The sequence below is a fragment of the Lathyrus oleraceus genome, chromosome 1 (assembly GCF_024323335.1).
Source record: "Lathyrus oleraceus cultivar Zhongwan6 chromosome 1, CAAS_Psat_ZW6_1.0, whole genome shotgun sequence".
NCBI lineage: Eukaryota > Viridiplantae > Streptophyta > Magnoliopsida > Fabales > Fabaceae > Lathyrus > Lathyrus oleraceus.
In genome coordinates this window covers 55,303,440-55,375,528 of record NC_066579.1, presented here as the reverse complement: position 1 = coordinate 55,375,528, position 72,089 = coordinate 55,303,440, and the positions used below count along the sequence as shown (strand labels likewise).

Sequence of the window (72,089 nt, the reverse complement as noted above, 5' to 3'; positions counted from 1 at the left end):
TCTTCTTGTTGTTTCTCATAGGATATGGGAGCCTGATGGTTTGTTTTGGCTTTTTTGGTTTTTCCTTCTCAACCACTTTTGATGTGACTTCTTCTTCAGTAATTTTCTAATTATCCTTTATTTCCAGATCCACCTCCAGAAAATGGGCTTCTTCCCATGGTTTGTATTCAAGGCTCTCAGTTTACTTACCACTTCTAGTAATCATAATACTCAAATTATTGTGCTCTCTTAGATTTGTCATTGTTGCACTAGGAAGGAGCTTGAGAACCTGCTATTTGTTGTGCTATCTGACCTATTTGAACTTCCAGATTCTTAATAAAAGTTGTAGTGTTCCTTTGATTGTTTCTTGTATCTTATTGGAATTCTTAATTTTGAGCGGCCATCTTTTCAATGACTAATTCCCATCTGCCTTCTTAAGAGCTTGTTAATGATATTGCTGTTGGAACTGATTCTTGTAGTTTTGTTGAGGACGATATTGTTGTTGGTTATGATATTGAATAGGACCATGTTTTTGAATATTCCCTTATTGATCTTTCCAGGAAAAGTTTGGATGATTCTTCCAACCTGGATTATAAGTATTAGAATAGGGATTGCTCTGCTTCAGATAATTCACTTCTTAAATTTGTTGCACAATTACAACACAATGCATGGCAAAATGAGGGCCACCACAAATTTCACAACTAATAACCTGAACCGGTTGAAATATTACCTGCATGTTGAGTACCTATATTCATTGCCTTAAGTCTTATTTCAACTTCAACAACAACTTAGTCTTCCATTTTTATACTTTGAGCAGCAAGTTTCAAATCTATCACTCCCTATGGATTGCTTACACTCATATGATGCAACTATAAGTGTTCATTTGCAGCAATGGCTTATATTATCTTCTTGATACTAGTGGTTGTTGTAAAGTTGGATGAGCCACTAGCAGTTATATCAATCGGTTGATTAGTCTTTAACCTGAGGCCAATAACAAACATTTGCATTTGTTCAGTCTGATCTAAGTTGTGAGAAGGACAAGAAGCCAGTAATATCTTGAATCTCTTGTACACATCACCAAGTGATTCTCCATCCTTATATTTAAAATTCATGATGTCATATCTTTTCCTGAGAAAAACATAAGCATGAAAACACTCATTAAGAAAAGTTGTTTCCATTTCTTCCCAAGTAGTGATACTTCCGACAGGAAGCGTATAAAACCATTCTTCGGCATCATCAGCTAGAGTAAGCAAAAACGTTCTCAAATTTTTGGCTTCTTCAACCTTTTTATATGTTTATTTGCATCTTTATTAATCTTTCTTGTAAAAGTTCTCTTCTCAAGCCGTCGGATAGTGGTCGGGTGCAACTGAAAATTTACAACATTTATCGGTTACTTAAATATAGTCAGACAACCACCTGGGGTATTTTCTCTCCCATAATTCCTAAGACGTATTTCTTCATGATTATCATCCATAACTTGTTCCTCTACTTCTCTTTCCGATTTTGTATCTGAATGGACTGAGTCGTCTACCTCTTGATCTACCATCCTTGCTTGCCGAGCTTGTCTAAGTCGAACGTGTAATGTTCTTTTTGGTTCTGCTTCAAAAGGAAAATCAGATGAGGGATTTCCCTGCATACAAATATTAGACATATATTAGTAGTAACAAAACAATAGTAATATAACTAAAATAAAAACAAAAAAAAAAATTAACTAAAAAAAACTATGAACTCTATAATCTTTGGCAGCCCCCAGCAACGGGGCCGGAAATTTGATGGGTAAATTAACAAGTGTACTAATCTACAAATATAGTAATGATGAGAAATCCCAAGTATCGGTCTCAAGGATTGTTTGACGATACAAAGTTTGTGTTTTAATTTAGTTAAACAAAAGCTTTGGGGGTTTTGAATTGATGTTTGAGGAATAGAAAATAAACTGCAATTGACAGTAAATAAAGCAGTGTAACAATTTAAAATAAGTTATAAGTGAACATGCTAGGGAAGATGTATGATTAGATTCAGCAACAGAAGTAACTTGACCTTACAACAACTTAATTTAACAATTCTGACTATTGGCCCTTAAGGGTGTTTACTCCTAATTCCTTGGTGAGAAAACCTTTAATCATTAAAATTAATCCATGTGTCTATAGTGAATTACATACGAAATTAAGCATGATTTTAATCAAGGGTATTCCGGTTTCCCCAGGATATCCCTAGTACTAGGTGATATCTACTATAAATTACTCACAATTAAGCATTAACAATTGCGGTCCAGCCTAATTATTAACAGTAAATCAAACTCAATTTGTATGAAGAGGAAGCATTAAGAACAAATTTCAAGTAAATCAAATATCATCAAATCAATGTCATTACAAGGTTCAAACTATAATTATTGCATAAATCTGAATCAGGGACACCCCCTAGCATTGTGGGGTTTAACTACTCATAATAGTAAAGAAAAACAAAACATAAAGTGTAGAAATTACAAATTAATGGAATAAAAGAGGCCATCAATCACTTAAAGTTCATGAAATCCTTGATCCACCAGAATTCTTCAGTTCTCCAGTCTTAAAAATGTGTTCTATGTACTAAAAAATCGTCAAACCCTAGGTAATTCGCATTTTTTTGGCTAAATAGGTGAAATTTGGGCTTTTCAGATCTAAGTCGTGTCATACATGTATGGTCTCCTCCTATACATGTATGGCACATTTTTGCATTGCTTCACACGCGTAGGGCCCAGGGTAAGGCATATGGTCTAGTTGGAGCTATACTAGTAAGGCTCTGGTATGCGTATGATGGTCTTGGCTGGTTGGCCTCATACGCGTATAGACCATCCCTTATGCGTAGAAGAGGCATGATTTTTGCCCCTCCTTGGTGTTACATGTATGCTGATAGGTGGGGCTGAGTGGCCATTGTCGCTACCAGGATTTCACGATAATGAAACTGAGACTAAAGAGATGCCAAAGAGAGGCAAAGTCAGAAGAGTCGCCACCGAATTTTATTTAGTTTACCTCTATTGGAGAGGAGAGGGTAAATAGTCGATAAAACCCTCGGAAAGGAGACGCGCACGGGAAGCGCTAAAAGAGAATAAGGAATCGGTCTCGCAACCGAGATTTAGGTTCGGAAGTCGGTTATGTAAGGGGAAGGTATTATCACCCCTTACGTCCATGGTACTCCATGGGAACCATTTGGATTGTTTTACATACATGAGATTTATCTATCATTATTTTATTTTCAAAAGAATGTATGAAAAAAGGGGGTGTTTTTGTTATTATAGTGCTCGCCAAGGATTGGGGCCCTTGTGCCTATGTATCACTCATTCGGGGATGAGGAATCAGAGCTCCATAATTCGGAGTAGAAAATGTTTGTGTGTTGGTTGATTTTACCTTTGAAAAAAGGGTTTTCGAGATGATGCCCTAAGACAAAAAATGAGTTTGATGAGTTGTATTATTTTTACCTTGAATAAGGGTTTTATGAAATGAGTGTTTGTGATTATATTGTACTAAAGTCTATGGGCGGAGGTGATTATTCTAGACAACAAGCCAAGCGTCTTGCGTCCAAAATAATCAGAGTAAGGGTAGGAATGCTCCATTCTCACTCATTCTCCACCACTTAAGGCACATGGCGCACGATAATAATCGTAATTATTAAGTATTTTTGAATTTGGCTAAGAAAATGCCACTTGACGTTGAATCAAGGGTTTATTTTATTTTGATTATGAAATTTATCTTATGCAACATGAATGCAAAGTAACCAACAAGAAATTAAAGAGTCTCATTGTAAGGTAGCCTAAGAGAAAGCCTTTTGTGTGCAAAAGTGACCTAAGCTAAACAAAGGATAATGGTCTTACAAATATGTCCCCCTAAGGTGGTGCGATGATGCCATTCTTACAACATGAATGTAAGTTACAAATAAAATCCAACATTTATAAAGTATCACAAAGATAAGGGAAATGCCTCCAAGCAAGGGCCCTAAAATGAAATCCTCTAAGTCCAAGTTGATTAAGAGTGAAATGAATATTTTTGTCTTATCATTTTATTATGTTTTTTTTTGTTTTTAATGTTTGATGACAATAAAATAAATAACAAGTAGACAAATATGCATGATAAATTTGTACAATGATGATGATGATGAGTACTTTAATGTAAATTACAAGGTAATGACATAAAAGTAAATTACAAGATAAAGAATAACAATATCATAATCATAATGGTTAGTGGATATAAATGATATAAAACAAATAATAAGTCAATAATAACAAAATCACAATAACAAAGGTTAATGAAAAACAAAATTAATGAAGTATAATTAGTGTTTAGTAACATATACAAAAATGAATATTTTTTTTATGACTATTTTCCTAGGCCAAAAAGACTTAAAATATGACACATTAAGGGATAACTTATCATTGATGCAAAGTATTGAATATGATTAAAAAATCAACTAACAATAGATTTGTAACAAAGAAAGTTATGCAACCTTAAGTCCATCTATTGATATTTAAAAAAAGTGATTTGTTCTCTTTCTTTTGTTTTTATTCCTCTTTTATTTAACAAGATAATAAGGTAGTAAATAAATTAACATAATGTAAATGATATAGTTAGATAACAATAAACATAAACATAAAATACTTGAAATAAAGTGAAGAATAAAATAAATTGGAAAAAAAAATAAAGTGCAATAATATAAACGTTAGAAGTTAGTAGTTAGTGAACGTAAACATAAAATAAATGAAATAAAATAAACAATAAAATAAATTGCAAGGAATTAAAGTGAAATAATATAAATGTTAGGAGTTAGTAATTAGTAGTTAGTGACAATAAGCAAATGGATTAGCAAGTTAATGTAAAGACATGATTTCATCTATGCATCAAATGACCCAAATGTGGTTAAAATAGAGGCAATCTATCAATGCCTCAAAGTATCATGAAGGATCTATTGATCAACCATAGATAGGTTTGGAATATTGAAGATTTAACCCGACTTAGTGGGGATGATAAATGATTTCAAATGATGATGCCTGGTGACAACTGTACCATTTAAACCGGTTGGGGAGAAAAGACAAGGTACGGTGATGATTCCTAGCGACAACTGGAATACCCGACTCTTGAGGGAAAATGGGATGTTCAATGGCGATTCTTAGCAACGACTAGAATACTCAACTCGACTAGAGATACAACTTCATGACGGTACAATGATGATTCTTAGCGACGACTAGAATACCTGAAATCCTCCGGAAAGATCAAACAATTCAGTGATGATTCTTAACAACGACTGGAATACCTGACTCTACTAAGGAGAATACAGATCTCAAGTGACGATTCATAGTAATGGCTGGAATACCTGACATCTACTAGAGAAAATGATTCAAGGATGATTCTCGACTATGAATGTCTGACTCGGCTTGGGGAATGAGCCCAAAAGGCCTCTAGTCTAAAAAATGAGAATTTAGTGACAATTCTTAACAACAGCTAAGAATACCTGACTCTGCGGGGAAAATATGTTGATGACTTTCTAGGGATAGAAGAAGTACAATGATGTTTCTCAATAATGGCTAGAATGCCTGACTTTTATGGGGAAACTTGACAATGAAACGAAACAGCTTAGCGACGATTCCCAACAATGGCTGGAACGCGTGGTTGTGCTTGGGAAATGTTTTAAGGGTGAACATTGGTTTTATTGGGGAAAATTCCTAACAACAGTTGGAAAATTCCGAACTCTGACGAGTTAATTTGAGTAAGTTGAAGAGATACTTATGATGTGATGTTATGTATGCCAATGCATGTTTGGGCTTTCCTGAGGAATATATGAAATGCAGGGTTTGCAAGTTATGCCAAGTATGTTTGGGCTTTGCGGAGGAGTGTATTTGGGGAATGCTAATGGTGATTGGGCTTAAAAAAGGTGATTGAGAGAAGTGTACTGAATTTCCGATATTTGAGAAATTGGAGCTCGACGTCCGAGCAAGCGCTGAATGTAATGTTTGAGAATTTCTACTATGAGGAGAATGATTGGCCAAGTCCAAGGGACTGTGTGGCACCTCGAGTTGGAAATTTCAAATGTGTTTGGTTACCTTTAGCAAATTTAGGAAAGAAATGTAATTCGATGTTGTCTCCCTTATAGTTTTTTTTGAAAAGGGTCTTTTAATCGAAAATTTCCAATGTAATATTATTTAGGCAAAAACTCATATTTCGCAGACAAAGCAAGAAAAGTAAAAAATATGGAACACATGTTAGAGAACTGATTTTATTGATAAGTGGTCCCCCCCAAAAAATGGGGATTTTGTACAAAGGAGGCAATTCCTAAAAGAGGTGATTGCGAAAAGAAAACGATAATTGTAATGGCAATGAAACATCTCGGGTTTCCACCAAATTCCAACTCTGCTATAGCCTCTATGCCTTTGGTCGCCCTTTGATCTTGCTTTTTTGAATGAGGATGATAGGATTGACTTGTTGGGGACCCACATAATTGACTTGCCAAGGAATGAAGAAGGATTCCTTGCAGGATGCAACCTCTTGCTCTTATTAAATCCCTAAATTTTTCCTAGACCGCCCTTTCGGGTTTTCAATCTACCGGGATACCCATTTTTGCATAAGTTGCCCTTTCGGGTTTTCAACATATCGGGCTATATATTTTTTTTAAGCATAGTATTTTTTGACTGCATCCGCATTCACCGGGGATGGAAGTTCTTCACCATCCATAGTTGCAAGGATCAAGGCTCCTCCGGAGAAGACCTTTCTTACAACATACGGACCTTCGTAGTTTGGCGTCCATTTCCCCCTTGGGTCAGTATGGATTGGAAGAATCTTCTTCAATACGAGGTCTCCGGCCTTTAGGTTGCGGGAGAAAACCTTTTTGTCATGTGCCCTCTTGATGCGTTTTTGATAGAGTTGGCCATGGCAGATGGCTGCTAAGCGCTTCTCATCAATGAGGTTTAGTTGGTCAAATCGAGCTTGTACCCACTCAGACTCATCAAGCTTAACATCTGTCAAAATCCTTAAGGAAGGAATCTCTACGTTGACCGGTAAAACTGCATCCATGTCGTACACAAGGGAGAAGGGAGTTGCCCCAGTGGAAGTGCGTACGGAAGTACGATAGTCGTGTAATGCAAATGTGAGCATTTCGTGCCAATCTTTGTAGGTTTCCACCATCTTTTGCATGATCTTCTTGATGTTTTTGTTAGCTTCCCCAACAACGCCATTTATCTTAGGCATATAAGGTGATGAGTTGTGGTGGTCGATCTTGAAATTTTGGCATAACTCTTTCATCATTTTATTATTAAGGTTAGATCCATTATCAATAATGATATTGTTGGGGACCCCATAACGGCAGATGATTTCTTTCCTGAGGAATCGAGTCACCACTTGTCTGGTAACATTGGCGTACGAGGCTGCTTCTACCCATTTTGTGAAATAGTCAATGGCTACAAGGACGAAGCGGTGTCCGTTCGAGGCCGTTGGCTCTATGCGATCGATCACATCAATGCCCCACATGGCGAAAGGCCAAGGTGATGTTAGGACATTGAGAGGTGTTGGCGACACATGGATCTTATCGGCGTAGATCTGGCACTTGTGGCAGGTTTGGACGTGGCGATGACAGTCAATCTCCATAGTCATCCAGTAGTATCCGACCCTTAAAATTTTCTTCACCATAGTGCTCCCACTGGCATGCGTCCCAAAGAATCCTTCATGAATTTCCATTATAATCTGGTTTGCTTCTTGCTTGTTCACATATCTAAGCAAAACCAGATCATAATTTCTCTTGTATAATACCCCTCCACTTAAGAAGAATTTGGATGACAGTTTTCGAAGATACTTCTTGTCAGTGATATACGCGTCCGCAGGATACTCTTGGTTCTCTAAGAATTTCATGATGTCATAGAACCAAGGATGACCGGTAGTTTCGTCTTCTGTTGCCAGATAGTAAGCAGGTTCGTCTAAGTAGTTCAGGTGAAAGGACGATGCTTAATTCTTCCACTTAACTTTAAACATGGACGCCAAAGTTGCCAAAGCGTCAGCTAGCTGATTCTCTTCTTGATGGATGTGGTGGAATGTAATTTCATCGAAGTAGGGAACTAGTTTCAAGACATGCTCTTTGTAAGGAATTGGCTTATGATCTCTAGTATCCCAATCTCCTTTGAGTTGGCTGATTTCCAAGGCTGAATCTCCATAGACTTCCAGGATTTTGATTCTAAGATCGATAGCAGCTTCAATACCAAAGATACAAGCCTCATATTCGGCCATATTATTTGTACATTCAAAACATAATCGGGCAGTGAAGGGGAGGTGGAAATTAGTTGGAGAAGTGATTACTGCCCCAACGCCATTGCCATGAGCATTAGAAGCTCCATAAAAAACCATGGTCCATCGGGATCCAGGCTCGGGTCCTTCCTCAGGACTGGGGATGTTTCAATCCCTAATCAACATGATATCCTCGTCGGGGAATTCAAAACGCATAGACTGATAGTCCTCCAAGGGCTGTTGTGCAAGATAATCAGACAATACACTCTCTTTGATGGCCTTTTGAGTGACTCATTGGATATCGTACTCGGTTAAAGCCATTTGCCATCGGGCTACTCTACCGGTTAGAGCCAGCTTCTCAAAGATGTATTTGACAGGATCCATCTTAGATGTCAACAATATCGTATGAGTGAGCATGTATTGTCTTAAACGTTTGGCAGCCCATGCTAGTGCGCAATAAGTCTTTTCAAGCATTGAATACCTACTCTCGCAATCAGTGAACTTCTTGCTCAAGTAATATATTGCATGCTCTTTTCTACTAGTCTCGTCATGTTGGCCAAGGACACAACCCATTGATCCTTCGAGAACGGTGAGATACATGATTAATGGTCTACCAGGTACATGAGGCATCAACACAGGAGGTTCTTGCAAATATTCCTTTATTTTCTCAAATGCGTCTTGGCAGTCATTTTTCCAAATGATGGCTTGATCCTTTCGAAGAAGTTTGAAGATTGGATCACAAGTGGCAGTGGGGTGAAATATGAACCTAGCAATGTAGTTCAATCTACCTAGGAATCCTCGGACTTCCTTCTCGGTTTTGGGTGCAGGCATAACTTGTATGGCCTTTACTTTCTCAAGATCTACTTCGATGCCACGTTGACTGAAGATAAAACCTAATAATTTGCCGGATCTTACCCCAAATGTGCATTTGTTGGGATTAAGCCTCAATTTGAACTTCCTCAGCCTCTCAAACAGCTTTTCTAGATTGACAAGGTGTTCTTCTTCGGTTTGAGACTTGGCTATCATGTCTTTGACGTAGACCTCAATCTCTTTATGGATCATATCATGAAAGAGAGTGACCATGGCTCGTTGGTATGTGGCGCCATCGTTCTTCAATCCAAAAGGCACCACCTTGTAGCAGAAGATGCCTCATGGTATTATGAAAGTGGTTTTCTCCATATCTTCTTGAGCCATGCGGATCTGGTTATAACCGGAGAAACCATCCATAAAAGAGAAAACAAAGAACTGAGCGGTATTATCTACTAGCACGTCAATGTGTGGCAGTGGAAAGTCATCTTTGGGACTTGCTCTATTTAGATCTCTATAATCTATGCACATTCTTGCTTTGCCATCCTTCTTAGGTACAAGCACAATGTTAGCTATCCATTGAGGATAATTGGAGACGGCTAGGAAGCCGGTGTTGAGGTGCTTTTGTACCTCCTCCTTAAATTTCATAGCCAGGTCGGGACGGGTCCTTCGTAGCTTTTGCTTTACTGGAGGGCATTCTTCTTTAAGGGGTAGATGGTGGACCACAATGTCAGTATCGAGGCCGGGCATATCTTGGTATGACCATGCAAACATATCTTTGTATTCCTTCAAGAGCTAAATCAATTTTGTCTTCCCCTCGTCTTGTAGAGCGGAGCTGACTCAGACTTCTTTCGCTTCCTCATCTGTCCCAAGGTTAATCACTTCCACTGATTCTTCGTGCGACTGGATGACTTTTTCCTCCTGCTTGAGCAACCTTGCCAATTCTTCCAGGAGTTTGGCCTCTTCCTCACACTCTTCATCAACTTGATTAATCGGTTTGTCAAAGTCGTATGAGACCGTAGCAAAATTGTCATTGGTGGTTGTCGAGGATGATCTGCATGATTTAAGGTCCACACTTTTATTAGTATAAAAGAAAGTATGATTTGAAAAGATTTTTTTTTAAAAGAAAAATTCCATTTAAAAAAGGTGAAATAAATAAATGAAAGACAAGGATCTCAAAATTGATTGCGAACATGAACCTTTTTTATTAATGATTAATAAGGAAATTTGATGAGGCCCTACAAATGATTCCCTCATGCCTTGGGATTGACATGGGTTCTTTTGATAAAAAGGAAGGAAAACAACATTGGGAATTACATTTCAATCAAGGTCACTTTAGGTATTTCAATCTCGGTCCATTTGGTGGCATCATTTCCATCAGTATTTGTGAAGATCAACCCATATTCTTCTTCTTCTTCTTCTTCTTCTTCCACGACACAGATACGGTTGTCATCAAGGTAACCAGCACTTGAGAAGTTTTTGGATAGCGGGAGCACTGATCCCCTTGTAGCTATCGGCGCGGGCTTCTTCAAATTTTGGGAGTTGTATCCTAAACCGGTGCGGTCCTTGTTGGCAAGAAGTTTAAGCAATCTTCCTCATCCTTGGGGGTGTCCATCCTTTATGATTGTCAGGGCGTCTTTAAGAGATGCCATTAGAGATTAGACATCTTTTGATTCATTCTTTGTTGGGCAAACCATTTCAACATTTATAACTTCAAATGATTGGAATAGGATTTCCCTCATCTCCCCTTCTCCTTCAACGTATCAGAAATATGCGAGGTGACTTACCACAATATCCTCATCACCCTTGACAACAACTAGTTTATCATCAACTAAGAATTTCATTTTTTGGTGGAGCTTTGAAGTGACTACACCGGCTGAATGGATCCAAGGCCTCCCAAGCAGACAACTGTAGGCTGGATAGATATCCATTACGAAGAAAGTGATAAGGAAAGTATGGGGACCAATCTTCATAGGCAAATTCACCTCACCGATTATAGTCCTTCTAGTCCCATAAAATGCTCTTACTATAAGCTCACTCGGCTTCATTACGAGTCCTTCAACAGTTAGTTTAGCAAAGGAGCTCTTAGGCATCATATTGAGGGAAGACCCTGTGTCTACCAAAACTCTTGATAGGACTGTGTCCACACACTCAATAGAAATATGGAGAGCCTTATTATGATTCCTCCCCTCGGCGGGAAGCTCTTCATCACTGAATCCCAAGCTTAAGCTAGTAGTGATATTGTTAACTACTCCTTCAAACTAACAAACAGATATCTCTTGCGGTACGTGAGTTGTCCTTAATTTTTTTACCAAAGCATCCCTATGGGCCTCCGAGCACATTAATAAAGATAACATTGAGATCTTTGAGGGTGTCTGGTTAAGCTGATCAACTACTCGATAATCATTCTTCTTGATAATGCGTAAAAACTCGTCTACTTCATAGGAAGATGCGGGGTCTTGTCTTTGCTGAGTGCCATCAATTTGTTTGCCTTTGTTTGAAGTTGAAGGATTGATAGTTCCAATTGGAGTGGGTGTCAGCGCAAATATCCTTCCACTTCTCGTGATTTCGCTAGTGCCGGTAATATTGATCATTGGATCACTAGACTTTAACGGTTCTTCTTGAATCTTCTGACCATGAATGTAGACTGAGGTGTCATACATCCATGGGACTGCCTTGGTGTCAACATATGAGAATAGTGTGGGAACTGTTATTATGATTGGAGTAACAGGATTTGTCGACAGAGTTAACTAAGAGAAGTCATATGGAATTTGCAGAGGAGGGACTTCTTCGTATGGTATCTCGAGGGTAGTCACATCTTCCTTTGTGGACGGGAAATCTACCACCAAGATCCCTTGGTCCATTAATTGTTGTATGACAGACTTCAATGTTCTACATTGTTACGGGTTAATCAGACAGTGTTCACAGTCATTGCTACAGATGGGAAAGGCATTATCCTTCATTAAAGAATTCTTGATCTTGATGAGTGGTGTCTTTAACTCGTCCACACAGAACATCAATCTCCTTCCATTGTCAACTTCCATCATATTCACGGATGCATTATTGTGAGGGGGAATCGGGTTATTATTTACATTCGTCCTCTTAGAGGCGAACATGATTGCCTTAGAATCAATAATATCTTGAACCTTGTACTTTAATGCTTTAATATTCTCGATCGAATGCCTAGGAGCGCCAGAATGAAATTCACAGCGGGCATTTGCATCATAACCGGGAGGAAGAATCGTTGGTGGGGGTCCTAACTCCCTTAGTTGTACGAGTTATCCCCTCAATAAATATGGTAGAATGTGGCTATAAGGCATGGGAACTGTGTCAAATCTTCTATCGGGCATTCGCATCCTTTGTTGTTGTTGTTGTTGATACTGTGGTTGCTGACGTTGCGGTTGTTGTTGATACAATTGATGTTGTCGAGTTTGAACAGGAATTGCAAATGGTTGTTGTTGACTTGGTTGGACGAGAGCTATGGCGGCTACTTGTGGATAAGTGGGATTTCTTGTTCGAATGATGGAGGCGACATTGGTTTTGCCTTCTCGTTTTTTACCGAGGTTTCTTCGATGCACTAGAAGTACTGGAAGAGTTCTGGATCTTTCCCATTTTAATCATATTTTCTATTCTTTCACCGGCTAAGACTAGGTCGGAAAAGCCTGAAGAGGTGCTCCCTACCATTCTATCTGTAAGAACAAAAATAGTTCTACAATAGATTCCATGATTTTGATGATAACAAAGGATGAAACCAAAAGTGGTACCCTAACGAAAAGTTTCTAAGTGTGCAGGGTTCTAAAGAAAGAAGAAATAAATCTGATGATGTCATCAGATGCAAAACAAGATCAGATGCAAAATCTCAAGTATCAGAAGCATCTAAAGAGGAATCTCATTCAAGAAGCTCTAAACTCTGGACAAAACTGCAAGTATCAGAAGCATCTGAACAGGAAGTAAAGTCTAGAAGCTCTGACTCTGAACAAATGTCTTCTGCAAACTCTGAAGTTATCAGCGCCATCTGAACATTCAAGAAATAACATCAGAAGCCAATTTCTCCAGATACACAAAGACTCTAATCAGAATTGTTAATCATGATGAAGTAACGTTTAAGCCAAGTTAAAGTTCTGCAAATGGATTTCCTCAATTAGAAAGAGACGTTAATCTCCACTTCCAAGAGAAAAGATACTAATTGTGGTAAGTAGTCACTTCTAAGTGAAAAAGTCTACTGCAGAAGCTATTAATGGAATGGCGTAATTACATCTCAATATCCAATAGATTCAACGCTACTTCAACTCTACTTCAACTCCTATAAATAGAGAAGAAATCTCATTCAGTAAATACCAAGAAATCACTAGCCAAAACTATACTGAAATTATATCACGCTCAAGAAAAAACTTCTTTGTTCTTCAAAGATTTTCACTAAGCTGTTGCTTATCAAGTGAAAAAATTTGTTCTTAAGTTTGTAATATTTGCTTTCTTAGAAGCACTTTAGATTACACATCTTGTATCTATTTTTATTTGATTTCCTCAAGTGACTTGTTGTAGTCTGTAGACTTGAGAGGACTAAGAGATTTTCTTTTCTCTTAGGGGTTGTTTGTAATCTTTCAAGATTAGTGGATTAAGTCCTTGTTGAAGGCGAAATCACCTTGGCCGGGTGGACTGGAGTAGCTTTGTGTTATAAGCGAACCAGTATAAAATCTTTGTGTGATTTTCATTTTGCAAAAGCGCTTAATTTTTCAAACAATTCAAACCCCCCCTTTCTTGTTTTTCTCACCTTCAATTGGTATCAGAGCTCCGGCTCTGTTATTGATTTTCAAATCAAACACTTAACCGTGTAGAGAGATCCAGTGCGAGAAAAACAAATGGCCCACTCAAATGAGAAAGATTCTTACAATGCCAAGCCTCCTGTTTTTGATGGAGAAAAGTTTGATTACTGGAAAGATAGAATCGAAAGTTTCTTTCTTGGTTATGATGCTGACCTCTGGGACATTGTCACAGATGGATACAAACCTCCAACCTTAAATGGAGCTGAAGTTCCCAGAAGCAAAATGTCAGAAGATCAGAAACGTGAGTTCAAAAATCATCACAAGGCCAGAACAATACTTCTAAATGCCATATCATACAACGAATATGAGAAGATCACCAACAGAGAGACAGCCAAAGATATACTTGACTCTCTAAGGATGACCCATGAAGGAAACTCCCAAGTCAAGGAGACGAAGGCTCTGGCGTTGATCCAGAAATATGAAGCCTTCAAGATGGAAGATGACGAAGCTATAGAAGCTATGTTTTCCAGATTCCAAACTCTTATTGCAGGTCTTAAAGTGCTAGACAAGGGATACACAACTGCAGATCATGTTAAGAAGATTGTCAGAAGTCTGCCAAAGAAATGGAGACCTATGGTTACTGCTCTGAAGTTATCAAAGGATCTGAACAGTATCAGCCTTGAAGAACTTGTTAGTTCTCTCAGAAGCCATGAGATAGAACTAGAGGAGGATGAGCCTCAGAAAAGGAACAAGTCAGTGGCGCTGAAGTCCAGACCTGAAAGACGGAAGTCAGACAGAACCAAAGCTCTCCAGGCAGAAACTGCAGATACTGACGACTCTGAACCTGAAGACTCTGATGATGAAGAAGAACTGTCCTTACTAACCAGAAGAGTTAAGCAACTCTGGAAAAGAAGGAACAACAACAACTTCAGAAGATCAAGACCCAGAGGGGATAGATCAGAGTCAACTTCAAAAGGTAAACCTAATAAAGATATTACCTGTTTTGAATGTAAAGAAACAGGTCATTATAGAAATGAATGCCCCAAGCTGAAGAAAGATAACTCTAAGAAGGAAAGCTTCAAGAAAAATGCCTTCAGAACAAAGAAAGGATTAATGGCCACCTGGGACGATAGTGATTCAGGATCATCAGAATCTGACTCTGATGAACAAGCCAACGTAGCATTTATGGCTACCACATCCAGCAGCTCAGATGAAGAATCTGAAGAGGTATTCTCTGAACTTTCTAGATCTGACTTAGAATCATGTTTATCAGAAACTCTTACCTCTCTTCAGAAATTAAAACAAAAAGTTAAAAGCATTAAAGGTCTTCTTAAAGCAAAATCTGAAGAATGTAGTGAACTTGAGACAACAATTCTAGCACATGAAGATACAATCAAATCTTTAACGTTAGAAAGAGATGGAGCTAAAACAAAAAGCTTAAAATTAGAAGAAGTGTTGTCTCAAGCACCACAAACTTCAAATGAAATTATTTATAAGTATGAAGAAGCCTTTCAACAATTTCTGAAGAATGGGATAAATAGGAGTATTATGGCATCCATGATTTATGGAGTAGGTCAGAATAATAAAAGGGGAATTGGGTATGATTCTGATTCTGATAAAACTTCTACCAGTAACCAAATTAAATCACCTTTTTCATACCACTATACACACACACAAGAACACAAATTTAAAAATGCTAGAAGACCCAAAGTTGTAAGAAACTCTGGGAAAACTAATCTGAAAGGACCCAAGAGATTCTGGGTACCGAAAGATAAGATTATCTATGTTGCAGATATCCTATGCAGCAAAGTTCAGACACCAGTCATGGTACCTGGACTCTGGATGCTCGCGACATATGACGGGAAGAAAGTCTATGTACCAAAGCCTGGAACTTAAAGACGCTGGCTTTGTAGGCTTCGGAGGAGATCAGAAAGGAAGGATCAGAGGCTCCGGAACTATTGGTAATGGTACTCTTCCCTCTATATCTGATGTTCTTTATGTAGAAGGTTTAATGCATAACTGTTATCCATAAGTCAATTAAGTGATAACGGTTATGATGTAATCTTTAATCAAAAAACGTGTAAAGCCATTAATCAGAACGATGGCTCTGTCCTTTTCACAGGCAAGAGGAAAAACAACATTTATAAAATAAATCTTTCTGATTTAAAAGATCAAAATGTTAAATGTTTAATGTCAGTTCACGAAGAGCAATGGGTATGGCATAGACGCTTAGGCCACATTAGCATGAGGAAACTTTCTCAGCTAACTAAACTTGAGTTAGTCAGAGGCTTACCTAAACTGAAGTTTTCTTCAGATGCTCTGTGTGAAGCTTGTCAGAAAGGAAAGTTTTCAAAAACATCTTTTAAAAAGAAAAATGTTGTTTCTACCTCCAAGCCTCTGGAGCTTCTTCACATTGACTTATTTGGTCCTGTGAAAACAGCATCAGTCAATGGAAAGAAGTATGGACTAGTAATCGTTGATGATTACAGCCGCTGGACATGGGTAAAATTCCTAAAGCACAAGAGTGAGTCTCACTCTGTATTCACCAGTTTCTGTTCTAAAGTGCAAAAAGAATTTGACTCTAAAATTATTAGAGTCAGAAGTGATCATGGTGGAGAATTTGAAAATAAAGATTTTGAAGAATTATTTGATTCTAATGGAATATCCCATGATTTCTCCTGCCCTAGAACTCCACAACAAAATGGAGTTGTAGAGAGGAAGAATAGGACACTCCAAGAAATGGCCAGAACCATGATCAATGAAACTAATGTAGCAAAGCACTTTTGGGCAGAAGCTGTAAATACAGCGTGTTATATTCAGAATAGAATCTCTATTAGACCTATTCTGGATAAGACTCCCTATGAACTGTGTAAGGGAAGAAAACCCAACATTTCTTATTTCCATCCTTTTGGATGCTTTTGCTTTATATTAAATACTAAAGAACATCTAAACAAGTTTGATTCCAAAGCACAGAAAGGTATTATGTTAGGATACTCAGAACGCTCTAAAGGCTATAGAGTATACAACACAGAAACCAAAATTGTGGAGGAATCAATTCATGTTAGATTTGATGATAAGCTTGACCCTGAAAAGTCAAAGCTAGTTGAAAAGTTTGCAGATTTAGAGATCACTCTGGTAGAATCTGAGAAAATTCCAGAAGCACCTGTCACTCCAGACTCTGAAGAAATTAAATCTCCAGAAATTCCAAGGAAAGTCAAGAGTCGTAGCAACGTATCTGAAGACTTGATTTTGGGAAACAAAGATGAACCTGTTAGAACCAGATCTACCTTCAGAACTTCTGAAGATATTCCTCTGGGACTAGTGTCTCTGATTGAGCCTACGTCCTGTGATGAAGCTCTTCAAGATAATGATTGGGTGGCAGCTATGCAAGAAGAGTTAGATCAATTCTCCAAGAATGATGTCTGGGATCTTGTTCCTAAACCCAGAGGCACTCATGTCATTGGAACCAGATGGGTTTCAGAAACAAACTGAACGAGAAAGGAGAAGTTGTCAGAAACAAAGCACGACTGGTAGCTCAAGGTTATAGTCAACAAGAAGGTATTGATTATAATGAAACTTTTGCTCCAGTCGCAAGGTTAGAGTCTATTCGTCTTCTTGTATCATTTGCTATTAATCACTCTATAAAATTATACCAAATGGATGTCAAGAGTGCATTTCTAAATGGTTATATTTCAGAAGAAGTGTATGTTAATCAACCTCCTGGTTTTGAAAACTCAAATTTTCCAGAACATGTTTTCAAACTTAAGAAATCCTTATATGGACTTAAACAAGCTCCCAGAGCTTGGTATGAACGCTTAAGTAATTTTCTTCTGGAACAAAATTTTATCAGAGGGAAAGTTGATTCTACACTCTTCTGTAAAAATCATAAAAATGATCTCATGATATGCCAAATTTATGTTGATGACATTATTTTTGGTTCTGCTAATATTTCTGTTTGCCAAGAATTTTCTAAGTTAATGCAGGCAGAATTTGAAATGAGTCTAATGCAAGAACTAAAGTTCTTTCTGGGAATTCAAATCAATCAAACTCCAGAAGTCACGTACATTCATCAAAGCAAGTACATTAAAGACGTTCTAAAGAAGTTTGATATGTCTGAATGCAATTCTGCAAAGACTCCCATGCATCCAACTTGCATTCTGGAGAAGGAAGAGGTAAGCAACAAGGTTTGTCAGAAGCTCTATCGAGGTATGATAGGCTCTCTTCTCTATCTGACTGCTACTCGTCCTGATATTCTCTTTAGCGTCTGTCTTTGTGCCAGATTCCAATCAGATCCTAGAGAATCTCATTTAACAGCTGTTAAGAGAATTCTTAAGTATCTGAAAGGAACCCCTAACCTGGGCCTGATGTATGAGAAAACATCAGAGTATAGGCTTTCTGGTTATTGTGATGCAGATTATGCAGGAGATAGAATAGAACGTAAAAGCACATCTGGAAATTGCCAGCTTCTGGGAAACAACTTAATCTCCTGGGCTAGCAAAAGACAGTCAACAATTGCTCTATCAACTGCAGAAGCAGAATATATCTCAGCGTCACTATGCACAACTCAGATGCTCTGGATGAAACATCAGCTAGAAGATCTACAAATCTTTGAGAGTAACATTCCTATCCTTTGTGATAATACTGCTGCTATTTGTTTAAGTAAGAATCCCATTCTACATTCCAGAGCCAAACACATAGAAATTAAACATCATTTTATTAGAGACTATGTTCAGAAAGGAATAGTAACGCTGAAGTTCATTGATACAGAACATCAATGGGCAGATATCTTTACTAAGCCTCTAGCTGAAGATAGATTTCGTTTCATCTTAGAAAATCTGAACATTAAAAATTGTCCTGAGTAAAATTTGGCTCTGAACATGTAAAATGAGACTCTGATAAAAACAAATATACTTCTGCCTCTGACTCTGATACTTCTACCAAGTTAAGAAGATATCTGAGTTAGAAATCTTCAGAAATCCTTTTGTATTCCTGAAGATCAGAAACATCAACACGTGGGGAACATGCGTCTAACCCTAGAACTTCTAGACAGCTGTCAAGAGAAATCAAAGGTCAGAACGCTTGAAATCTCCTCGAGCAGTGTGCTTACTGTTGGGATTAGACATTCATTAATGAGCTGTAATCATTTTTCCCCCAAACGTGCCATTTTGGTTTTTGTGCTAACGCTGGTATGTGTGTCGTTTTGCATGTGTTTAATCTCCTTAGGTATATAAACACTTTTCTCACATTTCACACACTTATCACTCTCACTCACTCTTAAACCCTAAACCCTCTCTCGAAGTTTTCTCTGCAACCTTCTCAGTTCTTCATCTTCTTCATCAATCTTCATCATGAATCCTCAAGAACAATCTGTTTTTGACTTCTCCCAACAAATGGAAGCTGCTTCTAACCCCCAAACCTCAAACACTCAAACACCCATGGTTGTAGATGTTACCACAACCCCAGTTTACAAAGAACCTCACATTTTGGAACGCGAACAACACATAAACCTTTCAACTCCCTTTGAAGGTTTGGATGTTCTATGTGAATCGCTGGTAGATTTTGAGAATTTGAGAAGAAATGGCGTTGATTTAACTGAAGATCTTCGCAAGCAAGGTTGGGAAAACTACTTCAACAGATTGTATGGTCCAATCTATCCTCTTCTGGTGAAAGAGTTCTGGAGATGTGCAGATGCTGATGATGAGTTCATTGTTTCTTTTGTTCTGGGAGTGAAGATCATCATCACAGAAGCATCTATTGCCTCTTTGCTGAACATGGAGAGAACTGGAGGTAAAAGGATTTACAACATTCCTCCAAGGTCCAAGCGCATCACAGAAGTCATTAACCCTACAATCTTCAAAGCAAATGTTGAAGGAAACCCCTCTAAGAACAAGGAGCTTCATCAGAACCTCCGAGTTTGGTTGAAGATTATTCTGGGAACAATCCATCATCGTCCAGCCTCCAACTCTTCAGATTATATAAATGCTGATCAGAAGTGCATCCTCTACTGTATTCAGAAGGGTATTCCAATCAACCTCCCTGTTCTTCTCTTCAGATATCTGAGGGATTCAGTCAGAGAAACAAGGAACAATATGAAGCCCAGATCCTACATCCCTCTGGGAAGATTGCTCTCTGACATCTTCATTGAGCATGGGCTGGTAGATGCTCTGGAGAAGACCAGATGTATGGATGATCTGGCAATTGACGTTGGAAAGCCTCTGAATGCCAGAAATCTGAGGAGTATGGGAATCATCAAAGACATCAGAGTCAAGCCCACTATGAATGTGACCTGGGAAGCTCTGAAGGATCAGAGGAAGATGCCTCATGGCCTTGAAAGGTTCTTCAAAAATGAACCCAGAGATGCCATTGCCATCTACCTTCAGGATCGTCTGGATGAAGGCATTGACGTTTCTGATTTCCGCCTTGAAGACTGTCTGGATTCTGTAGAAGATCTGGTCAGATACAAAAGAGGCCTTTCTGAGAAGAAGATAGCTGAGGAAGCAAGGAAGGCAAAGAAAGCCAGAATTGGAGAAACCTCTGGCACCAAAGCTTCAGCACCTCTGAATGTCTCCTCTGGTAAGTCCATTCCTCCTGTCTCTTCTGAATCTGTAATGGCTTCCTCTAACCCTCTCTCCTCTCAACCAATTTTTACAACCTCAGAAATACCACCTTCTACCATTAGAACCTCTCAACCTCCACCTGTTCTAAAAATTGCCCGTACTTTTACAACAACCTCTGACCCTAATCAACTATATCACCACAGTTCTTCCTCATCCTCTGAGTATGAGTCACCACCTTACCTTTCCCTTCTTCTAACCAAGAGTCCTCTGATCATGAGTCTTCTGATCAAGAACACTCTGACCCAAACTCCCCAACAATAGCTGAAATTTATGCTAAAAATTTCGCTCCACAAACTCAAACACAAACTGAAGTAACCTCTCCCCTCCGAACTTCTATTCCACAACAAACAACCACCATTACCTCTGAAAATCAAACTTCCCTTCCACCACAAACAACCACCACACCCTCTGAAACTCAACCATCTGTAATTCGCCCATCTGAACCTTATATCACTCCACCATTAATCCCGCTGTACCTAGCCCAGACTCTGACCCATTAGATGTAAACCCACTCTATGCCTCATCCCCCAGTCTTCAACCAGACCCAGATTCTGAACTTCAACCAGAAGCAGAATCTGAACCCCAGCCAGAACCAGAAACTGAACCTCAACCTCTACATCTCAGCCCTCAAAACTCTCCACCTCATTCACCTGAACCTGAACCTAAAATTATCACACCTACCCTTGAGGAGGCCATTATTCAGGTTGCAGAATCCTCAGTCCAGAAGATCAAGTCTCTGGCTAAAAATTCTGAAGTCAGTGATGATCCTAAATCTGTTAGGACACACTGGAACAGAGTTATTAGTTGGATGACCTCTGAGTCTTATAGGCTGAAGAGTATCTCTGAACAAGTCAGAAATGGCTACATCAGAGACTCTGAGGAAAGACTCCAAGAGAGACTGGCTAGAGAAGCTGAGGCCAGAAGGTTGGAGGAAGAGAGACTGGCTAGAGAAGCTGAGGCCAAGAGATTGGAAGAAGAAAGGTTGGCTAAGGAAGCTGCAGAAGAAGCTAAGAGGTTGGAAGAAGAACGCCTGGCAAAGGAAGCAGAACTTCTGAGAATTCAGGAAGCAGAAGCCAAGGCTAAGGCAGATGCAGAAGCCCAAGCTGCTGCTGAAGCTGAAACTCAGCAGGCTCTGATTCAGGGGGAGTCTTCCTCTGCGATCCCTCTGATTCTTAACACTCTGAAGGAGATCAAGCAAGATCAGAAAGAGATCAAGCAAGATCAGAGTGAGCTCCGGGCAAGGATGGACAAACAAGACGCTCTGAATGAAAACCTCCAGAATATGTTTGCCATGCTACTACAGAGACTTCCTCCTCCTCCAAACCCTTAGGCACTTAGGATTTCTTTTGTTTGCCTAGTGTTTTTGCTTCGTCTTTTCTTTTTTAGCTCTGATATTTTTTTGAATCTGTTGTTTTTGACTGCTGTTTTGCCTTTGTGCTGTTTAATGAAGTGTTTTTTTTTTCTCTCTATTTTTTATGTTTTATGCCTTTTTGATTATGCCAAAAAGGGGGAGAAATTATTAAATAGCTCTGATGAAAACTATGTCTAAAACCTTAAGCATTCTGCAACAATTGTAGAAATAGTTCTGATATAAATAGCTCTGATTAAATAATAGCTCTGATTAAATAACTCTAACTTTAAAGTTAAGCATTTGCAGAAAGTTTTCAGAAACCTAATTACTTGGAAAGCTCTGGTAAGAACTTCTGAACTCCCTAGTACTAACTCAGGGGGAGCTTTTGTTTATCTGATCTAATATTTTTCATGTTTCATCTGATAATTTTATTTGTTTTGTCATCATCAAAAAGGGGGAGATTGTAAGAACAAAAATAGTTCTACAATAGATTCCATGATTTTGATGATAACAAAGGATGAAACCAAAAGTGGTACCCTAACGAAAAGTTTCTAAGTGTGCAGGGTTCTAAAGAAAGAAGAAATAAATCTGATGATGTCATCAGATGCAAAACAAGATCAGATGCAAAATCTCAAGTATCAGAAGCATCTAAAGAGGAATCTCATTCAAGAAGCTCTAAACTCTGGACAAAACTGCAAGTATCAGAAGCATCTGAACAGGAAGTAAAGTCTAGAAGCTCTGACTCTGAACAAATGTCTTCTGCAAACTCTGAAGTTATCAGCGCCATCTGAACATTCAAGAAATAACATCAGAAGCCAATTTCTCCAGATACACAAAGACTCTAATCAGAATTGTTAATCATGATGAAGTAACGTTTAAGCCAAGTTAAAGTTCTGCAAATGGATTTCCTCAATTAGAAAGAGACGTTAATCTCCACTTCCAAGAGAAAAGATACTAATTGTGGTAAGTAGTCACTTCTAAGTGAAAAAGTCTACTGCAGAAGCTATTAATGGAATGGCGTAATTACATCTCAATATCCAATAGATTCAACGCTACTTCAACTCTACTTCAACTCCTATAAATAGAGAAGAAATCTCATTCAGTAAATACCAAGAAATCACTAGCCAAAACTATACTGAAATTATATCACGCTCAAGAAAAAACTTCTTTGTTCTTCAAAGATTTTCACTAAGCTGTTGCTTATCAAGTGAAAAATTTGTTCTTAAGTTTGTAATATTTGCTTTCTTAGAAGCACTTTAGATTACACATCTTGTATCTATTTTTATTTGATTTCCTCAAGTGACTTGTTGTAGTCTGTAGACTTGAGAGGACTAAGAGATTTTCTTTTCTCTTAGGGGTTGTTTGTAATCTTTCAAGATTAGTGGATTAAGTCCTTGTTGAAGGCGAAATCACCTTGGCCGGGTGGACTGGAGTAGCTTTGTGTTATAAGCGAACCAGTATAAAATCTTTGTGTGATTTTCATTTTGCAAAAGCGCTTAATTTTTCAAACAATTCAAACCCCCCCTTTCTTGTTTTTCTCACCTTCACTATCAAGGTATGGACCTTGCAGGTTTCCCATAAACATGTTTACCAGTTCTCTTTCTAGCAATGGGGGTTGTACCCTAGCAGCTAATTCCCTTCACCGTTGGGCATACTCTTTGAAGGACTCCTCAGACCTCTAAGTCAGATTTTGCAACTGCATGCGATTAGGTGCCATATCAGTGTTATACTGATAGTGCTTGAGGAATGCCTCGGCCATTTCCCTCCATGTGTGAATATGGTTGGCCTCAAGTTGCATGTGTTGGTGTAAGCCCTAGAGGCCAATACTTTTGGTACTTGTATCGAATTATTTATTAATAATAAAAGGCTTTTTCTTTATTATATTTGTTTAATAAAGTCCCTAGAATAGCTAGTCCGTTTAATGTATCAAGTATGACTTAATCATGAGATCACATTAGACATAATGACACTATTCCTAAAGTATCCGTAGTCAAGCTTTATTGTGAAGTGGGATAACATTAAAGCATGAAGACTATTATGTTTAGAGACTGATGATCACATCTCATGGATCATGGATAAAGAGTTATCAAGTCTTAAACATAGGTATGAATATTAAGAGTAATATTTATACCAGATTGACCCGCTATGAGAATACTATATAGAAAGTTATGCAAAGTGTCATAAGTTATTCTCATGGTGATAATGGTGTATACCACTCTTCGACCTGAAACCACTATGGACCCTAGATGTGGAGTCGAATGCTTTATTGTTGATCCAACGTTGTCCGTAACTGGATAACCATAAAGACAGTTGATGGGTACTCCACGAAGCATGCTGAGGGACATGAGTGACCTAGATGGAATTTGCCCATCCTGCATAACAGGATAAATGTCTATGGGCCCAATATTAAACTGGACAAGGATGACACGGTCTATGCCTTGTGTTCAATATAGACATAAGGGCAAAAGGGTAATTATACACATAAGTATTATCACAGAAGGAATTGTCAGATCACATGACATTTTCGTGTCTTGGGTAGCAGTGATGTGTTGCTAGATACCGCTCACTGTTTATTATGTTAAATACATGATTTAATATAATTGCCAATGCCGCGAAAACCTACAGGGTCACACATAAAAGACGGATTGATGAGAGATAGAGTAACTAAGGAACACCGTAAGGTATGGTGCCCTTAAGTGAATTGTAGAACATCGTAAATGTAAGGTGTACTTAAGTAGAATACGAAATATGGTAAGGTACCATGAGCTTAAGTGATTTTGGGCATATTATAAGATATGGGCCAAAATACACTTAAGTGGGCTTTTTAGCTTGAAGCCCACACAAGTGGTTTTATAAATAGAACCCTTGTGCAGAAGCATTCATTGCAGTTGCATTATTTTCGTTTTCTCTCTCTCTCTCTCTCTCTCTCACTCAAAGCCTTCATTCGTACCAGCTAGCACTGAGATTGAAGGAATCCGTTCGTGTGGACTGAGTAGAGACGTTGTCATCGTTCAACGTTCGTGATCGCTCTGTGGATCTGCATCAAAGGTTTTGATCGTCACAAGAGATCAACACGAAAGTTTTCAATCATCACAAGAGGTAAATATTCTATCACTGATCATGACCATTCGTAAGGATCTCTAAAGGAGAAAATTTAATTTCCGCTGTGTTTTGGATCACAATTCTCCTTCAGTGGTATCAGAGCCACTTACGAAACCATGACTCAGATAGCTGTTTATTTTCTGTATTAATATGATTAAAAGATAGAATGAATCAATTAATTAAACGAGTAATTAAATTTGGCATCATGAGTGTACGAGTTGGATGATTGATGTTGACTATGCTTCGGAACCGACATTAGTATGGTGAAGCAGCGATACATCGATCGTCCATAGGTTACGCAATTGAGACCGATCAACTTATATATGATATAAGTAATCCTAATGCAAAGTATGGTATATGTGATATACTGTGTCTGTTTCGTTCATTCAAACACTAAATGGTTGTTTTCCTTTGAGCGATCAATGGTCATTTGCTTCGGAATCCGACATTAGTATGGTGAAGCAATGACCTGTTCAATCATACTGAATCAACAATCGAGGTGTGTTTGACGGTCTGAAATTGGTGCATTAGGGTTAGTGACGGCGCAAGGGTTGTGCCGTCAAGGAGTTGTGAATTGAGGGCTTGTTGGAACACGTCTGCTGACTGTTTCAAAGTGCTGGTTTTTTGGCCGCGTGACGATCTTCATGGACTTGTGACGATCGTAACAAGCTGGACGTGACGGTCGTCACGTGCTTTGTGACGGTCGTCACATTCATAGATCCAAAATTCTAGGCGTTTCTGTTTTTGGCCGCATGGCGTTCGTCATTGGCCTGTGACGGTCGTAACAAGCTGAACGTGACGGTCGTAACATGCTTGTGACGGTCGTCACACTCACAGAGTCAGAATTCTCAGGGTTTCTGTTTTGTGACTGCGCAAGAGTTGTGTTGATGCAAAACAATGTCCATTTCAAATGAATTGTTCATTAAATTTTTTTGGACAGGGGCAACACCCCTCCAACCCCGCAAGGGGCGCTGCCCCCTTGACCGGGCAGCGGAACCCCCGGCTAACTCTGCGTAGTATGATCGGTCGCCGAAATTTAATTTGGTTTTAATTAATTAAAGGAATTAAAAATTAATAATAATAATAATGTGTTTATCATTATTGCCTTATGGTGATCAGTTATAGCCTTAGTCTTCCTTCATTTTGTTTTGGGTTTTTAAATACGACCTACGTGTCGTGCCTCTCCTTTTAATCTCTTAATGTAACTTCTTTTCTCATCTCAATCCCTCGTATGTAAAACGAGTTTCTTCTGTAATGTAATATTATGAAGAAAGAGAAGAAGACAATGTTATGAAGAAAGAGAAGATTTTAATATCAAAGGAGGACAACCTTGAAGATCAAAGGAGGACAACCTTGAAGATCTTGCTTGGAGAAGCTTAGATCGTTATTAGGTTAGCTTAGGTTCTCTCATTGGCTTGGGAGAACAATTGCGCTAGGGGCCATAACTGTTTCATTATGTATGTTGATGCATGTGAATGTATGTTGATGCATGTGAATATATGTTGATGCATGTGAGAGACGATTTATATGATAAATAAGACGGTGAGATCATAACAATTACAATTCCCTCAAAATTAAATATTAAGTTTACGCTTTCCAAGTTTTAACACTCATCAAGACTAGTATCGGATAATGTAGGTTTCGCCTATGCGAGGTGCATGTTCTATATTAGTAAGGTGCGATGGGATAATTGTAATATCCAACTGCTAAGACAATGGGTCAAACTTAACTAAACAAATTATAATAATATTATATATATTTGCTTTCCAAGTTTTAGCACTCATCAAGACTAGTATCGGATAATGTAGGTTTCGCCTACGCGAGGTGCATGTTCTATATTGGTAAGGTGCGGTGGGATAATTGTAATATCCAACTGCTAAAACGATGGGTCAAACTTAATTATAATAATATTATATATGTTTAGAAGCAAGAGTTGGGAATGATCCATATGATGGATTGGAATAAGGAGTTATTCACCAAACTGAAATTTTCGAGAGTTGTATGAGATACAATTGGAAGGAGTTCCTACCTAAATAACCTAGTTTTGTGTAATCCGCCTACGCGGACTTTGAACGAAGTGAAATATGGATCTCGACCCACTAGAAAATCTTCCAACGGGATTTTCCGAATCAAATGATGAGGGTCATTTGTTTTGAGTAAAATAGTGGGAGCATATTTAATTAAAGGCCTAATTAAATATGTCAATGATACTTATATTTTCATTAATCCTTATGTAGATTACCATGACAACAAACACCTCTAACAACATTTTGCGATCAATCCTTGACAAGGAAAAATTGTCTGGGACAAATTTTCTAGATTGGCACCGAAACCTGAGGATTGTCCTCAAACATGATAAAAAGCTGTATGTCTTGGAGAAACCTGTTCCTGAAGAGGAACCTCCTAGTTCTGCACCTAAGGCAAAAAGAGATGCTTATAAGAAGCATGTCGATGATGCCAATGAAACTGCTTGTCTCATGCTTGCTACCATGAACTCAGAATTGCAAAAGCAACATGAGAACATGACAGCGTTCGATATGATCGAACACCTGAAAAATGCTCTATCAAGAACAAGAAAGGCATGAAAGGTTTGAAGTTTCAAAAACCCCTTTTCAAGGCAACTTAGCTGAGGGAGCCCCTGTAGGTCCCCATGTGCTCAAGATGATTGGGTATATGGAAAACCTTGAAAGGTTGGGTTTTCCCCTCAGAAATGAACTTGCGAATGATTTGATCTTGCAATCGTTGCCAGATGGATTCAGTCAATTTGTCCTAAATTTCAATATGAATTATATGGATAAATCTCTTCCTGAACTGCTAGCCATGTTAAGAACTACTTAGCAGAATCTGAAGACAAAAGGGAAGTCCATTCTGATGATCAGAAATGGAAAGAGACAGAACAAAAGGCCCATCAAGCAGAGTGATAAAGGGAAGGGAGAGGAAATTGCCAAACCCATACCCACTGTTGCTGCTTTGAAGCCTAGTGGAGGCATAGCAAAGACAAACACCTGCTTCCGTTGCGGTAAGACCGCACACTGGAAGAGAAAACTGCCCAAAGTACTTGGAAGATGACAAAATCTCCATTCACAGGAAAAAGGTGAAAGAGCTAATGATCTTTTGGCCCTCATACACACTGATGTATGTGGACCACTGAACATACCAGCTAGAGGAGGTTTTCAGTACTTCATTTACCGATGATTTCAGTAGATACGGTTATGTGTATCTAATGAAACTCAAATCGGAGTCCTTTGAAAAGTTCAAGGAATTCAAGAATGAAGTACAAAACCAACTAGGTAAGAATATTAAAACTCTTCGATCAGATCGAGGTGGTGAGTATTTAAGCCTAGAGTTTGATGACCATCTAAAAGAGTGTGAGATCCTATCCCAACTTACTCCTCCTGGAACACCCCAATGGAATGGTGTATCTGAGAGAAGAAATCGAACCCTGTTAGACATGGTCCGATCCATGATGAGTCACGCCGATCTTCCAAACTCCTTTTGGGGACATGCACTATTGACAGCAGCTTACACACTTAAACATGTTCCATCCAAAAAGGTTGAGAAGACACCATATGAGATATGGAGTGGTAAGAAACCACATATGTCTTACATGAAGATTTGGGGTTGCGAAGTTTATGTGAAATGACAAGTTTCAACTAAGCTTGAGCCCAAATCTGACAAATGCTTATTTGTGGGGTATCCTAAAGAAAAAGGAGGGTATTACTTCTACAATCCTTCTGAGGGCAAAATATTTGTCGCTCTAACTGGAGTTTTCCTAGAAAAGGATTTTATTTCCAAAGGAACCAGTGGGAGGAAAGTAGAGCTTGAAGAAATTCAAGAATCACAAAGCATTGATACACCTATGGAGGAATTAGAGCAGGAAACACAAGTAGTTGTGTAAGAGCAACCTGCTCAAGTAGAACAAGACCAACGTAGGTCAGGCATGATACATCACCTACCTGAGAGATATGGATATCTCATAACTGATCAAGGTGATGTATCACTCATGGATCAAGAACGAATATGAGCCTTGTGTCTACAAGAAGGTTAGTGGGAGCATGATCATTTTCCTGGTATTATATGTAGATGACATATTACTCATTGGAAACGATGTCCCTATCCTGCAACAAGTAAAGTCTTGGTTGGGGAAATGCTTTTCTATGAAGGACCTAGGTGAAACATCCTATATATTAGGAATCAGAATCTATAGAGATAGATCACAAAACTGCTTGACCTAAGTCAAAGTACATACATAGACAAAGTGCTGAGACACTTTAATATGCATGATACCAATGGTTATGTGTTTTGCTTAAACAGTGGCGCTGTGAGCTAGAAAAGTTCAAAGCAAGATACAATTGCTGATTCTACAATCGAGGTCGAGTATATTGCTACCTCAAGTGCAATAAAGGAAGCTGTTTGGATCAAAAAGTTCATTAGTGAACTTGGCGTGGTTCCTAGCATTGTGGATCCCATTGGTCTCTATTATGATAACAATGGTGCTATCGCACAAGCTAAGGAGCCTAGATCTCACCAACGATCCAAACACATACTTAGGCGTTATCATCTCATTCGAGAGATTATAGATAGAGGAGATGTGAAAATATGCAGAGTACCTACACTTGACAATATTGCTGACCCACTGACAAAGCCTCTTGCGTAGCAGAAGCATGATGGCCATACTAGATCTATGGGTATTAAGGGTATGCCTGATTGGCTCTAGTGCTAGTGGGAGATTGTTGGTTTAAGCCCTAGAGGCCAATACTTTTGGTACTTGTATCGAATTATTTATTAATAATAAAAGGCTTTTTCTTTATTATGTTTGTTTAATAAAGTCCCTAGAATAGCTAGTCCGTTTAATGTATAAAGTATGACTTAATCATGAGATCACATTAGACATAAGGACACTATTCTTAAAGTATCCGTAGTCAAGCTTTATTGTGAAGTGGGATAACATTAAAGCATGAAGACTATTATGTTTAGAGACTGATGATCATATCTCATGGATCATGGATAAAGAGTTATCAAGTCTTAACCATAGGTATGAATATTAAGAGTAATATTTATACCGGATTGACCCGCTATGAGAATACTATATAAAAAGTTATGCAAAGTGTCATAAGTTATTCTCATGGTGATAATGGTGTATACCACTCTTCGACCTGAAACCACTATGGACCCTAAATGTGGAGTCGAATGCTTTATTGCTGATCCAACGTTGTCCGTAACTGGATAACCATAAAGACAGTTGATGGGTACTCCACGAAGCATGCTAAGGGACATGAGTGACCTAGATGGAATTTGCCCATCCTGCATAACAGGATAAATGTCTATGGGCCCAACATTGAACTGGACAAGGATGACACGGTCTATGCCTTGTGTTCAATATAGACATAAGGGCAAAAGGGTAATTATACACATAAGTATTATCACAGAAGGAATTGTCAGATCACATGACATTTTCGTGTCTTGGGTAGCAGTGATGTGTTGCTAGATACCGCTCACTGTTTATTATGTTAAATACATGATTTAATATAATTGCCAATGCCGCGAACACCTACAAGGTCACACACAAAGGACGGATTGATGAGAGATAGAGTAACTAAGGAACACCGTAAGGTAAGGTGCCCTTAAGTGAATTGTAGAACTGAAGGAGAATAGCCATCCAAGGCGCAGCGGAATTTAAAAATTTCTCCATTTAGTGATCCTTACGAATGGGCATGATCAGTGATAGAATCGTTACCTCTTGTGGCGATTCAAACCTTTGGTGCAGATCTCTGATAATGATCAAAACCTTTGATACAGATCCACAGGGCGAGCACGAACGTTGAACGATGACAACGTCTCTACTCAGTCCACACGAACAGATTCCTTCAATCGCAGTGCTAGCTGTTATGAATGAAGGCTTTGAGTGAGAGAAAGAGGGAAACAAAATTCCAAGTCTCTACTTGAATTTCTGTCTGAGTGGATTGGAGTGACAATGCTTCTACCCAAGGGGTTCTATTTATAGAACCACTTCTGTGAGCTTCAAGCCAAAAAGCCCACTTAAGTGTATTTTGGCCCATATCTTATAATATGCCCAAAATCACTTAAGTATTTGGTACCTTACCATATTTCGTCTCCCACTTAAGTGCACCGTACCTTACGGTGTTCCTTAGTTACTCTATCTCTCATTAATCTGTCCTTTGTGTGTGACCCTATAGGTTTTCGCGGCGTTGGAAATTATATTAAATCACGCATTTAACATAATAAACAGTGAGCGGTATCTAGCAACACATCACTGCTACCCAAGTCACGAAAATGTCATGTGATCTGACAAAACCTCCTGTGATAATAATTATGTGTATAATTACCCCTTTGCCCTTATGTCTATATTGAACACAAGGTATAGACCGTGTCACCCTTGTCCACTTCAATATTGGGCCCATAGACATTTATCCTGTTACGCAGGATTGGCAAATTCCATCTAGGACACTCATGTCCCTCAGCATGCTTCATGGAGTACCCATCAACTGTCTTTATGGTTATCCAGTTACGGACAACGTTGGATCAATAATAAAGCACTCGACTCTACATCTAGGATCCATAGTGGTTTCAGGTCGAAGAGTGGTATACACTATTATCACCATGAGAATAACTTATGACACTTTGCATAACTTTCTATATAGTATTCTCATAGCGGGTCAATCCGGTATAAATATTACTCCTAATATTCATACCTATGTTTAAGACTTGATAACTCTTTATCCATGATCTATGAGATGTGATCATCAGTCTACAAACATAATAGTCTTAATGCTTTAATGTTATCCCACTTCATACTAAAACTCGACTACGGATACTTTAAGAATAGTGTCCTTATGTTTAATGTGTTCTCATGATTAAGTCACACTTAATACATTAAACGGACTATCTATTCCAGGGACTTTATTAATCAACCATAATAAAGAAAATGCCTTTTATTATTAATAAATAATTCGATACAAGTACCAAAAGTATTGGCCTCTAGGGCTTACACCAACAATCTCCCACTAGCACTAGAGCCAATCAGGCATACCCCGTATGCCCATTGATCTAGTATGGCCATCATGCTTCTGCTGCGCAAGAGGTTTTGTCAGTGGGTCAGCTATATTGTCAAGTGTAGGTACTTTACATATTTTCACATCTCCTCTATCTATTATCTCTCGAATGAGATGATAACGCCTAAGTATGTGTTTGGATCGTTGGTGAGATCTAGGCTCCTTAGCTTGTGCGATAGCACCATTGTTATCACAATATAGACCAATGGGATCCACAACGCTAGGGACTATGCCAAGTTCACTAATGAACTTCCTGATCCAAACAGCTTCCTTTGCTACACTTGAGGCAGCAATATACTCGGCCTCGGTTGTAGAATCAGCAACTGTATCTTGCTTCGAACTTTTCCAGCTCACACCGCCACCGTTCAAGCAAAACACATAACCAGATTGCGATCTAAAGTCATCCTTATCTGTCTGGAAGCTAGCATCAGTGTAACCAATTACAGCCAACTCTTCCTGACCTCCATATATCAAGAATGATTCCTTAGTCCTTCTCAAGTACTTAAGGATATTCTTAACAGCTACTCAATGGGCATCACCAGGATCAGATTGGTACCTACTCGTTGCACTTAAAGCATACGAGACATCTGGCTGAGTACATAACATGGCATACATGATAGATCCTATTGCAGATGCATATGGAATCTTATTCATGTGTTCCATTTCTTCCTTAGTTGAAGGGGATTGTGTTTTTGATAGACTCAAGCCATGTTGCATAGGTATGAATCCTTTCTTGGAATCATGCATATTAAAGCGTCTCAGCACTTTGTCTATGTATGTACTCTGACTTAGGCCAAGCAGTTTTTGTGATCTATCTCTATAGATTCTGATTCCTAATATATAGGCTGCTTCACCTAGGTCCTTCATAGAAAAGCATTTCCCCAACCAAGTCTTTACTTGTTGCAGGGTAGGGACATCGTTTCTAATGAGTAATATGTCATCTACATATAACACCAGGAACACGATCATGCTCCCATTAACCTTCTTGTAGACACAAGGCTCATCTTCGTTCTTGATGAATCCATATTGTTTTACCGATTCATCAAAACGAAGATTCCAGCTTCTGGAAGCTTGATTCAATCCATAGATTGATCTTTGTAGCTTACATATCTTATGGGCTTCTTCTGGTATGTCAAATCCTTCAGGCTGTGTCATGTACACATCCTCAAGAAGATTCCCATTAAGGAAAGCAGTTTTGACATCCATCTGCCATATTTCATAATCATGATATGCAGCGATAACAAGTAAAATCCGAACAGATTTAAGCATTGCAACTGGTGAAAAGGTTTCATCATAGTCAACACCATGAATTTGTTTATATCCTTTTGCAACCAGTCTTGCCTTATAGGTATGTACCTTACCATCCATGTCAGTCTTCTTTTTAAAGACCCACTTGCATCCTATAGGATTAACTCCTACAGGAGGCTCTACGAAGTTCCAAACTTGGTTCGTGTACATGGAATCTATTTCGGATTTCATGGCCTCTAGCCACTTCTTAGACTCGGGACCAGTTATGGCCTCTTGGTAGGTCACAGGCTCATCTTGATCCATGAGTAATACATCACCTTGATCTGTTATGAGATATCCATATCTCTCAGGTAGGTGACGTATCCTGCCTGACCTACGCTGGTCTTGTTCTACTTGAGCAGGTTGCTCTTCCACAACCATTTGTGTTTCCTGCTCTAATTCCTCCATAGGTGTATCGATGCTTTGTGATTCTTGAATTTCTTCAAGCTCTACTTTCCTCCCACTGGTTCCTTTGGAAATAAAATCCTTTTCTAGGAAAACTCCAGTTCGAGCGACAAACACTTTGCCCTCAGAAGGATTGTAGAAGTAATATCCTCTTGTTTCTTTAGGATATCCCACAAATAAGCATTGGTCAGATTTGGGCTCAAGCTTAGTTGGAATTTGTCGTTTCACATAAACTTCGCAACCCCAAATCTTCATGTAAGACATATGTGGTCTCTTACCACTCCATATCTCATATGGTGTCTTATCAACCTTTTTGGATGGAACACGGTTAAGTGTGTAAGCTGCGGTCAACAGTGCATGTCCCCAAAAGGAGTTTGGAAGATCGGCTTGACTCATCATGGATCGGGTCATGTCCAACAGGGTTCGATTTCTTCTCTCAGACACACCATTCCATTGGGGTGTTCCAAGAGGAGTGAGTTGGGATAGGATCCTACACTCTTTCAGATGGTCATCAAACTCTAGGCTTAAATATTCACCACCTCGATCTGATCGAAGAGCTTTAATATTCTTACCTAGTTGGTTTTGTACTTCATTCTTGAATTCTTTGAACTTTTCAAAGGACACTGATTTGTGTTTCATTAAATACACATAAACAAACTACTGAAATCATCAGTGAATGTGATGAAGTACTGAAAACCTCCTCTGGCTGATATGTTCAGTGGACCACATACATCAGTATGTATGAGGGCCAAAAGATCATTAGCTCTTTCACCTTTTCCTGTGAATGGAGACTTTGTCATCTTTCCAATTAAACAAGATCTGCATGTCTCATATGATTCATAATCAAAAGAGTCCAACAGTCCATCTTTATGGAGTTTGGAAATGCGTTTCTCATTTATGTGGCCTAATCGACAATGCCAAAGGTAAGTTGGATTTAACTCATTAGGTTTCATCCTTTTAGTATTAATGTTATAAATAGGCATTTCAAGATCAATGACATATAATCCATTGTTCATTTGTGCAGTTGCATAGAATATATCATTCAAATAAATTGAACAACAATTGTTCTTTATTATGAATGAAAAACCGAACTTGTCCAAACAAGAAACGGAAATAATATTCCTGCTAATTGCTGGTACATAATAACAGTTCTCTAACTGAATTATTAAACCACTGGGTAAAGTCAATTCATAAGTTCTTACGGCTAAGGCAGCAACCTTTGCTCCATTACCAACTCGTAGGTCGACTTCACCTTTTGCCAATTTTCTACTCCTTTTTAGTTCTTGCACATTTGTACAAATGTGAGAACCGCATCCAGTATCTAATACCCATGATGCAGAAGTAGATAAATTAATTTCAATAACAAAAATACCTGAAGTTGGAGTCTCTACTCCATTCTTCCTATCTTCCAGGTACTTTGGGCAGTTCCTCTTCCAGTGTGCGGTCTTACCGCAATGGAAGCAGGTGCCTTTCTTTTCTATGCTTCCACTAGGCTTCAAAGCAGCACTAGTGGGTTTGGGTTTGGCAACTTCCTTGCCTTTCCCTTTATCATGTTTGAGGACAATCCTCATGTCTCGGTACCAATCCAGAAAATTTGTCCTAGACAATTTTTTCTTGTCAAGGTTTGATCGCAATATGTTGTTAGAGGTGTTTGTTCTCATGGTAATCTACACAAGGATTAATGAAAATATAAGTATCATTGACATATTTAATTAGGCCTTTAATTAAACATGCTCCCACTATTTTACTCAAAACAAATGACCCTCATCATTTGATTCGGAAAATCCCGTTGGAAGATTTTCTAGTGGGTCGAGATCCATATTTCACTTCGTTCTAAGTCCGCGTAGGCGGATTACACAAAACTAGGTTATTTAGGTAGGAACTCCTTCCAATTGTATCTCATACAACTCTCGAAAATTTCAGTTGGGTGAATAACTCCTTATTCCAATCCATCATATGGATCATTCCCAACTCTTGCTTCTAAACATATATATAATCTTATTATAATTTGTTTAGTTAAGTTTGACCCATTGTTTTAACAGTTGGATATTACAATTATCCCATCGCACCTTACTAATATATAGATCATGCACCTCGCGTAGGCGAAACCTACATTATCCATTACTAGTCTTGATGAGTGTTAAAACTTGGAAAGCATAAACTTAATATTTATTTTGAGGGAATTGCAATTTTTTTTTATCTCACCGGCTTGTTTATCATATAAACCGTCTCTCACATGCATCAACATACATTCACATGCATCAACATACAAAATGAAACAGTTATGGCCCCTAGCGCAATTGTTCTCCCAAGCCAATGAGAGAACCTAAGCTAACCTACAACGATCTAAGCTTCTCCAAGCAAGATCTTCAAGGTTGTCCTCCTTTGGCACTGACTTCTTTGCTTTCTTCATATCATTACATTACATGAAAGAAACTCGTTTTACATACGAGGGAGTGAGATGAGAAAAGAAGTTACATTTGGGAGATTAAGAGAGAGGCACGACACGCAGGTCGTATTTTAAAAAACCCAAAACAAAACAAAGGAAAACTAAGGCCATAACCGATCACCACAAGACAATAATAAACACTTTATTATTATTATTAATTCCTTTAATTAATTAAAATCAAATTAAATTTCGACGACCGATCATCATATTTTAATGAACAATTCATTTAAAATCGATGTCGCTTTTCGTATCAACACTTGACACTTTTAAAGCACTGAGTTAGCCGAACGGGTGAAAATTTCCTTGCGTTAACCGGTTAACACTGTTTCAAATCTGAAAAAAATGTTTTCTGCCTTGCGTTAACCGGTTAACCAAATGCGTTAACCGGTTAACACTGTTTGAAAATGTCTTGGAAAACTGTTTTCCGCCTTGCGTTAACCAGTTAACACTGTTTGAAAACTTAAAAATTTTAATTTCGCATTGCGTTAACCGGTTAACCATATGCGTTAACCGGTTAACACTGTTCCAAAAAGTGTTTAGAAAGCACAACTCTTGTGCAGTCAAACCCCAATCGCATAACTCTCTGACAACACAACCCTTGTGCCGTCACTAACCCTGATGCACCAATTTCAGACCGTCAAACACATCTCGATTGTTAATTCAGTATGATTGATCAACACGTCATTGCTTCACCATACTAATGTCGGATCAAGAAGCAAACGACCATTGATCGCTCAAAGGAAAACAATCATCGAGGGTTTGAATGAACGAAACAAGAACACTATATCATATATAATGTATTTTGCATCAGGGTTACATATATCACATATATGTAACTTGATCGATCTCAATTTAACCTTTGATTCATTCTATCTTTAATCATATTATTACAGAACAAAAACAAATATCAGATTCATGGTTTCGTAAGTGGCTCTGATACCACTGAAGGAGAATAGCCATCCAAGGCGCAGCGGAATTTAAAAATTTCTCCATTTAGTGATCCTTAAGAATGGGCATGATCAGTGATAGAATCGTTACCTCTTGTGGCGATTCAAACCTTTGATGCAGATCTCTGATAATGATCAAAACCTTTGATACAGATCCACGGGGTGATCACGAACATTGAACGATGACAACGTCTCTACTCAGTCCACACGAACGAATTCCTTCAATCGCAGTGCTAGCTGTTATGAATGAAGGCTTTGAGTGAGAGAAAGAGGGAAACAAAATTCCAAGTCTCTACTTGAATTTCTGTCTGAGTGGATTGGAGTGACAATGCTTCTACCCAAGGGGTTCTATTTATAGAACCACTTGTGTGGGCTTCAAGCCAAAAAGCCCACTTAAGTGTATTTTGGCCCATATCTTATAATATGCCCAAAATCACTTAAGTATTTGGTACCTTACCATATTTCGTCTCCCACTTAAGTGCACCGTACCTTACGGTGTTCCTTAGTTACTCTATCTCTCATCAATCCGTCCTTTGTGTGTGACCCTATAGGTTTTCGCGGCGTTGGAAATTATATTAAATCACGCATTTAACATAATAAATAGTGAGCGGTATCTAGCAACACATCACTGCTACCCAAGTCACGAAAATGTCATGTGATCTGACAAAACCTCCTGTGATAATAATTATGTGTATAATTACCCCTTTGCCCTTATGTCTATATTGAACACAAGGTATAGATCGTGTCACCCTTGTCCACTTCAATATTGGGCCCATAGACATTTATCCTGTTACGCAGGATTGGCAAATTCCATCTAGGACACTCATGTCCCTCAGCATGCTTCGTGGAATACCCATCAACTGTCTTTATGGTTATCCAGTTACGGACAACGTTGGATCAACAATAAAGCACTCGACTCTACATCTAGGATCCATAGTTGTTTCAGGTCGAAGAGTGGTATACACTATTATCACCATGAGAATAACTTATGACACTTTGCATAACTTTCTATATAGTATTCTCATAGCGGGTCAATCCGGTATAAATATTACTCCTAATATTCATACCTATGTTTAAGACTTGATAACTCTTTATCCATGATCCATGAGATGTGATCATCAGTCTACAAACATAATAGTCTTAATGCTTTAATGTTATCCCACTTCACACTAAAACTCGACTACGGATACTTTAAGAATAGTGTCCTTATGTTTAATGTGTTCTCATGATTAAGTCACACTTAATACATTAAACGGACTATCTATTCCAGGGACTTTATTAATCAACCATAATAAAGAAAATGCCTTTTATTATTAATAAATAATTCGATACAAGTACCAAAAGTATTGGCCTCTAGGGCTTACACCAACAAGAACATTGTAAAGGTACGGTGTACTTAAGTAGAATACGAAATATGGTAAGGTACCATGAGCTTAAGTGATTTTGGGCATATTATAAGATATGGGCCAAAATACACTTAAGTGGGCTTTTTAGCTTGAAGCCCACACAAGTGGTTCTATAAATAGAACCCTTGTGCAGAAGCATTCAATGCGGTTGCATTATTTTCGTTTTCTCTCTCTCTCTCTCTCTCTCTCTCTCTCTCTCTCTCTCTCTCTCTCTCTCTCTCTCTCTCTCTCTCTCTCACTCAAAGCCTTCATTCGTACCAGCTAGCACTGAGATTGAAGGAATCTGTTCGTGTGGACTGAGTAGAGACGTTGTCATCGTTCAACGTTCGTGATCGCTCCGTGGATCTGCATCAAAGGTTTTGATCGTCACAAGAGATCAACACGAAAGTTTTCAATCATCACAAGAGGTAAATATTCTATCACTGATCATGACCATTCGTAAGGATCTCTAAAGGAGAAAATTTTATTTCCGCTGCGTTTTGGATCGCAATTCTCCTTCAGCATGTACCAACCCAAAGATGCCCCACTGAGGGAATCCTGGAAAAAATGCATTAAAAGTTGATCATCGCTGGAATAGGCAGCCATCTTTTGGCAGTATGTCCTAATGTGCATCCTAGGTTCGCTATTTCCCTTATATTTTTCAAAGTCCGGAACTTTGAACTTGGCCGGAATGATGAACTCAGGTAATAAGCACATTTCTGCCGCACCAAGGCCCAAAACATCAGCGCTCCCCATTGCCTTGAGCTTTTCGTCGATAGCCTTCACCTTCCTCTCCACCTCGTTTGTTGCTGAACCGAAGACGTCATCCTGAGAAGCATCCATTGGGCTGAAGAATGCATCGTGTTGGTCATCTATCTCAAAAACATGAGGAAGAGGATTGTCGTTTGGAACACCTCCGAGTGCATTAATTTTAATTGGAGGATCAACTTGAGGAACTAGGGTCGGAGTCTCGACCGCTGGAGGGGTAGTATGATTGGTAGTACTGGCATGTTGGTTCATTTCTTCTTGCATTTTTGCCATTACCTCTTGGCCTCTTGCGACTGCTTGAATAGTCTCCATCAACTGCCGCATTTGGGACCGCATGTGGGATACTTCTTCCTGAAGGACAACTTGGTTCTCTTGAAGTTGCTCCATGACAGCTTGTCGACGTCCTCGTGTATCGTATCGAAAAGTCAGCTTTTGAGAGTGGTTCTGGTCAGAAAAAAGGGTGGATGGATGAGTTTTTTTTTATGTTTTCGTGTTTCAAAAGATGCAGATGATGCATGAATTTTTTGTGTTAAAGCAAACCTCTTTTTAGTTATTCCTGTTTATTCATTGCAAAAACTACTTGACGATTCACATTCACAATCATAAATAAAGGAAAACACAATAGAGAAAAATCACAACTTTCATTCATCCTTTGAAGGGAAAATAGACGACAAGACATAGAAGTTGCAAAATACAAGTAATGGAAGCAAATAAACCAACTAGATATCCATCTTAAAAGTGACCCCTTGAGACTTGCGGAGAGCCTCAATGTCGGTGATGAGTTCGGCCATTGTTCTTTTGCAGAACTTGACGAAGTGGTAGACCTCTTTGGGGGTATTATCTGTGCACATGATCAGATCCGCCTCCTTCAACTTGTCGGGAAAGTCTTGAAGGGCATAGTTAGTTAATACCGTCATGTTGGTGTACTTGTCCCTCCATTCTTCGTAAAGGGCTTGGAGATTATGGATGATTTCGTCCCTTTGAGCAATGGCAACTTCGAATCCATGGCAACGCTCCTCCCAATGTCTGCAGTTGTTTTGCAATTCTACATAGGCTTGGTCATAGATTCCCCTATTCAAGTTCTTGATTTGCTCGCAAGCTCGTCCAAGGTTGAACTGCTCACGCATGAAGCTTTGGTGAATATTTTCTTTCTCTAGTTGCTCCTTGGCTAGAAAGTCCTTATACTATTTTAGAGTGGTCCTTAGTTCGAGAATCTAGGCCACGTAATCTTCCCTCGCTTCTTTCTTCATGGCATTAGACCTCTCGACAGTACTTTCAAGGTACTTGATGATTCGGGATGCTCGATCCAACTCTTTGTTGCGAAAGTCTAGCTCAGAATTAGCTCCTTGTAAAGCTCCACCAACCCAAACTCTTTGTCCCTTGGCTAATCGGAGCCTTTTCTTGCTATCTTCAAATTTTTCACAGACTTGCTTACCCTTATCCTCCAAGACGTGGTTACGTTCCTTGGCACGATTCAGTTGGACTCGTAGTTGAGTGTTTTCCAACTCGAGCTCTTTGATTTGGCTGGTAAGTTTGTCCATGTCCTCTTGTAGGATAGGCTCGGGCTCGGGCATCAACGGGAATGAAGAAGGATAAAAAAGAAACGGCATCTTAACAATCTTAGCCCTCTCTTTTATCCACACATAGTAGGGTTCCTTGGCTAGGATGTTTTTCTTACCCCATTCATGGTCAATACGGACTATGCTTGTCCAATCTTTTCTCACTCTTTCCACGTTTGAATCAAGTGGATCCACAGTATTAATGACGAATGGAATGAAATCTCTTTCCTCGGGGGGATTCGTCATGGCGTACCCTAGTTGTCTCTTGAGTATAACAGGGTTGTAGTTGATGCAACCTTGCATTCATATTAAGGGTACGTTAGATAACTCTCCACATCTTGCGATGACGTCCTTTGTATTCCATTCCCTCTTGTACCATAGAATTGAGTTAGCAGAGAGAGATGCGAATCTTTACGGCCATGTCAGTTTGTTTTCGGTGAAGGGTCCACTTTGAGGCATGCGGGGTCTCATCCAAAGATGTAGCATAGGAACGCAACAAAGGAAAGTACCTCCCTTCTTCTCATTCCTTGTATGGAAGGTATCGTAGAAATCGACAAGTAAAAAAGGCACCAGATTCTTTATTAAAAAGACTTCAACTGCTAACTTATCAACGAACTTGTCCACATTTGGGAAGAGGACAATTCCATGAATCAAAAGTGCCAAGGTTGCACTACAAAAGTCGGGTCTTCCTTTTTTAATCATTTTCCAAGCATGGGCTTCTAGGAACTTTTGGGTTAAACCTTTGATGGATCTTTTAACGCCCCAATTTTCCACTAGCTTGTTGGCGTTGATACCCAAGGTGAGTGAGAGCTCGGTCAAACAGAAGCCTTCTTCCAACTTCGGGAAAGGGTTGTATTCTTTGATTGGTCGATTGAGGAGTCTCTCGAGGTCTTCCAAGGTTGGAGAGATTTGGAAGTCAGGGAAAGTGAAGCATCTTAAATGGACGTCATATTATTGGGACATTGTAGTGATAGCACCATAGTCAACCTTCTCGGTTAGAAGATCTACGATGTTCCCAAAATTGGCTCTAAACTTGTTGTCTTTGAGAGTTGCGACCTTTGAACAGAGGACCTTTAGTGAACTAATGTCGGGACACTTGAAGCGGAAAGTAAAAGTGCTTTTCCTTGTTGAAGTATCCATGATTGTGTCGGAAAATAGTCTTGTAATTCTGCGTCCGAACAAACGAAAATTTTAAGAGCTTTGCTTATTATTTTAATGATGAATGAATGTATGAATGAATGATTGGTTTATTATTTCCACAAGATTTTAGGCATGGGTTCATGGTTTTGGACCATCGTGGCGAAGCATGGAGTTAATAATGACTGCTTGGTAAACCAAGGTTCTCGCTTTGTGTGATCTAAGGCTTTTGGAAAATTGGGTGTAATACACTTCCCCTAGAGTCATGGACTTCCTTGACTGTCAGCCGCTTATGTCAATTTACTTGTCAGGCGATTGCTCCATCAAAGTCATCTACTCTAAGTGAGATCTTCGTATCGACCCTTACGAGGAAGGCACCTCGGTGGCCTATACTACGCGACCATCGATCTAGGCTAGCATAATTTTAAAGGTTCTAAAAGGGGTCTTAGGGTCATTGACTCTAGTAAAATAAAAGATGCTTACGCCGAAAGCACGACAATCATCAATCCCTTTAAGAGAATCTACCACTAAGTGAGGTTCTTGTACGACCCTAATGAGGAAGGCACCTCGCGAATCAATACTACTCAACTTCTCCTATCTCAAGCAAAACTCTCAGACTCGGGTGGGGAGTCCTTCACACAAGGTTTTTTTTCTTTGCAATCATTATTGCTTCCAAAAATTCTTCGTCACAGAACTAAAGTTTCAGGCCAACAGGCAACCAAAGAAAATATGTACAGGTTAGCAATAAAAGCAGTATATACAGAAAAAAAGATAATATATAAATCTCTACATATGTAAAAGAGAAACAACCCAAACTAGGCTAGACTTGCTTAGGGAATTTTGGTGTCCCCAACAGAGTCGCCAGCTGTCGCTACCGGGATTTCATGATAACGAAACCGGGACTAAAGAGATGCCAAAGAGAGGCAAAGTCAGAAGAGTCGCCACCGAATTTTATTTAGTTTACCTCTATCGGAGAGGAGAGGGGAAATAGTCGATAAAACCCTCGGAAAGGAGACGCGCACGAGAAGCGCTAAAAGAGAATAAGGAATTGGTCTCGCAACCGAGATTTGGATTCGAAAGCCGGTTACGTAAGGGGAAGGTATTAGCACCCCTTATGTCCATGGTACTCCATGGAAACCATTTGGGTTGTTTTACATACATGGGATTTATCTATCATTGTTTTATTTTCAAAAGAATGTGTGAAAAAAGGGGTGTTTTTGTTATTATAGTGCTCACCAAGGATTGGGGCCCTTGTGCCTACATATCACTCATTCAGGGATGAGGAATCAGAGCTCTGTAGTTCAGAGAAGAAAATGTTTATGTGTTGGTTGATTTTACCTTTGAAAAAAGGGTTTTCGGGATGATGCCCTAAGGCACAAAAATGAGTTTGATGAGTTGTATTATTTTTACCTTGAATAAGGGTTTTATGAAATGAGTGTTTGTGATTATATTGTACTAAAGTCTATGGGCAAAGGTGATTATTCTAGACAACAAGCCAAGCGTCTTGCGTCCAAAATAATCAGAGTAAGGGTAGGAATGCTTCCTTCACACTCATTCTCCACCACTTAAGGCTCGTGACGCACAATAATAATCGTAATTATTAAGTATTTTTGAATTTGGCTAAGAAAATGCCACTTGACATTGAATCAAGGGTTTATTTTATTTTGATTATGAAATTTGGCTTATGCAACATGAATGCAAAGTAACCAACAAGATATTAAAGAGTCTCATTGTAAGGTAGCCCAAGAGAAAGTCTTTTGTGTGCAAAAGTGACCTAAGCTAAACAAATAATAATGGTCTTACAAACATTCCCCCTAAGGTGGTGACATGATGCCATTCTTACAACATGAATGTAAGTTACAAATAAAATCCAACATTTACAAAGTATCACAAAGATAAGGGAAAGGCCTCCAAGCAAGGGTCCTAAAATGAAATCCTCCAAGTCCAAGTTGATTAAGAGTGGAATGAATATTTTTGTCTTATCATTTAATCATGTTTTTGTTGTTTTTAATATTTGATGACAATAAAATAAATAACAAGTAAATAAATATGCATGATGAATTTGTACAATGATGATGATGATGAGTACTTTAATGTAAATTAGAAGGTTATGACATAAAAATAAATTACAAGATAAAGAATAACAATATCATAATAATAATGGTTAGTGGATATAAATGGTATAAAACAAATAATAAGTCAATAATACCAAAATCACAATAATAAAGGTTAATGATAAACAAAATTAATGAAGTATAATTAGTGGTTAGTAACATATACAGAAATGAATATTTTTTTAAAGACTATTTTCCTAGGCCAAAAAGACTTAAAATATGACACATTAAGGGATAGCTTATCATTGATGCAAAGTATTGAAGATAATTAAAAAATCAATTAACAATAGATTTGTAACAAAGAAAGTTATGCAACCTTAAGTCCATCTATTAATATTTAAAAAAAGTGATTTGTTCTCTTTCTTTTGTTTTTATTCCTCTTTTATTTAACAAGATAATAAGGTAGTAAATAAATTAGCATAATGTAAATGATATAGTTAGATAACAATAAACATAAACATAAAATACTTGAAATAAAGTGAACAATAATATAAATGTTAGAAGTTACTAGTTAGTGAACATAAACATAAAATAAATAAAATAAAATGAACAATAAAATAAATTGCAAGGAATTAAAGTGCAATAATATAAATGTTAGGAGTTAGTAACAATAAGCAAAGGATTAGCAAGTTAATGTAAAGACATGGTTTCATCTATGCATCAAATGACCCAAATATGGTTAAAATAGAGGCAATCTATCAATGCCTCAAAGTATCATGAATGATCTATTGATCAACCATAGATAGGTTAGAAACATTGAAGATTTAATCAACTCTAAACAACCATGGTCATGATCTAATAGACCTCATCAACCAAACAAATACAACAACAAGTCCATAATAAAAGAAAATGATAACACACACAAAGCAACCACAAAAAGGTGAACAAAAAGATAGTAAGAGTAAAAAATCTTTTAAAAAAAGTGAGTAAACCAAAGTCAATCATTTTTTGCAAGCTTGGATCTAAACCATCTCAAAAGACCAACCAAGAACAAGCAACCATTTTTAATAAAAAAAAAGAATCAAAAAGTTAAAAAATTAAAGTTAAAATCATTACCCACAAAATGTGAAAAAAGCTAGGTAGAAATGGTGTTGAGTTTGAATGTGAAGCAAGGGGTTTGGGATGAAAATATTTGTGGTGAAAGCTTAGTAAAGGGGTTGGGTTATGGGTGTTAGAGAGTGAGAAATTTTGAGAAAAAATGATGAAAATGGAAAAAAGTTGGTGGTGGTGACTTTTGGGAGAGAAAGGTTTTTTTTTTGTTTTGATTTAGGTTTGGAGAAGAGGGGTTGAATGATATTTTTTCAGAATTTTTGGGGGCTAGAAAGCATGAAAAATTGGGGGGAATAGTGCCTCTATTTATAGGGAAAGCAAGTGGGAAAGTGTGGGGAACCAAATACCCTTTGTGCACAAAAATGCTTATTTTTGGTGTCTGCGCAGGGGAAATCGATTTACCTAATTGGGTAAATCGATTTCCCTATATTTTTTTTAAATTCATGCCTTGAGCCCATGCAATATATCTTTGGTTATGAATGTTAATATAATTATGATGATGGAGCAATGAATAAATGTATGTGTAATAGGATCATAGATCTGATGAAAGTTGTTTCGGGGTAGGGTGAATTTTGGGGTATGACAACCATACGCGTATGAGACCCCTCATACACGTATGGGTAGAAGATGCACAAAATCCTCTTTTTTTTCTCCTACTCATGCATTTTTGTCTGGATTCTTCTCTGGTAAACTTTCTTTAAATGCTTCAGACCTGTAAACACATGAAACACTACCTCAAACGCATAAAATAACCCAGAATCAATAAAACCTCACTAAAACCTCACATGCTAAAAATCTACTAAAATAAGCTTAAACTATTACCCAAACACATAACAATTCACTTGTTTTTGACATTCAAATGATAATAAAACTAACACAAATGGTGACTAATCAGAGGGCTCGATGAAATTCCCGCCTGAAAGGTTAAGTACTCCACCTTAGGGACTCAATGTCTTGCCAGTCGAGTTACGCGATACGAAGTATGAACAACTTAGACTCCTCAGGACTGATTAAACTCTCACCTGAGGGACTTAGCGTCTCCTCGAGCGAGATTACGTCCAAAAATTCACTCCTAATAGACTCAATATGAAGTCTTGTATGAGGGACTCGACACAAAGTCTCGCCTAAGAGACTCAACATAAAGTCTCACCTAAATAAACTTAACATAAAATATCGCCTAAGAGACTCAACATAAAGTCTTGCCTAATAAACTTAAAATAAAGTTTTGTATGAGAGACTCAACATAAAGTCTCGTATGATGGAGTCAATATAAAGTCTCGCCTAAAGAGACTCAACATAAAATCTCGCCTAAGAGACTCGATATAAAGTCCCGCCTAAGAGAATCAACATAAAGTCTCGCCTAGGAGACTCAACATAAATTCTAGTCTAAGAGACTCAACATAAAGTCCCGCCTAAGAGATTCAACATAAAGTCCCACCTAAGAAACTTAACATAAAGTCTCGTATGAGGGGCTCAACATAAAGTCTCATATAAGGTAATTGACATAAAGCCTCGCCTAAAGGACCTAACTGAGACTTTTGGCGGGTAGGCTTGTCTCGAAGAATCCTCTATGGACGTAAGCCCCCCTATGGAAGGTCTATCAAACAATTCACCCTTTAATAAGCACTCATGACCGAGCACTATGCAATGTTATATTTTTACTGGGTCCTGAGGAGGGGTATCTTACGAGGAAAAACATTAAGGAGGCGAGAGACGAGGCGCAAAGCGAAGCCTCTGGCCGCCCGAAATGGGCCATGAGGCCTCCCAAAATGGGTCTAGAGGTTGCCCAGATACGACAATACAGTCCGTCCAATTGGGCTCCATTGTCCTAATCGCCCAGTAGATGTAGGTGATGACATGAACCTACACTGACTAACTAAAGAATGTCAGTGAAAAGAGGGAACCATTTCTTCCATGGTTCTAGGAAGACTAAGTTTTCCCTTGACCAATTCCTTGGTCATGAAGGTGGTGTATAACTGGCTAGTAACTTTACAATCTAGGCCTAAGAATATAAATATCTCTCTCTGGAAGGGATAAATGACAAATTCTCAAGTCATACACATTTACCATTACTCAGAGAGCAATACACTCCTAGTAGCCTTAACACACCGTCATCTAACCACCTACCTGCATCCCATCAATATCGGTCACCAACAGGGCCTCTCACCTCACATGAGTTGATCCCTTAAATAACCTAAAAAACCATCATACATGACTTCTTACTGCCGAAGCAAATCCTCACTACCCAAATTGTAATACACCTATAAAGGTCTTTGAGTCCCTCTGCCCTTGTAGAGGGAACACACACACCTTGTACTTTTTTACCAGTATATATAAAATAAATTACTGTTAGTTATATCATCTAAGGCAAGAGGGACACTCATGCCTCTTGCGATTAAAAAATAAATATTTAATAGAACGACCATGCATTGTAATACAACATGGTACACATGTATTTTCAACCAAATCCTGATTAAAGTCTGATTCCCAAGTGAATACGCAAAGGATACCAGGAGACATGATCCATAACCTTATTGCTAAACCCCTAGTAAGATTCTCAATAGATGAAAATAAAAAACAAAAAGAAAAAAAATCCATGGAGATAATTTGTCCAAAACATTTCAAAGAACATTTATCTTTCCTTGCATTGCATCAATTGTTGGAGAAGATTCTTTTTTCTTCAATGTTATCCTTTTATGAATAAATTTTTTACAACTACTAAAACCATCAAAATAGTTGTCTTCTAAAATTTTTATGGATATTATATCCCCTTTGAAACAAGGTTTAATAGGTGAGTTAAGGTATGTTATAAGTGTTCTTTAAAACTTGTTTGAATGTCTTTAAAATGGTTGAGCTGCCTGATTGAACCAAGTTCATCTCTGGTTTCTAGTCCGATCGGTTGAGTCGACCCACCGATCCAATTTTTAAAGCATTAGCTAAAACACATTAGTAGTTTAATTTAAATTACCAACTTTTTTTTAATAAAACATGTTTTAATAAAGATCAAACAAAAGATTAAATCCAATAATAAAAATGGTTTGAGTTATGTTTAGATACCTCAGTTGATATCTCCGTAGAGACATCAAATTACGTTATATTGTACTCCTCAATGAAATCTAAAGTATTTCAAACTTTTATGGATTATTCACTAAGAACATTTAAAAAAACAAATTATTTCCTTCATTGAGAAAAAACATAAACAACACCATCAGAAGAAAATTCCAAGCAGTGGGATGCAACCCAGCCATGTTCTAGACCCTATCATTCTACCAATGCCAACCAAGTTATGGGCATCAACATTTAACTTCCTACTAATCCACGTAACAACAACCTCCTTGAAACTATTAATGAGCATTCTAGAGTCTAGCACAATAGGTTCTAACGTAGCAGAAAATTGGACATCATTTAAACAATCAATAACATTTAGCGCATATGATTGGACAAGAACTCACTCTAAACTCACATCCAACGCTAATTGTAAGCCCCATCTGATCGCAAGCGCTTCTACAGTGCCTGGTTTTATTGCTATTGGTTCCTTTTTTGCTAGCAGCTAGGGTAGTCTCATTGAGATGATTCTTGATCACACAACCCTTTGAAATGCACCATGCGTCCACTTGGATAACATTAAAACCTTTGTACAATGGTTCCTGGTCACCCACTAAGATAGATTTCTTCCTAAAATAGGTATGAGGGTTGACTTTGTTACATTCCAATGCAAAATCGAGAGCATATTCTGCCACCTGATGTGGGATGAACTATTTTTTCTGGTGCAGGCAATTGTTTCTTGCATTCCAAATTTTCCACAAAGTTGTACATAACAACAATTAGCAGAATGGCTCACCCTAGCTCAACCAATTTACCAATCAATTCTGGAAATTAAGATTATAAGGTATATGAATACCAAGAGAGGAAGAAGACCATACAAATTTTGCAAGGTCACATTGCATAAATAAATGCTGACTAATTTCTAGCTGCAACTGGAAGAGGATGTATGCGGTATTTAGGCTTATGCTTTTCTTCAGTAGGTTGCATTTTGTTGGCAAAATATTCTTAACAAACCTCAAAATAAAGCTCTTGATTTTGTTTTGAAGTAGGGAGTGCCATATCTTCTTCCATATACCTTAATTGAGAGTACTAGAAGGTCCCACTTTCTTATGAGTTCTCTCCGCACAAAGATATGATAAGCGGATTTGATTGAATAAACATTGTTCTTCTCGTTGTGCCAAATTACCTTGTCTTTAGGCATCCTAAGAAAAAGAGGGATGCTAGTGATTAGTATTGCTTCCATTGGATCGAAACAGCTCCATGGAAGATTTATCTTCCAGGTTAAAAGATCTCGGTCAATGAACTCACTAGCTTTCGCATCTTGATCGACAATAAGAACTAGGCTGTGGATTTTGAAACTTGCCTGGCTAGGAAAACAATTGTCCTTCCACACTCTAACCTTGTTTCCATTTCCAATCCTTCATCTATATCCTTCCGACACCAGAGCACTCACACTAAGAATGCTCCTCCACACATAACTAAGAGATAAACTTGTTGTAGCATCTAAGATAGAGCACCTTGAATAATATTTTTTTCCCCAATAAGGAGTCTCCAATAATGCTTCCCTAGTAAACTTATGTTAAAACTACTAATGTCTCTAGAACCCATTACCCTTGAACTTTTGAAACGAGCCAATCTTTCCCAGCTCATTCTGTGTATCTTCCTCTCCCCATTCTTGGCACCCCGCCAAAATTTGGCCAGCAAAGCTTTAATAGCATCACAACAACCTTCCGGTAATTTATAGCAGCTCATAATATAACTTGGTATGACTTGTGCCACCGCCTTGGTTAGGATCTCCTTCCCATCTCTAGATAGGAATCTCTCTTTCCACCCTTTAATCTGTTGGTATAAGCTCTAGAGGCCAATACTTTTGGTACTTGTATCGAATTATTTATTAATAATAAAATGCATTTTTTTTATTATGGTTGATTAATAAAGTCCCTAGAATAGATAGTCCGTTTAATGTATTAAGTGTGACTTAATTATGAGAACACATTAAACATAAGGGCACTGTTCTTAAAGTATCCGTAGTCGAGCTTTAATGTGAAGTGGGATAACATTAAAGCATTAAGACTATTATGTTTGTAGACTGATGATCACATCTCATGGATCATGGATAAAGAGTTATCAAGTCTTAAACATAGGTATGAATATTAGGAGTAATATTTATACCGGATTGACCCGCTATGAGAATACTATATAGAAAGTTATGCAAAGTGTCATAAGTTATTCTCATGGTGATAATAGTGGATACCACTCTTCCACCTGAAACCACTATGGATCCTAGATGTAGAGTTGAGTGCCTTATTGCTGATCCAACGTTATCCGTAACTGGATGACCATAAAGAAAGTTAATGAGTACTCCACGAAGCATGCTGAGGGACATGAGTGTCCTAGATGGAATTTGCCAATCCTGCGTAACAGGATAAATGTCTATGGGCCCAATATTGAACTAGACAAGGGTGACACGGTCTATACCTTGTGTTCAATATAGACATAAGGGAAAAGGGGTAATTATACACATAATTATTATCACAGGAGGTTTTGTCAGATCACATGACATTTTCGTGACTTGGGTAGCAGTGATGTGTTGCTAGATACCGCTCACTGTTTATTATGTTAAATGTGTGATTTAATATAATTGTCAACGTCACGAAAACCTATAGGGTCACACACAAAGGACGGATTGATGAGAGATAGAATAATTAAGGAACATCGTAAGGTACGGTGCACTTAAGTGGAAACGAAATATGGTAAGGTACCAAATACTTAAGTGATTTTGGCATATTATGAGATATGGGCAAAATACACTTAAGTGGGCTTTTTGGCTTGAAGCCCACACAAGTGGTTATATAAATAGAACCCCTTGGGTAGAAGCATTGTCACTCCACTCCAATCCACTCAGACAGAAATTCAAGTAGAGACTTGGAATTTTGTTTCCCTCTTTCTCTCACTCAAAGCCTTCATTCATAACAGCTAGCACTGCGATTGAAGGAATCCGTTCGTGTGGACTGAGTAGAGACGTTGTCATCGTTCAACGTTCGTGATCGCCCCGTGGATCTGTATCAAAGATTTTGATCATTATCAGAGATCTGCACCAAAGGTTTGAATCGCCACAAGAGGTAACGATTCTATCACTGATCATGCCCATTCGTAAGGATCACTAAATGGAGAAATTTTTAAATTTCGCTGCGCCTTGGATGGCAATTCTCCATCATAATCTTCTTCCACACACGGTCAACAAAAAAACAAAATATCTCTTTTTAGATCTACCAAAAACAACTAGCAAACCCGAATATCTCGAGTGAGTCATCACTGTCTTTACACCCATCCGGTTACGAATCACATTTTTCACCTCATCAAACATATTTCTACTAAAATATGCTTCAAATTTATTCAAGTTGACCACTTGTCCTGAAGAAGCCTGGTAGTGAGCAAGAGTTTCCATAATGCACCCAACTTCCTTGGATTTTCCCTAATGAACAGTAAATAGTCATCTACAAAGAAAAGATGGGTGAGCGTATGTGCTTTCCTAGCAACTTAGATCCCATGAATGATGTTTTCCTTCATCTCGTTCTTAAGCATTCCAAAAAGGACATTTGCATATAAAATAAACAGGTAAGGGGAAAATGGGTCCCCTTCCCGGAGTCCCCTTTCAGGAGAGAAACTTTTTATGGGTGATCCATTGATTAGTATTTGGTAGGAGATAATTGACACACACTTCTGAGCCAACTGTACCATAGACTCCAGGAAGCTCATGGATCTCATCACTCATTCTACAAAGTTCCATTCAAGCCTATCATAGGCTTTTGACATGTCAAGCTTGAGGGTCATCACTCATTTTTCCCCTTTGTTGTTCTTCTTCATCAAATGAAAACACTCAATATCTATAAGAGTGTTTTCGGTAACGAGTCTCCATTTCATAAACGCGCCCCGCTCCTCATTAATAACATAGGGAAGAATATGCTTCAACCTATTCATAAAGGCTTATGTTACCATCTTCATAATCACGTTGCAAAGGCTGGTAAGTATGAACTTCTTAGGTGTGCATGTATTCTTGCCTTTCGAAATAAGAGCTATGAAGGTTTTATTAATCTCAGATGTATTATTGTTGTTGTTGTTCACGATATCCAATACCATTTTTAGGCATGACAAATAAATCTGCCCCCGCCCCAAAATTAACGGGGAAAAGCCAATTTAATTGGGGATTGGGGTAGGGGCGGGGAAAACCCAATTTTTATTTACGGGGGCGGGGTATGATAGTACCAGGCCCGCACCCACCTATTAAACTTAATGAATTTATCTTATTTTATTAATTTTATTACTCATTTATATTTTTTTAATTATAAAATTTTGTTTATTATAATCGGTATATATATTTTTAAAAATAAAAATTAAATAAAAATGATCAAGCATTATAATTATTTTTAAATTAATTAATTATTTAATTTAATTATTGATCTTTATTGAAAAATATATATATTTTAAAAAATAATAATTTATGCGGGTGGGGGCTGGTGCGGGGAAACCCGTTCCTCGATGGGGGCGGGGGCGGGGGACCAATTATTAGCTCCGACCGGGTTTGGGGACGGGGGTGGGTCTAGGTTTGAGAGGCGGGGGCGGGTTTGGATCTACCAAAATCCGCCCCCGCCCTGCCCCGTTGCCATGTCTAACCATTTCTTTGATCTCTACCTCGATAATGTGCCAATATTTTTTATAAAACTAAGTTAGTAGCCCGTCTGGTCCAGGGGCCTTAAGGGGGTGCATTTGAAAGACACCCTCTTCCACATCACGAGTAGTATATGCTATTCCGCACCACAATTTCTGCTCATCAATAAGCTTTCCTTGGACAACATGACACTTCATCTATATTGGTAGGGGAAGAGGAAAAGAAAATGTATGTGAAATGATTGACTAGGATTCTCTCGCAATGCTCCTCGACTCTCCACCAAATTCCACTTTCATCTTTGAGTTTCTTGATTAAGTTTGTTTTCCGACACTGATCCGCTTTTCCGTGGAAGAACTTTGTATTACGGTCACCGTCTTTGAGTCAAACTGCCCTGCTCTTCAATCTCCATATCACCTCTTCTGATTACAAGAGATTATTTCACTATCTCTCTAAAGCCTTATACGATCTTACCTCTTTCACCCCTACTGCCACCTATTATCATCTTTTATGAGTTCATCAATGCATATTATCTCTTGCGTGACAATCCCTAACCAGAATTGTCTCAAACTTTTGAAAGACCTTGTGTAAGAAGTTGGAGTAAGCTTGTGAAATTATTTTAATAGATCTTATTCAACTATAAATTAACCGTAAAATATATGTATGAAAGTTGTTTTTATCATAACATAATCTTGAAAATTGTGAGGCCTATGTTATTGGTCGCCTTACGGACCATCAAAGACAATCATATCCCTTGTTTGTATATATACTCTTTAAATGTTTCTTCTAGAGCTGGGATGGAATGGTGTTTGTGTGTGTCTTCACTTTGCCACCATCCCGCGCCTGCCGAATAATCTCTCTACATCAGCTATCTCTTGTCCACACCTCTTCCAACCCTAAAAGGTGGATCCTCTTCTTTTTCCAACTAACTGGAAGCTTCTAAAACAAAATTCAGGGCTGCATACTCCAAACCAAATCAAAGAAGATGAAAGACCTTAATTGAAAAAAATCTGTATAAGAAATCCACAAATCACATAATGTTTATTAACATTAACTTATTATAGACTTTTGGGATAAATAGAACACATTAATCTAAATTAAATTAAAAGTGAAATCCCATTTAGGTATTGAAAAAATAATTCGGAATAAATTATTTCTTATATTATATTACAGTTTATTTCCAAATCATTTTATATGCTTTTATATATATATATATATATATATATATATATATATATATAATATATATATATATATATATATATATATATATATATATATATATATATATATATATAGATATATATATATATATATATATATATATATATATATATATATATATATATATATATATATATATATATATAATATATATATATATATATATATATAATATATATATATATATATATATATATATATATATATATATATATATATATATATATATATATATATATATATATCTATATATATATATAAGTGACAAGATAATCTTAAGTTAAGATATACATCCTTTGATTATTTCTTAAAAATTAACTAGAGCAAATTTCCAATTTAGGTCAAGGTATTTGATTTATTTTCTAAAGAATTTCACTAAATTAAACTTGTCACTATTCAAGAAATTGTAGATATATGGGACCGGAGCAATCATTTTTAATTGTAAACTTCAACAAGCAAAAACACCTTTCAAAAGTTGGATATATTTGGTCCCCATTATTTTGCTAAATAATAAAAATGTGTGGTCACATTTAGAAGCAACTGTCACTGTTCTTAATGTGTAAAGACTTGTTAGATGCTAACATGCCATACTTTGGCCATTAGATCCAATAGTCCATAATGAAGCAGCACAACAAAATAAATATGAAAATAATTAAGACCTTTCATCTACTACTTCATTATATAGTATTTGACTTTTTTTTCTTTCAATCTCATCTTTAATTATACTGCGTGCTTAAATCAATTCAATTAATAATTATGCAGAAATTTCACTTATTTATATTTTATATTTAAATTGATGAAATTTAGGGAGTTAAACTTTAATTTCAAGCTATAATTATGTTAATTTAATATCAAATTTAATGTTGCAAATTGGATTTTACTTTTGTAAAGTGTGTAATCTTTCTATTAATCTCTCAAATGGGTGGATGAGTCATGACATGAGTCATCCTTTATCTTCTCTTTTTCTTTCTCTAGTGTTTTTACTTTATGTTCTAAATTCTAATTTACCTTATATATTAATCTATTCTTCAACAATCTTTCTATTCCTTCTGTTTTTGTGTCATACTTGGAAAGATCCTATTCTTCTTTCTCAATATGGGGTGTTTAATGATTCCTTGTTCCTTTTTTGTTCTTCTTTCTAAAGTTTGTAACAACATGTGAAGTTTTTTAGTTGTTGAGTGTACACATGTTTGTTTGTTTGTTATATGTTATTGTCTGCTATAAAATGAAATGACCATTTGGATCACCTTGATTGGTTAAAGATTCTTAAGGGATTTTCAGCTAGAATATAAATCAAATCTAGCAAGTGATTGTTGTATTCATGATTTGATTGAATATTTTGGTATCTAGGTTTAAGAGTTTTTTTGTCAATATAAAAAAAGAGAACTTTTTGAATAGTTTTCTAGGTACCTTTTTTGAGAAAGAGTTTTGGATCAATATAGATATGTTTCCTTTTCTCTAGCATTTAGTATTATTGTTTATAGTGAAAAGATATGAAGAATATTCTTAAGAAGTTTCAGATAATGTCTAAGAAATCAGAAAATGAACAAGGGTTTTCTTCAATTTCATCTTCTAAGAAGCTTAATAGGAAGAGTCATAGTTCTACATCTTTGAACCAAGGAAAATTTGAGAGGATGGAACCATCTGAGACAGTGAGAGGTGTTGATTTGAGCGTTGTTTCGGATTCGGGTAGGCGCGATTCGGGTTTTCGTGCAAAAGCTTCCGGGGATCCTGGAGTAGAGGAAGAGTATCAATTGCAACTGGCTTTAGAGATGAGTGCTAAGGAGGATCCTGAGGCTGTGCAGATTGAAGCTGTTAAGCAGATTAGTTTGGGGTCTTGTGATCCGGAGAATACACCAGCTGAAATTGTGGCATACAGATATTGGGTGAGTATCTTTGTTCGTTTTAAGCATATTGACACCAAACGTCGACACTCGTAATAATTTAAGTAAATAATATAATAATTGAATGTAACTATATGTATCAGGGTCAGCGTCGTGCTGATGTTGGACACTGACATGTGTCAGACACCAGACACAACTTCAATATGAATTGTTAGATCAGAGCTATAATTATGGTTTTCTATAGATTGAAGTGATTAGGATTTAGGATTCATTGGATTGCCGTGATTTATGTTTTGGATCGTTTTAGATGACCTTCATAGTAGATAGTTTTGAAACAAAGTGAACCTGTTCCCATATTTTCTTGGTTTACTTGACTCTAATTTGTCCTACATTTATAAAGCTTTCTAACTTATCTCATGTCGTAGATTTATCCGTTCTTCACAGAATTACAATGCTCTTGGTTTCGACGACAAAGTCATGGATGGATTCTATGATTTGTACGGGATCTTAACCGTGTCAAACGAAGCGAGAATGCCTTCCCTTATAGATCTTCAAGGAAGACCAATCTCAGGTAATGTCACATGGGAAGCTGTCTTTGTCAATAGGGCTGCTGATTCTAATTTGTTGAAACTTGAGCAGAAAGCACTCGAGCTGACCGTCGAATCGAGATGTGATTCTGAAGTAGTTATAGATACAAATTTGGTTCACAAGCTTGCAGTATTTGTGGCTGACTATATGGGCGGACCAGTCGGAAATCCTGAAAGCTTGTCAAAAGCATGGAGAAGTCTTAGTTATAGTCTCAAAACAACTCTTGGTAGCATGGTTTTGCCACTTGGTTCTTTGACTATTGGATTAGCACGGCATCGAGCATTGTTATTTAAGGTAATTAGTCCACCATTGTTTGATCATATCGAAAGAAAGACTGCGACAACTATTACCGGTAATGCAATGAAATTTACCACTTTATCATAAGTGCAGGTTCTATCCGATAGATTGAGTATTCCATCGCGGTTGGTGAAAGGACAGCAATATACAGGTTCTGATGATGCAGCAATAAACTTTGTCAAGATTGATGGAAGGTAAACAGATTTTGAAGTTTTGGTCTTGTGTCATAATGTTTTGATCGTGGTAAATAGAGTTTTGTTCAATTTCCGCAATCCAACAACAGTACTATAGTACCGCTATTTGACAACATTTTGTACTAAATAGCATATCGCGGAGCTATAGTGCTTTGTTTAAGTTCCGCTATGTTATAGCGCTATAAGACATGTTTTGAAATAAATTTCAGGGAGTATATTGTTGATCTAATGGCAGATCCGGGAACTCTTATTCCATCTGACTCTATTGGATCGCATATTGTGTATGATGAATCCGTTTTTGTAGCAAGCCCTTCATCAAGAGACATCGATTCGTCTCGTGTAGCATCATCTAGCAGTGGAGTTGGAAGTTCATCTGAAGAAACTTCTGATGTTGGAATGTCAGGCAGAGGAAACAGATCAAAACATCACCATGTTAAAAAGGTTAATTCATATGTGCATACAAGATCATCTTCGTGGAGTGAAGGGATTGGTTCCTCTGTCGTAAACCGAATGAAAGCCAAAAACGTTTCGCAATTTATGATCGACACTGCCAAGGAAAATCCTCACTTAGTTAAAAAACTTCATGATGTTTTACTCGAAAGTGGTATTGTACCTCCTCCAAATTTATTTTCCGACATTTATCACGAAGAATCTGTTTTCTCAACCGAAGTAAAAGATGAACATAAACAAGGAAGTGAACATCAAGAAATGGAATTCGATGATAGTCTCGGCCGTGCTAGGTTTAAGCCCGTAGAAGGTTTAGGAACCAATTTTCCTCTTCATACCAGAGAAGGTGTTGGAAAATTTATACCATCTCAGGTAAAATATGGGAAAAAGGTGCCAGCTGCTGCTGCAGCCGCCGCAGCCGCCGCAGTTGTTGCATCCTCTATGGTAGTTGCTGTGGCAAGGTCAAACACTGACTCCAACATTGAGCTTTCAGTCTCGGCAGCTGCTACTGCTGCAGCTGTAGTAGCAACCACTGCTGCAGTTAGCAAGTATGAGCAGAGCAGTCGAAGTGACGTGGATACCGAAAGTTCTGGAACGAATTTGGAAGGCGAGAGAAGATCTGGTAGCTCAGTTGTAAGTAATGGCAGTACAAAATCTGATTGTTCTTTAGACGAAGTTGCTGAGTATGAAATTCCATGGGAGGAAATCACACTCGGTGAACGTATTGGACTTGGTATACACTGTACTTTTTTCTATAAGTTTTTTTTAACATTCTTTTCTTTGATGGTGCTATTTGTTTGGTTTACACTTGAAGACTTGATTGCATTTGGGTGGCACACATTTGTCATGCAGGATCTTACGGGGAGGTGTATCGCGGTGAATGGCGAGGAACTGTAAGTTTCTTATATTTTTGAACATCATCAATTGTATTATTCTCATCAAAGAATATGTTATATATATATATTATATTTTTGAACATTAATAGCATAATTTGATCTTTGGTTTGTAGGAAGTTGCTGTAAAGAGGTTTCTAAATCAAGATATATCTGGTGAAGCACTTGAAGAATTCATCAGTGAGGTACTAGTCACATTTTCTTCCTAATAGATCAGAATAATGAAAAACCTATGATATTATTTATACACCAGAAAACTTATGGTATTAAACTGCAAATAGGTCAGAATAATGAAAAGATTGAGGCATCCAAATGTGGTTCTCTTCATGGGAGCTGTAATTCGACCTCCAAATCTTTCAATCGTTACTGAATTTCTGCCAAGGTAACTTGAAATTCTTCGTTTCCAAGAGTTTCATACAGTTTTTTTTTCATTATTTATTCTTGGAATGCTGAGACGTGCATTATGTTATGCAGAGGAAGTTTGTATAGATTAATTCATCGGCCAAACAATCAATTAGATGAACGAAGGCGTTTGAGAATGGCCCTAGATACTGTAAGGTTCTATTGTCTTTCAATGCAATGTTGCTGAATTTCAGAACATTATTACTATAAAAGCTGAATCTCTTCGTTGATGTATCCTTTTGCTTTTGAATATTCAGGCTCGAGGAATGAATTATTTGCACAACTGCAGTCCAGTGATAGTACATCGCGATTTGAAGTCTCCAAATCTTCTTGTTGATAAAAATTGGGTTGTAAAGGTAATCTCATCGTATAATAATGTTCTTTAATGTATTGACGTGAATCATGACGATGACTTTTATTATCTGTTGAATAGGTGTGTGATTTTGGCTTATCACGTATGAAACATAGCACATTCCTTTCTTCCAGATCAACTGCAGGCACGGTAAGTTATCGTAAATCTCTGTCCATTTTGACTTGTTTATTCTTTCATCGTCTTGCTTACTTGGTTCTTCATGCTATTCTTTATATCATTCAAATCATTCTATATATGCGCGTATACGTTATTGCATATGCTTAGTTCTTTCATTATCATCCTATATGTATTTGCATCGGCGAACAAAAGCTTATTTCATTTTGTATATAATGTTTTAGGCCGAGTGGATGGCTCCTGAAATGTTGAGAAACGAACCGTCAAATGAAAAGTAAGACCCGTCAGTGCTCATTGACTTTACCGCTTTAAATTTGTCTTGGTTTTGTGGTGCTAACAAGGGATGATGCATTATCCAGGTGTGATGTCTATAGCTTTGGGATCATATTATGGGAGCTATCTACTTTGCAGCAGCCTTGGAGAGGAATGAATTCCATGCAAGTTGTTGGTGCCGTGGGTTTCCAATATCGCCGTCTTGACATTCCAGACGACATGGATCCTGCCATTGCAGATATTGTCAGAAAATGCTGGCAGACGTGAGTATACTTCACAACCATAGTGTTCCATATAAATGTCTTCATTGAGATCACCATGGACGAAAATGTTCTTAATATCAACGTTTTAAAAACCGAACCAGGCATTGAAGAGGCGAGACCTCCCAATCATAGTTCAATTGCTTTAAACCGTTTGAACCGGGACATAATCACGTCCGAACAACTCAAATAACCGAACTGTAAATAACGGCACTCCATGATTCGGTCGACTTTACTGTCTGATTCGGATTTTAAAAGGCGCATCTATGTATAAATTTACATGGTAAAACAGTTGCAAACATGGTCTTCTATGTTTTTTTCATTAGATGCTACTCTTTTTGTATTGCAGAGATCCAAAAGCAAGACCTACATTTGCTGAGATATTGGCAGCTCTAAAGCCGTTACAGAAGCCAATCGGCGGTTCTCAAGTGCCTCGACCGACTGCCTCTGGCAGGCACAGGAAGGATCAATCATCAGCTGCGGAAAGATAGGAAACAATCAGACAACTAACTAAATCTTTGTTCATTTTGCTAATAAAAAAATGAAGAACTTTGATGTACAGTACTTCATAAAATGAAAAAATGTGTGTTTTTCTGTTCTTTTTAGTCCACTTCTGTTGCTTTTTATTTTCCTTTTTCTTTCTTTGTTCTGTAAATGTTGTAATCAACTCTGAAGTTTGATGTCCATAACTAGTTGTGAAATTTTGTAGATGTAACTTGAACAACTATAGTATTAAAACCAACATTCGCATTTTAACTAGTTGTGACTTATACCTATACAATAGTAATTATCAATATATAGTTTAACTAATAATCTTTCCGTCCCATAATGAGTGACTTATTTAAAGTGACTTATTTAAAGTAAAAGAGTGTTTCAAAATGAATGAACAATTTTAATTTTTAATACTTTTTTTCAATCTTATCCTCTAACTAATATTATTTTCGTCATTCTCAATACATGATAAAGATATCTTGGTAATATTTTTATCATTCTCAATACATAATATGGATACTTGGTAAAAATATCATTCTCTCTTTCATTTATTCTTTTTTCTTAATCTATATGAAATGATCAACTGGATTACTCATTATAGAAGAGATGGAATAGTATTTACATATTATGCTAAAACAAAAATGAGTGTAATTGTTTTTTTTGGTAAATTTGTCAAAATTGGTTAAGTTAATCAATTATAACAAACTCGCCAAAAACAATTACTTTTTAGTTTTATTCTAATAAATCATAGCAATTTAGAAGTAGTGTGTGTTAGAGTTGTACTCTGCGTCAGTGTTGGATCTAGTCATAAGGTATTGTTTCTTTGAACTTCAAGAAATTAGGTTAGGGCCAAAGTAACCACATGAATTCGAGGTTGATGTTATGTCATCAGGATCATTTGTCCAATCAAAATTGTTATAGGCTTGTAGAGAGAATTTTTGAACTGGATTTGCACGTGAAAGCATTAGAGCATCTATAGCAGTACCACTTAAGTATCTTAAAATCCTTTTGACCACAATCCAATGAATTTTCAATGGATTGGCCATAAACGGATAAACGATATTGTCACAATAGGTAATGTTAAACCGGATATTATAGGGTCTCAACGATTGACATTGACATGTACAATGAAGGATCAATCATTGTGTCATTTCAAGCGAGCTCAATTTGCAATTATTGAATATAAGTATTGAAAACATTGGCATCAACCATGTTTTAGGATAGAAGATCTTTTATATATTTAGTTCGTGCCAGGTACATAGAACCATAAAACCATTTTACTCTTCCTAACATTTTCAAAGCAAACTTGTCATGAAAATTAGCGATCATTAATCAGCTTGGAAGATGTATAAGTTAGCAATGATGTATCAGTTGCAGACAAGTGAATGATCACACTTACTAGATGAGAAGCCAAATTAAAGTAGAGCTTGATGGAAATCCTCGTACCATGTTCTTGGAGCTTGCTTCAGGCCATATAGTATTTTTTTTTACTTGAACACAAGAACTAAGGTGAATATGATATATCTAGGTGGATTTTGTATATAGATTTCTTCTTAAAGTTCACCATTGAGGAAATCATTATTTATATTTGTCTGTTGGATCTCCGACTTGCATCTGAGTGCCAGAGACAAGATGACTCTAATAATAATAGGTTTCATAATAGGTGAGAAGGTTTCATGAAAAACAAATCCTTGTTGTTGATAGAATCCCTTAGCCACAAGTCTTGCCTTATACTTTTTTATGCGCCTATCTAGATTTTCTTTTATCCTGAAAATCCACTTACATCCAATGCATTTCCTATGAGGATGAAGGTTTGTAAGAGTCCAAGGGCCATTTAGTATAAGTGAACTGTATTAAGCTTTCATTACTTCAAACCATTCAGGTTGGGCTAAGGTTTGCTTTTTAGTGTTAGGTTCTGAGTGATCTATGAAAGGCTTTAGGGTTGAATTTTCCAGTTTTAGATCTTGTTAGCATATGATGCTTATTGACAAGTAGATAAGTGTTAAGATGTTGACTGTGAAAAGATGGAGATTATGAGTCATCAGGCATGTGTGTGTGTGTGTGTGTGCGAGAGAGAGAGAGAGAGAGAGAGAGAGAGAGAGAGAGAGAGAGAGAGAGAGAGAGAGATGTGCTGTAAACATCTTGAGGTGACTTGGGAGCTTGGATATTTGTATACCAAGGTAGGATATAGGTATTAACATATATACTTGTGGTATGTAGAGATTCATTGGAAACGTTTGATGGTTCATACGTTTGTTTAACATGTAAAACCTGATTTTGTTAATGACCTATGTGGATTAGTACCAATATTTATGTTGATGTAGGATGTAGCTTGAGTATTCCATGCAAACTGGATTGGATTAACAAACACAATTTTGTTTGATGAATGATACAACTCAAGATAAGGATACTTAGTTTCCTTAAATACTACATTGTTTGAAATGAAGATTCTACCTTCATTTTTAAGGCATTTGTACCCTTTGTGTATAGGTGAGACACCAAAAAAGACACATTGAGAACTTTTTAATTCAGTCTTATGTTGATTGTATGGTCTTAAGAATGGGAAGCCGACACAACAACAAAATTTGATTGACTTGTAATTTGGTGTCTTGTTGTAGAGGGCATAAAAGGTGAAGAGAACTCAGGTAAGGTGGTGGTAGGAAGTCTGTTGATCAGGTATACAGGGGTTGTGAAGTTATGATCCAAAAATTTGATCGGTAAAGATTCATGTGCAAGAAACGTTATGAGTGCAATATTCTCTTTGGTAGGTTTTGAATGATGTCAAAAACTAGGTAGCTTAGATCTTTGTATATTTGGACCTTACAATCTTAAATTTGCATCATCATCATCATCATCATCATAGAACATGTAAGACTATATTACATAAGACATCACATGCCCAAATATGATTTTTTTCACAAAAAGACATGCATGCGTCAATACATGTTAAGTATGGGTCGATACATTCTTTGTGCATTTTAAATGAATTTGGGCCTGCCTCTGATGAATCGATACAAATGAGAAATGGGTTGATACATCCTGCGAATGGGTCGACTCAATCTGAAAAACATTTTTCAAAGATCTGCCACTGCCTCTAATGGGTCGATACAATCGAGCAATGGGTCGATACATTGAGTGAATGGGTCGACTCTCTTGTATTTAGAGTCGATTCATTTTGAATTTTTTTAAACTAATTAGTTGTTGCCTTCGATCTATCGACTCTATTTGGTCTCGAATAACTCATTCAGCTTATGTATTGACTCATTCAAGTTTAGAGTTAATACATTCTGAACTAACTTTTAAAAATTGCATTTTGGCTAAAAATCTATTTTTACTCATTTCTTCTCTACACATACACATACATATAAATACTCATTCAAGCATCTTTTCATAGCATTGAAACTTGAAATATACAAAGAATTCTCATCATCTTCAACCTCTCTTGATACATTCATCAACTACATATAATCATTTTTTATTGTTTGTTGGCAAGAATAGATTGGTAAGATCCAATTCAGGTTTGTGTAATCAAATTGGGTTAAGGTTTTCTTTGGGGTTTCAAGGATAAAACCGTTAGGGTTTTTACTCCAAGATCAAGGGTTGATTTGGAGGTTTTTACACAAGTCTTGTCAACTTGGATTCAGTCGAGCAAAGGCTTTGAAGAACGGGGGTTCTTGCAAAGGATTAGTGGTAACCGGAGGATCAATTGAAAGACTTGGGGCAAGATTTCTCAATTTGGATTCATCCGAGTGAAAGCTTTGGAGAACGGAAGGTTCAGTCAAAGGAGTAGCGGTAACTGGAGGATCATATTGGAGATCTTGTGTGACTTGATCTTGCTAAGATCAAGTATAGATAAGGAGATAGGATCAACATCAAACTTAGGGTTTGGGGTTTGAATTCCTACTACTTCTCTTGTAAACTGATATTGCAAAGGTTAATTACAATATCTCAATTCGACTTCAAATTGAGGGAAGATGTACCCATAGTGAGGACAATTGGGGAACAACCTAAAAAAATCTTAGTGTTCTCTCTCTCTCTCTCTCTCTCTCTCTCTCTCTCAATTTTCTTATTATATTTTGATCACACTCAGTGTGTAATTTGAATTGTTGAAAATTTTGGTGTGTTAAAGTGTTTAAAATTGTTTGTGTAAAACTATTGCAATTTAAACCATTGCAATTGGTTTGTTGTAACTTCAACATAAAGAGAATCAAGCTTGGTTTATTGCACACCAAATGTTCGATAAAATTACTGCACACCAAGTGTTCGACAAAATTCCTTTGTCAAGTTTATTTTTACTTCTCATTGGAAATTGTTTATCTTAAGAGTGATTTATATTCAAACAAACTATATTGAACTTGTTGATTGAATTTTCTCATCTTTAGCATACTTTATATTACGGTTTGTACGCATATCTGATCCTACCAACAACGATTCAGATAGACGAGAATCGATCCAAATTCATTTTTGCTTGCCATAGAAAAATATTTTTCCAAACAGAACTTTAATAAGAAAATTTTCATTAAGTGATTTATTAAACCCCCTTCTAGATTGTTGCCATCGTCTAACAAGTGGTATCAGAGCACCGATTTATCTTGTGCTTCAAAATTCGCTTATTAGATTATGAATTTCAAACCAATGGGACGTATAATAAAGCGCCGATTTTCAATGGCGAAAACTATGGTTATTGGAAGGATTGTATGCATATTCATATCAATTATATTGATAGAATGTATGGAAAGCTATCCAAAATGGTCCATTTGAAATAACTATGACCAATGCGAAAGGTGTTACCATACCTAAACTGGAAGCACAATAAAATGCAGAAGATGAGAAAAAATGGTCTTGTGATTGGAGGGCAAGGAATCTTCTAATCTCCGCTTTAGGAGTTGATGAATATTACTGTGTCTCTCATTGAGAAATCGCTAAAGCTATGTATGACTCATTACAAGTTGCCCATGAGGATACAAATGAGGTCAAACAAGCTCGAATCAACACTTTAAATCAAGAGTTTAAACTATTTCACATGATGAAACTATTGTCGATATGAAAAAGAGATTCATTCATCTTATAAATCGTTTGAGTGCACTTGGTAAGTCGGTTTCCAATGACATTGCTACTAAAAAAGTTTTGAGATGTCTTAATAGGGAATGGAAACCTAAGATGACCGCCATCAAGGAAACCAACAATTTATTGACTTTGGACACTACAAATTTGTTTGGAAAGCTTGAAGAACATGAGCAAGAGCTCATTAGCTTAGATAAGCATGAGGAGAATGTTAAGAAAGAAAATAACAAAGAAAAGAGGTAGAAAATAAGCCCATCACACATGTGGCTTCTATTTTCAATTCCTCAACAAAAGAGTATGATGAGAGTGGATCTAGTGATAATGAGAAGTTGGATGATGAGAAAATGGTGTTGTTTGTTAAAAAATATCATAACTACATTAAGAGAAATATAGTAAATCACTATGACAACAATCTTATCAACTTTAGAAGACGAGTTAACTCCTTAACACATGAAGAGAATAAGAAAGGACAATCAAAGAGCTCATGTTTTAATTGTGGTAAACACAGACACTACAAGTTGGATTGTCCACAACTTAAGAAGGATAAAGGTAATGGTTAATACAAGAAGTCTAGAAAGACTGTAAGAGCATATATACCTTCGGAAAGCGATAGTGAATCCTCAAGTGAACGTAGCTCAAGTGAAATTGACGAAGAGGCACATCTTTGTCTCACGGCCCATCATCCTAAGAATAAAAAGGTAAATCATTATAAATATGAACCTATTGATGAAATGGCTCATTATGAATTACAAACTGCTTTTGATAATCTATATGGTGAAGCCGTAGACACTTTTAAAAGGTTGGCTTCAAATAAGAGAATATTTTCATACTATGAAACTAAAATTTTAGAGATGGAAAAACAAATGGAAACTCTTAAGCAAACCATGTCAGATGCTCAAAAAGATAAGATTGAGGATGAGAAACCTTCTTGATTTAGTTGTGAAACTTGTCACATTTGGTAAAAAGAGGTTAATACTCTAAAGGCCAAATTGAACAAGGCTTTAGAACCAAAATTTACTTTCGTTGTTGATCCAACAAAATTCAAAAGACATTTATATGAACCATACAAAAAGTATAATTTTGTTATAAAAGAATCTAATAGAAAAAGTCATTCTCATCATCACTTGACTTGTCACTATTGTTATAAGAAAGGTCATGCCATTTCTAAATGCAAATTTAGGGTATTTTTAGTTCTTAAAGGTGTATTTCAATGATTTCCCAAATACAAAAATATTTTCACTCGCCCTCAAGGACCTAATGAAAATTGGGTACCTAGAACTATTGATTGACTTTAGAGGGAAAATGTATTGACTACTTGAAGAGAATATGGGATCTTAACAAGGGAAGCTCAAGGCATAAAAAATGTAACATCTTATTGTTTATTGAATTTGTGGCAAAGAAGAATGATGTTGTGACCTATGAAGTTATCAAATATGTATGCTTAATCATGTAACAGGTATTGTAGATAAATTTCCCTTTCACTACTATATTTATTGTTAAAATTACTTGAGAGTACTTATCATTATTAAGATTGACTACATCACTTACGATGTACTGCATCCAAGAAATATATGGAAAGTTCTTTTGATACGGATGAATCTTTAGAAGACATACTCAAAGTCACCAAAGATGGATTGATCACCCGAAAATGGTTGAACTTGAGAAGGAAAAAGGATGACCATCAAGTCATGAGAAAAAAATTATTCTACAACATCTTGGAATCCTTACCAAAAGCGTAACAATACGCTTTTAGATGAGTATTTTCTGTTATCTCTTAAATTGTGTTTCAATTCTTATCTTAAATCACTTTGTCATCCCTTTTTGATGAGTATTAACACGAGGACATGCTATTTAACTTAAAATTATTGTGTAGGATTTTTGTCCTGCATTCGTGAGATCATCAATATATATACGAATTGGACAAATTCAAGTTGATAACTAAGGAATTTCACTATGTCGGATGGTTCTAAAATCAAATTTCATGGCCTTGGTCAGGCACATCCACTTTCAAACTTGTCTTACATTCATGGTTTCCCTTTTAATATAATATTTGTTCACAAGCTTACTCGTACTCTTGATTGTTCAATCCTTTTTAATGATAAATTTATTTATGTACAGGATCAACGTCATGACAGACGATTGGAGCAGGAAGTGAATCTGGAGGATTATATCATCTATCTCCACCGGTGGTATGTGCTTCTATTGCTTCTCAAAACCTTACACATCAATGTTTGGGCCACCCTAGTCTTAATAAAATGTGTCTTTTAGTTCCTAATTTTTCTAAGATTTCATCTTTTCAGTGTCAGTTCAGTTAATTAGGCAAACATACTCGTAGTACTTATTGTCAACGAGTACATAAAAGTGTTGCATCACCGTTTTCTTTGGTTCATTATGATATTTGGGGTCCTAGTCATATGAAGTCTACTTTAGGATATTATTACTTTGTTACTTTCATCGATGATTTCTCTGATGCAGTTGGTTATTTCTAATGAAAAATCGTTCAGATGTCTTTCGTATATTTCAAGAGTTTTATATTAAAATTAAAAACCAATTTAACATTTCCATTAACATTTTACGCATTGATAACCCTCGTGAATATATGTAATCCCAGTTTCAATCCTTTTTAATATCACATGGAATTATTCATCAATCATTATGTGTTCATACACCACAACAAAACGATGTTGCTGAACGGAAGAATCGTCATTTAGTTGAAACCGCATGGACTCTTTTACTTCACCTCAATGTATCTTCTTTTTTTTTTGGGTGATGCTCTCCTCACAGCATGTCAACTTATCAACCAAATTCCTTCATCGGTCCTTCAAGAACAGATTCCATACTCTCTCTTGAATTCGTAATATGATCTCTACCCCCATTCCTCTTCGCATTTTTGGTTACACATGCTTTGTTCATGATCTTAGTCTAGGTAAAGACAAACTTTCTACCAAAATTCTCAAATGTATTTTTATAGGATACTCGCGTATAAAAAAGGGATATCGTTGTTTTTTTCCTCAACTTCAACGATACATTTTTTCCTCCGACATTACATTCTTTGAAGGTTCCCCTTTTTTCTCTGTCTCGGTGTCACCCAATGAGATATGTAATTTAGATGTTCGAGATATCCCTTTTGTCATCCCCACACCCATTAAACCTCCATTGCATGTCTACCAGTGAAGGGCATCCCGTCCATCAGAAGTTAAAGATGATATTAATCCACCAGCACCACCTCCTGCTCCAACTGTTCCTCTAGCTACGTCACCTGAACTTGATCTTCCAATAGCATTGCGAAAAGGTATTCAATCTCATAACTCAAATCCTAAATATACTTGTGTTTTAAATTATGAATGTCTCTCTACTTCCTATGTTTCTTTTGTGTCTGCTTTAGATTTTATGTTTATTCTTAAGTTTACAGGTGAAGCTATGACTGGTCCCAATAGGCGTCAGGCGATGATGGAAGAAATGGCCGCATTGCATTCAAATAACACTTGGGACATTGTTACTTTACCTTCCAACAAAACTACAATGGGATGGCATTGGGTTTATACAGTGAAAGTTGGACTGGATGGTCAGATTGATCGTTTCAAAGCTCGCTTGGTAGCCAAGAAATACACACAGATATTTGGCCTTGATTATGGGGACACTTTTTCTCCAGTGGCCAAGATTAGTTCATTATGTCTCTTCCTTGAAATGTCTGCTATTAATCATTGGTCTCTTCATCAGTTGGACATTAAATATGCCGTTTTACACAGAGAATTGGAGGAGGAAGTGTATATGGATTAACCTCCAGGTTTTACAGTTCCTGAAAATTCAAGACTTGTTTGTCGGCTTCATCGTTATCTTTATGGGATGAAACTGTCTTCACCTGTTATGTTTGGTCGGTTCAGTTCTGCCTTGATATAATTTGGTATGACTAGTTGTGAAGAAGATCACTCTGTTTTCTTCCTTCATTCCTCAATCGGTCAACACATCTTTCTTATGGTCTATGTTGATGACATTGTTATCACTAGAGACGATACATAGGGTATCCAGCGACTCCAAACTCATTTTTTCAAAAACTTTCAGACAAAAGATTTGGGTTCACTCAAATACTTCTTAGGTATTGAAGTTGCTCAGTCCTTATCAGGCATTGCAATTAACCAACGTAAGTATGCATTAGACATCCTAACTGAAATGGGTATGTTTGACTATCGTCCTATTGATACTCCTATGGATCTCAACGTCAAGCTTCTTCCAGGTCAGGGGGGAGTTGTTGAAAGACCCGGGAAGATATGGACATTTAGTGGGTAGACTCAATCATCTTATCTCATCAGACCGGATATTACTTTTGTAGTGAGCATTGTGAGTCAGTTCCTGAACGCTCCTTGTGATACTCATTGAAATGCAGTTATTCGAATTCTCAGATATATAAAGAATGCACCAGAAAGAGGCCTATTATATGAATAAAAGGGTGCTGATAAAATCACGTGTTATTCGGATGCAGACTGACATGATCACTGTCGGATCGGAGATCCACTTCCGGATATTATGTTCTTATTGGAGGAAATATAATCTCATGGAGGAGCAAGAAATAAAACACATTTGCACTATCTAGTGTTGAAGCTGAATACTGTGTTATGGCAGCAACATTGAAGGAACTTGCATGGCTTAAGAATTTCCTCTCAGAACTTAGATTGGGAGACTTTCAGGCCACAAAACCCATATGCGACAATCAAGCGGCACTTCAGATTGCATTCAATCCAATTTTTCATGAACGGACTAAGCACATAGAAATAGATTGTCACTATGTAAGAAACAAAGTACTGTCAGGAAAATAACCACATCCTTTGTCAAATATGAAGATCAACTGACTGATATGTTTACCAAGTCTCCCAAGGGCTCTCGAGTGAATTATATTTGTAACAAACTCGCGTCATACAATATATACGATCCGGGGGAGTGTTGAGAATTTGTTATCAGTCAATTAGTAATGATTGATATTCAATTAGTCATAAATGTAAATTATACTATTACCTATTGGGTATACCTCTTTTGCATATAAATATACAACATGTGTGATCATATTCGACACACAGAGATACAATTACAACAACTTTAAATTACAAATGAACTTCTAAAGAAAAGGAAAGGAGATGAAGTAAAAGCCAAAGCTTCCATGAAGCTCTTATCTTCAACAAAGAGGGATGAAGGCGAAGATGGAGTGGAAGAGATCTCTTTTAGACGTGTAATACCATATTGAATGAACTAAACAATCTTGGAGAATAATGATACAAGATCTTCTTGTATTACATGATGGTAAGTGATTATATATACAAGTTATAAAGTTAACTTCACTCTAACTAACTTAACCAAATCTAATAAACTTACCAAAAACAGTTACACTCTTTTTCAACAACTATAGTATAAAAACCAACATTTACATTTTAACTTCAATTCATCTCTTACAAATTGCAAAGCTCAAAGTAAAAAGGAATTACACAAAGAGAAGTTGGAAAAATACAATAGTAATAGTAATCATCACTATATAATCATTTAAGTAATAATATTTACACAATATCAAAAATATATGATCCAAATTATCATCTTGAACAACAATTGACTTGTTTAGTAGCTGTAACTTCATCAGCTATATGAATTTCCTTCCCATTAGTAAGATTCAACTTTGGTCCATTCATTTTATCTTCCAAACTTTTTTGGCTTATGATATCATGTATTATAGTAATCATTTGTAAAAATGCTTCCTCAACATTCAAATTTTGTAAAGCAGAGGTTTCCATGAAACATAAACCTTCTTTTTCTGCAAACACTTTTCCTTCTTCTTTCTCAACTTCCCTTGAATGACTCAAATCAGATTTATTTGCTACTAGAATTATCACCATGTCTTCATTTCCAAATTCTCTTAGCTCATGTAACCATTTTTTTATGTTAACAAAAGTTGATAATCTTGTTATGTCATAAACTAGCATTGCTCCTAATGCACCTCTATAGTATGAGCTTGTGATAGCTCTAAACCTACCATAAAATATAGGATCAATATTAAATAAGATAGGAAGTAGAAATGTTATAGATACCTAACATAAAGATTATTGTTGAGTGCTATTGATATTATAGTAAGGTTTGGTGAGTTTGAAGATTGAAAGAAGATAGAGTTATTGATTGTGGGGTTGGTGACCAAAACCATGTTTATGTCACATGGTTTTCTTCGACATATTCATTGTCAACGTGTTTTTTTCTGTTCTTACTTACTATGGACATTCATTTTCATCTTTGTTTCTTATGCATGCCCAATCCTTGTCCTAGACCCACCTCACCCAACCTTATAAACCTATAATTTTGCAATCTCAGCCATTACACCATCCTTATATCCTTATATAAATTTTTAAATATTAAAAAAAAATTAATCACGACTATTTATTTATCATTTTATACAAAAATATTCTTTTAAAAAACAAATTTTTTTATGCACTATCAATATATAATAATTATTTATTTTAATCAAAATAATAAACATTAGTTTTCAAGGAGGTAAATAAATCAGAAAAAATCAATTAAACCAACAATTCAAATCAAACCAAATCCATATAAAATTGATTGTTTCTGGTTTGGTTCTAAAACTGAACCGAACCAATGAAAATCAATGTGGTTTGATTTGGTTTTCAGTTTTAATTTTTAGGAACCGTCAAACTAATGAACGAGAGATCAATTGATATAATTACGCTCTAAATCTTTTATTTATCCGTCATTAAGCTCAAATTTTGTATGGGTCCAACAATTCACCATCTTTGTTTACACTTCCTTCCTTTCAGAAAAACATATATCTAGAAGTAAACTCTGTATATTTAGAAAGTAGAAACCATAAGTCACAAAAACTTGTTTACATGGAACTGTT

At 37.1% G+C, this 72,089-nt stretch overlaps 2 protein-coding genes across 4 annotated transcripts in view; one reads left to right on the top strand and one right to left on the bottom strand.

Annotated features, from left to right (window-relative positions):
- The first annotated feature begins 54,756 nt into the window (after positions 1-54,756).
- Positions 54,757-60,403, top strand: LOC127107393 (probable serine/threonine-protein kinase SIS8). Of its 3 annotated transcripts, none has more exons than XM_051044704.1 (13): positions 54,757-55,848; positions 56,251-56,688; positions 56,785-56,885; positions 57,095-58,065; positions 58,185-58,225; positions 58,342-58,410; positions 58,507-58,607; positions 58,700-58,778; positions 58,885-58,983; positions 59,061-59,129; positions 59,339-59,388; positions 59,474-59,650; positions 59,997-60,403. In XM_051044704.1, exons 1-13 carry the CDS (start codon positions 55,456-55,458, stop codon positions 60,136-60,138), a joined length of 2,730 nt encoding a protein of 909 aa, XP_050900661.1. In that variant the 5' UTR covers positions 54,757-55,455; the 3' UTR covers positions 60,139-60,403. The 3 variants fall into 3 exon arrangements, with proteins under 3 accessions (XP_050900661.1, XP_050900728.1, XP_050900784.1); XM_051044771.1 differs by having other exon boundaries at positions 55,699-55,848; positions 56,232-56,688; XM_051044827.1 differs by lacking the exon at positions 54,757-55,848 and having other exon boundaries at positions 56,232-56,377; positions 56,446-56,688.
- A 10,198-nt stretch (positions 60,404-70,601) lies between these two features.
- Positions 70,602-72,089, bottom strand: part of LOC127107294 (ras-related protein RABA6a) — a 3,386-nt gene continuing 1,898 nt past the window's right edge. The window contains exon 2 of the mRNA XM_051044619.1: positions 70,602-71,212. Within this exon, the coding sequence (XP_050900576.1) occupies positions 70,780-71,212 (433 nt within the window). The 3' untranslated portion in view covers positions 70,602-70,779. The remainder of the gene's footprint in view (positions 71,213-72,089) is intronic.

Excerpts from the sequence above, each read along its gene's own strand:
- LOC127107393 (XM_051044704.1), top strand. The coding sequence starts at position 55,456 with ATGAAGAATATTCTTAAGAAGTTTCAGATAATGTCTAAGAAATCAGAA. Across the intron at positions 56,886-57,094 it reads TTTGTCAAGATTGATGGAAG|GGAGTATATTGTTGATCTAA; the intron begins GTAAACAGATTT and ends AATAAATTTCAG. Across the intron at positions 59,389-59,473 it reads AACGAACCGTCAAATGAAAA|GTGTGATGTCTATAGCTTTG; the intron begins GTAAGACCCGTC and ends TGCATTATCCAG.